General features: G+C 42.6%; 1 protein-coding gene across 6 annotated transcripts; it reads left to right on the top strand.

Annotated features, from left to right (window-relative positions):
• Window positions 1–303: 303 nt before the first annotated feature.
• N4BP2 (NEDD4 binding protein 2) lies at window positions 304–48,512 on the top strand. 6 transcript variants are annotated; one of them, XM_064149163.1, is made up of 19 exons: window positions 304–383; window positions 6,639–6,753; window positions 7,057–7,223; window positions 13,979–14,313; window positions 16,567–17,788; window positions 18,617–18,741; window positions 20,552–20,640; window positions 22,595–22,671; window positions 25,268–25,423; window positions 26,553–28,834; window positions 30,619–30,704; window positions 31,678–31,720; window positions 33,788–34,032; window positions 35,490–35,608; window positions 36,881–37,019; window positions 37,123–37,308; window positions 39,829–39,997; window positions 42,763–42,886; window positions 43,630–48,512. In XM_064149163.1, exons 4-19 carry the CDS (start codon window positions 14,097–14,099, stop codon window positions 43,673–43,675), a joined length of 5,325 nt encoding a protein of 1,774 aa, XP_064005233.1. In that variant the 5' UTR covers window positions 304–383; window positions 6,639–6,753; window positions 7,057–7,223; window positions 13,979–14,096; the 3' UTR covers window positions 43,676–48,512. The 6 variants fall into 6 exon arrangements, with proteins under 6 accessions (XP_064005233.1, XP_064005235.1, XP_064005236.1 ...); XM_064149165.1 differs by having other exon boundaries at window positions 31,678–31,702; XM_064149166.1 differs by lacking the exon at window positions 43,630–48,512 and adding an exon at window positions 43,243–43,318.
• Window positions 48,513–71,486: the final 22,974 nt, after the last annotated feature.

A 71,486-nucleotide genomic window follows, 5' to 3' on the forward strand; every position in this document is an offset into this window, starting at 1 on the left:
CGTCATTTTCCCTTCCTTTTCGTTCTGAAATGACCCCGCCTGCATTAACCTCCCGGCGCACTCGAGGCCGCAAGTGACTGCTGCCCCCGCCCACCGCAGGCTCGGCCTCCCGGAGGCCCCGCAGGAGGCGGTGGCGGCTGAGGCCGGGCGCGGAGTGCTGGAGCGGGCGGCGGGTTACTGAGGTGCCCCGGCGGACAGCGGCAGGAGGGAGGCGCAGGAGAACCTCCTTCCCGGCTGTTCTTCCTCGGCCAAACGGAGAGCGGCACTGTGTCCCCGCGGCGCACGCTCCGCCGGAGCCGCCCCCTCTCCCCGACCGCCGCCGAGCAGCTTCCCCAGTCCCTGCGGCCGCCGCCGGCGGAAGCGAGCGAGCCGGGCGGCGGGAGGTAAAGGCCGGCGGGTCTCTAGCGCGAAGCGGCGGGACCAAGGAGGAGCCTCGCCCTCCCCCTGCTCCCGATAGGGTGTGGGGCCCCGCGTTGTTCGCCATTTCAGGGGCGGGGAGGCGGACGAGCTCCGTCAGCGTGCTACGGCCTCCCCCCTCCGCGTCCCTCCGGGCCCGGTGGCACTGGAGCGGAGCTGCCTGCGGGTGGGAGGGGAGGCAGCGAGGCGGGTGCTGCGCGGCAGGCCCGCCAGCCACCCAGCCGGGGGCTCTGCTGTGGGCCACAAGCTCCCGCTGGCAGCTGTGTGCGGGGCAGGGGTTGGAGAAGCGTTGTCGCCAGTGGCGGGCGGGCTCCTCCGCCGCCCGTCTGAGGCCGCTACTCGGGCCTGTCCTGCGCTGCCCCACGCCGCCCCACGCGTCTTGTGGGCCTCCTGGCTGGAGCTGCCGCGGGGTCCCCGTCGTTGTGGCGAACAGTACGGTCATCCTCAGCGTGAGGTGCTGTCTGCCTGCCCTCTGATGGTTCAGTCACCGTGTAAACGCGCACGGCGGCCGGCGAGGTGCCTGGCCTTCCTCTCAAAAACACCGACTCCTGCCTCCGCAGCCTCGGCAAGGGCCCCGGCCCCGGCCTGGCTTGTTGTGCCGGTTGCTGTGGCCTATGTGATGACTGCTGCCGCTGGAAGGGTCAGGGCTGGCGAGTCGGTGGAAACACTGTACCCGTTTGTCCCGAGCCAAACCGTAGGAAGTGCCCGTGAGCTTCAAAAACATCTCGCAAAGAGCAAAAGCCCTCGAGATAAAAGAGGATAGAAAAGATTTTTAGTACTTCTAGGGATTGTTTGTTTTGAATAGTCAAGAACTGCTGAAGCATGCGTAACGTGGTTGTGTGCTTCCTAGCGTAGTATTCCAGTGTGCTTTGGACATTGTCTGCAGTTCGAGGCTTTGGAGGAGCCTGACCTCAGTTATTTACTTATTTATTTATTCGTAAATGGCTAGGAACAGTTTGTGTCATACAGTTACAGGCTTTTATACAGTGCTTTGGCAAAATGGAATGTGCATCTCAAGTCTTTCAGTAGGACCTTGTAGGGAATAGATGAGAATAAATTGTAAAGAACTTTTAACGAAAGGCCTACAAAAGTATCTGATATTTCAGGTAAAGCAAAAGAACAAGGAAGATAATCATAGAATCATAGAATCAACCAGGTTGGAAGAGACCTCCAAGATCATCCAGTCCAACCCATGTTGCTCTTCATCCATTTCACCTTCACCGGAATAAAGGCTTTAGGTGGTGTGTCATGGGATGAGATTGGAGAGGCAAAAGGTCGAGATGTAAATCAGAGGCAAATTGCAGAAAGGCATAAAAAAATAAGTATGGTATACATTTGTAATTATGAGAGTTTTAGCCCTGATTCATTCAGGTACAGTCACCATGACTAGGGTAGGGCATGCTTGTGTCTTGCGTATGGAGCACTTTGAAGTTGCAGTAGTTCGTGTTCCTATACATTAGGTGAAGTGCTTCAGGAGGAAATGTAACAGGTCAAAAATCCTTTCGTCTTTATAGGCTTTTTCCTGTTGCATTTTAGTTTTGCTTTTAACCGTGAAGTTGCCTTGTATGTTTTGTAGCCTTGTTTATGTATCTCTTTTTAGAAGTAACTCTCCCTCTGTTGTATTAAAACCGTTTCAGATGGAAGCAAGGTTCTTAGTGTTACCAGCCTGAATGTACAGTAGCACCCGACACAAGTGTTAGTTTGGAGTCATCTGTGATACAGTTGGGAGTTGTTTCACTTCATGGCATATGCTCTGACCTTGCCCATTTTACAAAAGTGAGTTATGTTGTCTTAAGTGTATAAATATGTTCCAGTAAAGACTTTGGGAGGTTGTAGCTCTGAGGTGTTGCACAGTCTCTTTAAATGTATAAATGTTTTCCAGTAAGGACTTTGGGAGATTGTAGCTCTGAGGTGTTCATAGAATCATAGAATCAACCAGGTTGGAAGAGACCTCCAAGATCATCCAGTCCAACCTATCACCCTGCCCTATCCAATCAACTAGACCATGGCATTAAGTGCCTCATCCAGTCTTTTCTTGAAGACCCCCAGGGACGGTGCCTCCACCACCTCCCTGGGCAGCCCATTCCAATGCCAATCACTCTCTCTGGGAAGAACTTCTTCCCAATATCCAGCCTATACCTACCCTGGCACAACTTGAGACTGTGTCCCCTTGTTCTATTGCTGGTTACCTGGGAGAAGAGGCCACCCCCCACCTGGCTACAATGCCCTTTCAGGTAGTTGTAGACAGTAATAAGATCACCCCTGAGCCTCCTCTTCTCCAGGCTAAACAGGCCCAGCTCCCTCAACCTCTCCTCATAGGATTTGTGCTCCAGGCCCCTCACCAGCTTCGTTGCCCTTCTCTGGACTTGTTCCAGCACCTCAACATCAACCCTGTGTTGCACAGTCTCCTTACTTGCACTCCTACCTGTGTACTGATCCATAGTCTGTGCTAAGTAGACTATGCTAATAGTCTATGCTAAATAGGCTGATGTAATCTAATTATTATTTTGCATCCAGTTCTGCATGTGAATTTACTTCCTGAAATTAGTTCCTGAATTAGTAATCGTTGAGTTTTAGGAAGTGACTGCCTTTGGTTTTCTTGCAGAGACTCTACCACTTCAAAATTGTCCATGGCGTTAATTAGCTGTCAGTTCCACTGCCTCTCAGAATTGTGTGTTGATATTTTCTTCTCAGTCCAGCTGTGGTTATAGAAGAGGTTAAATTTTCCAGCTGTTTCTTCTCAAGACTGCACAGGGGACTTTTGATCTGCTGGTGGGTTGATTTATGTAACTGATCTCACAAACTGGCTGTTAGCTCAAACCACCATTTAAAACTATTTGAATAGACCTGGCTGACATTTCTTAGAGTCAAACAGGATAAACTGCTGTGAACTGCTTTCTGAAGATAAATGACAGGTTCAAGTCTCTGTCAAGTAAGTAATGACAGCCACTGGAGTTGAATGTACTGAGATCAGGATAATGTCATCTATTTCTAGTTTATATTAATCTGAAAATATTCTTTATCTTATGAATAGCTGTGTGATGTGTGTGTGTGCTTTGCCCAGCTGGCATAGGGACTTCAGCAGCATAAGTGCATTTAAATATATGGAATAGAGATAATTGCCCTGACAGGTCTGTGTAGTGTAGTTTCCAGCCTGGGTCCTTATATATGTTTATTAATATATTTTTTCACCAAGAAAATATTTACATGAATTAACTATTCTCATTCCTATCTTCCTTTATTTCAATTATTTTGTTTCTTGTTTTCTTTTTTATGTTGCAATTAATATGATGCAGCTTGAATCAATGCGAGTTGCTCAAGTCTGTTATGTGTCACTATACTATGATCCTGTTTGTGAAGTTGTGGAGTGGTTCTCATTGTTACGTGGACCACCATCAAAGTTCACCAACTGCTTTATGTCTCTTTCCAACCTGCTTTCTGCTGTGGCTTCTACTGTTCTGAGAATACTAGTTAATAGAAAACACCTCCTTGAAGTCTGCCTTGTGTTCCAGTACACCTTGTGCTCTCATACTCCAGCAGTCATAATCATTCCATCATTCTCCTCTTCTGCAAGTGCTTTCTGGAAATCTGAATCTTCATTTTATTTCTGTATTTGAGCCCATGCTGAAGTTCCAAAATGTGTCCAGATAAGGGCAACAAAGCTAGTGAAGAGCCTGGAACACAGCCCTGTGAGGAGAGGCTGAGGGAGCTGGGGTTGTTTAACCTGGAGAAAAGGAGGCTCAGGGATGACCTCATTGTGGTCTACAACTACCTGAAGGGAGGTTGTAGCCAGGTGGGGGTCAGTCTCTTCTCCCAGGCAACCAGCAGCAGAACAAGGGGACATGGTCTCAAGTTGTGCCAGGGGTGGTCTAGGCTGGATATTAGGAGGAAGTTGTTGGCAGAGAGAGTGATTGGCATTGGAATGGGCTGCCCAGGGAGGTGGTGGAGTCACCGTCCCTGGAGGTGTTCAAGCAAAGCCTGGATGAGGCACTTGGTGCCATGGTCTAGTTGATTGGACAGGGCTGTGTGCTAGGTTGGACTGGATGATCTTGGGGGATCTCTTCCAACCTGGTTGATTGTATGATTCTATGATTTCATGTGCTTCAACTTTGCATTCTTCTTGATCTCTTCTCCCTAGTAAACAAGTGATGGGACAAGAGGCATTAGCCTCAAGTTGCCCTAGGGAAGGTTCAGATTGGATATTAGAAGAAACTTCTTCACTGAAGGGGTTCTCAGACACTACTGGCTACCCTGGGAGGTGGTTGAGCCCCCATCCCAGGAGATATTTCAAAGCTGCAGAGATGTAGAGCTGAGGAACATGATTCAGCACCAGACTGGGCAATTAAATAATGGCTGGACTCAGTGATACTAGATCTTTTCCAATGACAAAAAATCTATGATTCCATGAAATCATGTGATGGAGACTTTGACAGCCTCTGTCACCTACCAGACACCAGTTTGCCACCACCTGCCACTGCATGTTGATTTCTCCTCTTAACATGGCATGTGGAGAAGTCTTTTGCATCCTTCCTAGCGAACAGGGCATTGCTTTTCCTGAGATTTGTGTTTGCTTTCTGAACATCTACTTGGGATGAGTTTGTGCTGTTTTGTGATTTTGAACAGGATGTGTATCTGATGGGCAGAGTGTTTGTTTCATACTCAAAAGAAGTTGTGTTTTTTGCAAGTGCCTCAAAAGAATGTCTCTTATCAGGGCTATGCACAGGGCTTAAAAAGTGACAGAAGTGGAGACCCCCCTTCTGGCAGAGCAGATTTCATAAAGTGAGTGTATAGAGGCACTGTATGTCTTGCACTTGGACAGAATTTAATGTGAAAAAGAGGATCTTTGTTAAAACTGTTGAGATAGCCAAAGCCTTTGGAGCAACCAGTGGGAGTAATGCTGAGTGGGAGAAGGAGAAGAGCATAAAAGATGCTTGGAGTGTTTTTTAGAAGCACTTTTCTTGAGCTGGGTATAGATTTCACATTAAATAGCAAAACTACTTAGGTAGGCTCTTCTGTTGTGGAAAGCTGGCTGAAATGGAAGAATGCAAGAGATTAATAAACTGCCTCCTTTGCTACTTCTGTGCTTATTGAGAAAAATCTACTGGAAGGCATTTCTTTTTTTCCCTCCCCTTTTTTACCTTCTGATTTTTTTAGAGAGTGGACCTGAACGTTGCCCAAAAAGAAAAGCTTCTTGTTTTATAAATTCAACTAGAGAGTACAACGATTGAGTCTTAATTTTAGCCATCTGGAAGTTTTTTTTCTCATGTGTTTAAATACTTGTTTTGCTTCATTTATGAGACTTCAAAATGCTTGTGAACAAATGGGGAAGTAACCTTTTTAATTTTACTCTGTGTGTTAGTAGAGCCTGATGCAGTAACCAGAAATCTGAGTAGTGGAAATAATGTAGCATTACAGTGTTACCAGGTACCCTTCAGCCTCTCCCTTCTGTTGTAGGCTGAGTTTATGTTCAAAGATGAAATGTGCTGTAAAATTACTGAATGGCTTTTCAACCTTTCCTGGTGTGTTTTTTATGAAGTGGGATGAACAGACAGTCTCTGCTTGCAACCTGTCCTTGACTTTGTAAATTTGGATTCTCATCATCAAGTTCATCATCTCACATGAAGTGCTCTCTCTGTTTTCTTAATCAACTGAAGCAGTAGAATGGGGTTAGATGCAAAATGGGAGGCAAGTTCCTCCACCTCTTGTGAAGATTCCTGTAAAGTAATTGAGCCATCAGCTTGCCATGTTAGGAGTATGAGAGAGTACCTGTTCCAAATTTTTTACTTAAGATGTGTATGCTCATAGTCATGGGGAGTTTGGTTTATTGACTTCTTTTGGGTTATTCTAAAATTATTTTAGTTTGACTGAAAAGACAAGATTATTGTCAGAAAAGTGAGCTCTAAGTTAATATATACATTAGAATTAAGTCAGGTTTTGAGTAGACCTAGCATCTTTGGTGTGTGCGCAGTGGATTAGAGGTTTTCAACCACTTTGAGAAACAGGATCACAGGATGTTAGAGGTTGGAAGGGACCCAAGGAGATCATCGAGCCAGAACAGGACCACACAATCTATCACAGATCACAGAGGAACACATCCTTGAAGGTCTCCAGAGAAGGAGACTCCATAGCCTCCCTGGGAAGCCTGTTCCAGTGCTTTGTGACCCTTACAGGGCACTGCAGGTCAGTGGTGTAAGTAATGTATTCTGATTTTTATGGACCAGGTTTGCTTTGCCCAATTCCTCACATGATGAAACAAATCTTCTCTTGACTGATATGGATATGTAGACCTCTTCAAGATGGATAAGAACTGCATCGAGGAACCGAGTGGAATGACAAGTGAGGAAACTTGTTTTTATTCTTAAGTATTTCTGCTGCCATTGTGTTATTTCTTCACCTGATGCAAGTTAGCTTTTTTAGATGAGAAATCAGGAACTGAAATTGAGTACGCATTACCCTTAGGAAAACTTAACATGTGAGCTCAACTTGGCATGTTGGGTACTTTGTCTATAAAATGTTAGTTGTGCTTAATCTACTAAAAGTAATGATGTGTATTGCTCAGTGTTAGAGCTTTGCTTAAAGTTGTGTGATTTGAGAGCAAAATGTCAATTCTAACTTGTGTTCTCATCATTCCTTTGTCAGGGGGGAGCATCTGCTTCTGCTGACATCTGATTTATGTGGTTGAAAGTATGGTTTCCTGACAGAGGAGTGCATGTCAGTTTTTAACAGCAAATCTTTATTAAATGTGCCATCAGTTTTGGAAAGATGAGAAGGGACCCAGTGTGGGGCAACTCAGTGAAGCTGAAAATGTAAGTTCTGTGCCATTGCTATTTTATTTGAATTACAAATGCAGATGTATTTTGTTTCTAATCAGTCTCCAGCTGTGTGTTTTTTAAATGCTAGTAAATTCCAATGAACATTACATGGTATTTTACATGGTTTGAGATGAAACACCAAAGTCAAGCCACAATAGTAATAAAAAACCCCCCACAAACTAAGTGTGGTTTTTATATATTTATAAATATATATATATATAATTATAAAAGTTAGCTTCCTTAAATTGATCAGAGAAATTAAAAAATATATACCAATCAGGCAGCTTTGGTCATACTGGTTCAGTGTTAACCTTTTATCAAGGCTGGAAACTTTGCTTAGAAAAAGAAGAAGTAATACTGATAACTTGTTTGTCACTTGGATTTGGTGAAAGTTAAACTAGAAATCTTCTGTGCTGCTGAATGCTTTTAGTAGGCTTTGAATAGTGGTTAAAATATATTTCTGGTCTTTTATTGTAATGAGACTGAAAAAATGTTGTTTACTGTTGTCCCTGGAGGTGTTCAAGAAAAGCCTGGATGAGGCACTTAGTGCTATGGTCTAGTTGACAGGATAGGGCTGGGTGCTAGGTTGGACTGGATGATCTTGGAGGTCTCTTCCAGCCTGGTTGATTCTATGATTTTTTCCTGTTGCATTATCTCTTTGTGAATACTTTTGGCATCAACTAATCAGTTAAAGTAGTTTAGTGTGTGTGTTTATTCTGTGTGTTCTGTCTCTTCCTGAATATTATTGTTTCCCTCCAGTACCTGAAAGGGGCCTGCAGGAAAGGCTGGAGAAGGACTGTTTCTGAAGGCCTGCAGTGGTAGGAGTGGCAAGGGTTTGAAATCAGAGAAGAGTAGATTTGTATTGGATGTTAGGAACAAGTTCTTCACAATGAGGGTGGTTGAACACTGGAACAGGTTGCCTAGAGAGATGGTTGAGTCCCCACTCCTGGAGATATTCAAAGTGAGCCCTGACAAGGCTCTGAGAGACCTGATCTAGATGAGGATGTCCCTGTGTGGTGGTTTGGCTGCTACCCGCCCCCCCACACTTTAGAAAGTACCCCAGCTAACTCAGATGGGCTCTGGGAATATAAATGAAGCTATTTATTTACAGCTAGCACAATATACAAATAGCTATTTACAATATCACAGTATCACATATGCAGTTATATACAGAAATATACAAAGTAAAAATAATACAGAAGCACAACTCCCCTCCCAGAAACCTGAGTCCCCAGGAGGGGCTCTCAACCACCCCTACACCTTCCCCCTGCCCCTCTCAACCTTACCCCAAATCCTAGGAAGAAAAAGAGGTTCAGCCAAGAGGTTAAGGAGCAAGGTTAGTGGCAGTGAGGTTAGGGAGATGTAGCTCAGTCTGAAGCCAAAAGCAGAGTGAGAAGATGGTGAAAAGTGTTATCTAATGTTTGCTTTCTTGTTCCCATACCTCTCAGCGAGACTGTGAGGGAAGGAGACATAACCATTGTTTTCCTTTCACAGCCAATTATCTACTTTCTCTCACCAAAACATTCTACCCTGCTTCAAACTAGCACTGATTACTGCAGGGGCGGTTGGGCTGGATGATCTTTAGAGGTCCCTTCCAACCCAGGTGATCCTATGATTCTTTTCCTGTACTTGAGATTTATATCAGTGATAGGACTCCCAGTCATCCCACTCTACTCAAGAATTTTGACATATCTTGAAAATTCAAGCTACTGTGTGTGGTTTCTGAGAAGACATCCCAGTGTAAAAGATGTATGAGACATATCAGAGCTTTAATCATCAGATCTTTGTTCAACAAATGCGTATCCATTTTCATTTTATACTGAAAATGAAACCATAATGCATATCTTAAGCTTGAGACTCATGTTTTGCTAGTAATTTTAGAACAGTCAGATGACACTCAATGCTGTTTTATAGCTACATTTGTAAAAACACAGATCTTCAACTTACATTGTTGAAGAAATTGTTGAGTATTGTGAATATTGTTGAATTGTTCTTAGGACACATGGGGGCATTTCTGGCTCTTGCTGTGGAAAACAAAAGATGTTTGACTGGGCAAGTTTAATGTAGACTTAGTGTTCCTTTTAGCTTAGTATTGGAAAATGTATTTATGGCTTCAGCTATATATTTTTTTTCTTTAATTTCTTCAAAACACTAGGAGAATTCTTCACAGCAAGTTTGCTTGATAGCAGTAGCAATTAGCAATGTGATGGCTCATTTAGGAAAAGTCTGTGCTAGGAATTATTTCCTGATGAATCCTAGAATGGTCTGGGTTGGAAGGGACCTCCAAAGATCATCTAGTCCAACCCTCTCTGTGGTCAGCAGGGGCATCCTCAACTAGATCATTTTGCCCGGAGCCCTGATCAGCCTGACCTTGAATATCTCCAGGGATGGGGCCCCAGCCACCTCTCTGGGCAACCTGTTCCAGTGTTCCACCACCCTCATAGTAAAGAACCTGTGCCTAACATCCAATATAAATCTACTCTTCCCTAGTTTGAAGCCATCATCCCTTGTCCTATCACTGCAGGCCTTTTTAAACAGTCTCTCTCCATCCGTCTTGTAGCCCACTTCAGGTACTGCAAGGCTGCTATGATGTGTCCTCAGAGCCTTCTCTTCTCCAGGCTGAACAACCTTAACTCCCTCAGCATGTCTTCACAGCAGAGGTGTTCCAGCTCCCTGAGCATTGCCATGGCCCTCCTCTAGACTCACTCCATCAGATCCATGTCCTTCCTGTATTGAGGACCTGCTTTGGGTTTGGAGGGTCTTGGGGATGTTTTGTCCCCCTTTAGATTTTTCTTTGAATGGTTTCAGTGTTTTGCATTCTTTAGATTATATGTCATAAGAAAGAGTACACTTTGAATAGGGAAAAATTACAATTAAGTTAAAGGTTGCTTTACCTCTGTTGAAGCCTAGAGGGTTTTTATTTTTACTTTTTTTTTTCCCCTTACTGTGAAGAGCCTGACCAGGGTGACTATTCTACTTGTGCTATTTTGCATGAATTTATTCTGTGGATTATTAATAAAAATAAAATGGAGCCTTTCAGAACATGTGTCTGCAAAGGAATCCCTTTGCAATAAATACAACAATTTAAATTCACTCTATGCTTTATGGAAGAATTTCCTAAGACTATAATGAGTACATAAAATAGAGGGAGGAGAAAACATACCTATATTTTACTTTCTGTATAACTGACAGACTTTGTATTTATTTGAGCCATTGGTCATCTTTCTCTCTTTCCCCTAGGGAGTTATAAATGTCTTCTTAGAACTAGGTTATGAAAGAACTTGGTTTCCTCTCAATGGAAAGGAAATTTGAATGTTGTTAGTAAAATGCTGGGATTAAAGTCTTGTTATACCAAACTGGCCACTCCTCTACACACCATTGTTGTCTGTCAGAGAAAAATGTGTTGTGTTGATTATGTCAGTGCCTACCTGCTGCTGTAATGATTGGCCTGCTTGCAGTGGATGTTGGTTTGTAATGGATAAGTGTATCTGTGCCTACAGATTGGCTGTGACCCATCCATCCACATCAATTCATCCATCTCCTTAGGGGTAGCAGTACTGGAACATACAGTACCTGAGGCCCATAATCCACCATCAGAAACTAATTCTGGGCAGTTAGGAAGATGTTGACTTTGAAGCATCCTTATCTTAGAAGTCTGTTTTCTTGGTTGGCAGAGTTTGAAAATTCCTTTGTTTTGTTAAGAGTGCTGATGTCTTAGTATCTCTTTTATTTGTAAGATCATTTAATTTGCAAGGTAATTTTCATACAGGCACATTTCTCTGTGTGTGATGTTTGTGGTAGTTGAGTTAATCTGGAAGGAGCTCCTTAGTGTCAGTTGTGTAGTTGTGTATTTCTGAAGAACTGAGTGAGGAGGTGCCTGTGGATTTTTGTTTTGCTCTTCTTTTAAAGGTGAAGTTGAGACTGCCACAAGAGTATTGTTTCTGATCAGTGCTGAAATGAAACAGCTGTTTGCTCTAATTGGATGTGTGTTGAACAGTGGTACCCAGAACTGGTGAGCAAACCTCCAAGTCTATCACAGCCTCTGGCTAATTGTTTAGAATTCCCTTTCAGCATGTTCAGCACAGCCCTGCTCTTCTCAATCACTATGCTATTACAACTCCATTTTCTTCTTGGGTGGGAGGGAAAGAAAAGCCTTTCATCCACAGTAGCCTACATCCTGATTCATATTACCTTACCCAGAACCAATGACTATTATTGACCTGCAAATCTGGCTGTTGGGTTATGAAAAATTATTTCCTCTTTCATAGTAAACTAATTTTCATAAAGAGTAATTGTCTGAAAAAAGAAGTCACTAGAAAAAAGTCCTCTGTAAATTCAGGACATGCTCTTAAAAATAAGTGAAAGTTTTTTGAGTGTCTCAGCATTCTCTTATGTCCTACGGTGCAGTGTGCTTTGTGTGCAAGTATCTATTTTTATATACTTTTATTGTGCTTGGTACTGGCAATGGAAGATACTGTCCAGGAATGCAACAGTGTGATCTTGCAGCCCAGAAGGGCAGTTGCATCCTGGGCTGCATCAGAAGTGTGGCCAGCAAGTTGAGAGAGGTGATTCTGCCTCTCTGGTGAGACCTCACCTGAAGTACTGTGTCCAGCTCTTGTGCCTCCAGCACAAGAGACATGGACATACTGCAGTGGGTCCAAAGGATGGTCATTATCAGAGGGCTGGAGCACTTTTGTGAAGACAGGCTGAAATAATTGGAGCTGTTCAGTCTGCAGAAGAGAAGACTCTGGGGAGACCTTAGAGCTAGCTACATTTCGGTATCTGAAGGGGACCTACAGAAAAATTGGAGAAGGACTGTTTAGAAGGGCTTGTAGTGATAGGGCAAGGGGCAGTGGTTTTTCAACTAGAGCAGAGGAGATTTAGGTTGGACATCAGGAGGAAGTTCTGCACAATTAGAGTGGTAAAGTACTGGGATAGGTTACCCAGGGATTTGATTGAGGCCCTGCCCCTGAACAGTGTAACAAGTGATCAAGAACAAGAGGAAATGGACTCAAGTGTGCCAGGGGAGGTTTAGGTTGGATATTAGAAGAAATATCCTGACTGAAAAGATTCTCAAAACACTGGAGTAGGCTCCCCAGGGAGGTGTCTGAAAGATGCCTAGGTGTGGTACTGAGGGACATGGTTTAACACCAGCCTTCATAGCATTAGATCATGACTGGACTTGATCTTAAAGCTCTTTTCCAACCAAAACAATTTTATTCTGACTCGTTCAGCACTGGCAAATAGTCTTTCTATAGAAACAAGTATTTTATGGCCTACTCACTAACTGGTATCACTAAATAGTGACTCATTGCTGCAATTATTTTCAGATTGTGAGAATTACCAAGGTTTGCTTGTCTTCTGAATAATTATTTGCAAAAGCTATAAATTAGTTTATTATGAGCATCAATTGAGCAGAACAGAGCCTTGATGTTATTTGAAAGGAGAAAAAAAAATGAGACCACACCATACTCTGTGCTTCTACTTCAATTAACAGCCATTTTCCTTTTCTATATAAGATGAATACAGGAATTACAGTTATTGCAGGTGCATAATGTTCAAAGGCTTTATGGCAGAAGTGGGGGAGTGCTTTAGAGCTTATAAAGCTCTAAAATGTTTTTGACAATAGAAAAACTCTACATAGATGGAGGTTAGAAAGTGCTTCTGGTTGTCATCTGGTTCAACCCACCTACTCAAGCAGGGTTACCTGAAGCAGTTTGCTCAGGGCTGGTTTTAGTCAGGTTTTGAGAATTTGCATGATTAGAGACTCTACAACCTCTCTGGGTGACCTGTGCCACTGCTTGAGGATTGAAGAACCCCAGCTGCTGATTTTGAAAGAGTGGGGGGAAGTAATGAAGGACTTCTGGAAGATTTGAAAATAGCTATTATGTTTCCCCTGTGCTTTCAAAAGAGGAGCAACATTTCTGAATTTTAACAGAATTTAAATGTTCTGTGATGTTAACTGCTCATCATTAGGTGTTAGCAGAGGAATATTGGGTAAGCAGTACGGAATATGAGTAAAAAAATGGCCAGATGGCCAGGCCTGAAGAGTGGTGGTGAACAGAGTTAAATCCAGTCAGCAGCTGGTCACTAGTGGTGTTCCCAAGAGCTCAGTGTTGGGGCTAATAGTCTTTTCACCCTCTACAACTCCCTGAAAGGAGGTTGGAGTCACATAGGTGTTGGTCACTTCTTTAGTGACAAGTGATGGGACAAGAGGAAATAGCCTCAAGTTGCATCAGGGGAGGCTTAGATTGGAGATTAGAAGATACCTCTTGACTGAAAGAGTTCTCAAACACTGGAACAGGCTCCCCAAGGAGGTGGCTGAATCCCCTTCCCTGGAGATGTTCAAAAGCTGCAGAGATGTGATACTGAGAGGCATGGTTTAGCACCAGCTTTGGTAGAATTAGATAATGTTTGGACTCAGTCACCTTAAAGGTTCTTTTCCAGACAGAGTGATTCTATGATTCTGTGATTTGTGAACTGTTTGGTTTGCTTTGCTTCCTTTACTTGCTGGATTATTCTTTTGAACACCATTTTATTTCCTCTACCAGACACACATTCGGTATCTAGTTAGTTCAAAAATAAGATTTATCTTTCAGCCATTTGAAATGAAGAAGGGCAGCCTTCTAGAAAAGTATTTTCTGGGTGCTTATGTGGCTTTTTGATCTTTCCAGCTATCTGTAGAGGAGACATAGAAATGTAACTGTATATTTTATTAAAATGCATCTGTTCTCTTTTTTGTTTTCCAGGTCTGCTATTTCTGTTTTGTGTATCCCATTTCTAAGAGGGCTTTTGTGATTTCTGAGCTTGGTGCTGTCAGCCTCATGTGAGCAAACTAAAACAAAAAGCTGATTTTTAGGAAACAAAATGCCACGGAAAAAGAAATCTGGTGGGAGCCCATCTCGGAGGAACGACAACCCTGACAGAGCTGCTGTTGCTGTATCCCAAGGGGACCTACAACACTCAGTGTTACAAGCAGCCTACAGTGTCAATAAGGAAGAGCTCTTCAACAGCATGTCAGAGATGTTTTCTGACCTAGATCCCAGTGTAGTGTACATGGTTCTGTCTGAATGTGATTTTAAAGGTAAATAATGTAGGGTTGACTTTACAGTTTCTTTCCATACTCTGCTCTTAACTAGGGCAAATCCTGAGAAGTTGGTGTGGGTGTTGCAAGCATATTTGTGAGTTTAGCTTTTAATGAGTAGGTGAGTCATAATATTTTGAAATTTTATAGCTCTTGCCTTGCAAGATTCTCCAAGTTTGACAGGGTTTCTCTGAGGCTGGTAATTTGCTGTAGCAGTGTGCTCCATAAATGGAGGTACAGCTTGAGTGGCTTGTTTTGCGATACGGAGCAGGTGGTGGTAGAGTAGTGAGGAGAATCTTGTTTTCCTGATTGCTTTCTGTGCCATATCTCCTAGATAGATCAACTCTTTCTGCAGATGAGGGATTTTATGTTCTAAATCATACTTTTTTAAGACAATTGTGCACTGCATGTGGTCCTGCCAATGCTTGCTTTACCTTCAGTAGTTGAATTGAGCTTCTGTTTTACTTCCTGTTTTGCACTGTCATCTTGTCGTCTTCACTGATGATTACTTTCTGAGGGATAAATTCTGTTTGTCATATTTAGTCCTTATTTGGACTGGGTTTCTTCCCCTATATTCTGCCAAGCTACATACCCACCTTCTCAGAATCACAGAAACACGCTGGGAAGGACCCTCTGGCTCACCAAGTCCAACCAACATCCTTACTGTACAAGGTTCACCCTAAACCATATCCCCGAGGACCACATCCAAACAACTCCTAAACACATCCAGGGTTGGTGACTCCATCACCTCCCTGGGCAATCCATTCCAATGCTTGACCATTCTTTCTGTGAAAAAATTTTCTCCTGGGAGACTGTTTTCATGTCTATGCCAAGTCCTTACCATGCTTTTGACATAGAATCATAGAATCAACCAGGTTGGAAGAGACCTCTAAGATCATCCAGTCCAACCTAGCACCCAGCCCTATCCAGTCAACTAGACCATGGCACTAAGTGCCTCATCTAGGCTTTTCTTGAACACCTCCAGGGATGGTGACTCCACCACCTCCTTGGGCAGCCCATTGCAATGGCAAATCACTCTCTGTGTCAAGAACTTCCTCCTAACATCCTACATACAAATTCATTTGCTTATAATAGAAGTAATGGATCAGGTGCTGTGTAGCAACATCTGAGGACTTATTTGTTGTATGTGGAGAATTCTGATCATTTAATTTGATTAGATGTGATCAGTGGAGATTTTTCTAAGAATATTTGCCAAGAAGGCAGAATTTGCCCCTTTTGTATATGTGTGGAAGCTAGGTAGCCATTTAAGGGACTGATTTTATTGCCCTTTTTACCTTACTGAAATTATACAGAGTTTATAACTTAATATCTCTCTCACATTGTTCTGATTGTTGATCTTTTTAACATAGAAATGGATGGAATTAGTGATTCATGCTTTGAAGTCTTAAAAATACTTAGCTTTGACTAATTATTTGACTATTAGCAAATGACAGTGACCAAGAAGCTCACTGATGAGTTTGGTAAACAGGCCAAATTCATGGTTGTGTTTTACTATTATCAGTAGTTTAAAAATTTAAAGATTAGTATCTTTTCACACGAGTAATTGTAAGTTGCTCTCCTATAGTAGAGAATGTAGAAGGGCAAAGAAGGTTGTATTTAGTGTGTGGAGATTGAGACTTTTTTTGTTACACTGTCTTTCAGGAAACCAGAAGCTTAGCTTTAGGGCTCAGATGATTACTTGTGCCAGGTTTTCGTTCAGTTTGAGTTGATCACAGGCAACTTATAGTCTATTTAGTGACTTTACAAAGAGTTAGTGCAGATACTGGATTTGTCAGGCTATAATAGCAAAAAGACATTTTCAAGTGGGCCTAGCCCTAATGAACCTGTTTTACTTATGTATCTCTTTAATGCCCAGTGTTTTTTCAGTTAGTTTTACACTCTTTTGCCTGTATGAGATAAGGTTGTATCATACATAACCAATAAGAGATATAGATTAGAAATAAATACCTGGTTAGAAGTAAGTATCCATTTAAACACTCAATTCTGATACTTTTTCCAGGGAAACTTAATAATTTTTAGGCATTGTGCCATGTGTCTCTATTGAGTTCTACCTCTACTTATAATGAGAAACAGATCAAGGGAGTTGCAGAACTGTTAAAAGATGAATTGGTGAACTGTCTTTTGGTCGATTCTTTAGTTTCGATAAATGCTCCTTCAGGTTAAAAAAGACATTCACATCAGCTTGTGTTTGTTCAGCTGACCATGCTTTGTTCTTTTTACCTTATTCAACAGTAGAAAATTCTATGGATTGTCTGCTAGAGCTGTCCACCCACGCCAAAGGAGCAGCCTCTTCCAAACCTCTGAGTTCTGATTCAGTAGCATCGTCACTAGCTTTTGTTCATCAGCAAAGATTTGTTGCAAACGAAAGAATGGGGGAAAGTGCTGCAAAGCCAAGTAATACTGAAGAAGGAAAAGAAAAGGTTCTGTCACCTGATGAGCAGCTGACTGAGGAACTGGATACCTTAATAGAAAATGCCTTGCAGAGATGCAGCTTGAGTGATGAATTGCCCAGTTCTACAAATGACCAAATGGTATGTGAGCACTCTGTGGAACACCATGGCTTTAATGAATTTCCCCAGTGGGAAAAACCTTATTCGAGTTGCAGTGTCCTATTTTTCCCACAGCAAACACAGACAAATAATGAGACTTTGGAAAACTTCTGTTCTCAACCCCCAGTGAGTCAGCTGAGCATCCAGGCAAGCTCACCAGCTGCACAGGTGCTGGAAGATACTGATGTATCAGAAATACACGTTCAACATGATGTAGCTTCAGAATTCTACAAACAGTTGAATGGAGAAATAGCATGTGGAAATTCTGATCAGACACAAGATACTGTTTTGGATCAAATAAATGTGATTGCTTCTTCTAGTGAGTCCTCCCAAAGACCTCTGGAACATGGAGTAGCCATCACTGAAAGTCCTAGTTCAAGGAGCCTGCAACAGCATCAAGATCAAGAAGTAGAGACTGCCTTTAACAGCCATGAGAGCACTTCTCTTCCAGAGGCATATGTCTCTCTCAAACCATCCAGTTTCAGGACACCAAACCCTGCAGATTTTCAGCAAACTCAACAGAGTTATGACTCGAATTTTCCCATGCCATCGTGCCAACCTCAACAACACTGGAATCTCATGGCTCCCACGTTCTATCCTTCTAGTGGAAGTCCCACTTTTGTAACTCCTGTGGCTGTTGGTCCAGGGCTGTGGAGGAGACCTGTTTCAGGCTGTAGGACTTTGGAAAAAGGACTTTACTTTACCTCTCCAGTGGTTTCAAATGCCTGGGATAGCAACCCTCCTCAGAAGGTATGGGGAAGTCAAGATAGAAACTCAAAATTGAACCTCTCGCAAGCACAGCAGCCACCTGTTTGTCACATGATGAGAAAAAAGATGCACCTTATAGGTCAAGTACTTGTTCTTCTCAGAGGTGTTCCAGGATCAGGAAAATCATATTTGGCAAGGTAGAACATCTCTATTGTGAGTTTCTAAAAGAAAATGCTTAATTGTGTACAGGGTTTAGTGTCAGGCACAGGCAGTGTTCTGACATCTGTAAATAGTGGTGCTTCTACCCCGAGGAACGGCTAAATGATACATTCAGTATGATCAAAAATTGCAGAGATGAGTTGCTTATAGCTCTGTGACCTCTTGTGGAAAATGAAATAGGAGGGGTTAGCTTCAACTTCTGTTGCTGGCTAAAGGAGTTTATATCATGAGAAGATCACTGCAGTAGCATTAGCTCTGCTGTGTTCTCCCAGTCCCTGTTCAATTCCTGTGTTTCCTTCCAATAACGGGTGAAAATGTGCCAGCTCTTTACAGGCAAAAATTCCCTTCCACTGCAAGTAGCACTTGTGGAACTCCTAAGGTTGAATTCTTGGTTTCTTTTCTAACTCTCCAAAATCCTAGCTTGGTCTTAGATTCCTGGCAGCTGAAATATTTGATGCAGTTAAAGACTGTATGTGTGTTTGTGAAAATATGTCACTAGGTATAGATGGAAAAATACCTCCCTAGTTACTTTGAAATGAAACTTCTAGGGAGTCTCTGTCAACTCTTTGCCCTAGATATCCTCAGCATTTGGAAAAGGAGGGAAATGATTGTAGGTCATCTTTGCCTGGAGGTTGATTTCTTTTCTTGTGTTTGTGTTTTTCCTTAATCCTTACCTAAATTTGCTGCTTCTATTCCATATAATCTTGGTTTTGTGCAAGAGACAGAATACTTGTATATATGGTAGCAGATATCAGGGCTGGGCAGGAGAAGCAGGGAAAAGCTATTTACTTCTTGATCTTTCACAGGACTTTGCTTGAGGATAACCCAGATGGAATCATTCTGAGTACTGATGATTACTTTTGTAAAAATGGGCAATACCATTACGATCCTGATTGCTTAGGGGAAGCACATGACTGGAACAGGAAAAGAGGTGAGAAATAAATAAGGGATTAGGTTGCATGTTTACATTTCAAGGCTTGTGTGGTGTTGAAAAAGCTGCTTGTCTTGTAATTCCTGTGTCACAGGGCAACCATTTATCCCATCAGAGAAGGATTTTTCAGTCTGTATATGGAAAAATAATATGAGCAGAAACTTTGAAGTCACCTGTCTGTTGTGTGCTTTGCAATTAAAAATGCCAGTGTCATTGTCAAAAGTTGTTTGGTCCTCTTCTGTCATTGTGTTGGGTATTTTGGGTTGTGTTCCATTTCTGGAGTGGTGATCTGTACCATCTCCCAGAAATAACTTACTTTGAGATGAGCTTTTAGACATGCATTACTTACATGTGTAAGTCATGAGGACATTGATACGATTAACACACTCCTCTTGATTATTTCTTTCTCTTGAGCACTAAGTTGTTGGCAAATGTAAAACAAAATTGTAAGAGCAAACCAGAATAAGTGATTCTTTTTTTTCTTCCCATAATTACTATGTTTTTGATGCTGTCTCTTGCTAAGCTTGCCACAGACCTGTTCTTTTTAAGCTTTTATTTCATGGAAACATAGAATGTTAGTAGTTGGAAGGGACCTAGAAAGATCATGCAGTCCAAGCCCCCTGCCAGGGCATGGTCATCTAGAGTAGGTCACACAGGAACACGTCTCGGTGGGTTCTGAATGTCTCCAGAGAAGGAGCCTCCACAACCTCTCTGGGCAGCCTGTTTCAGTGTTTTGTCACACTCGCAGTGAAAAGTTTTTCCTTATGTTCATGTGAAATCTTCTCTGCTCTGTTCCCTTGCCCTATCATTGGACATCACTGAGAAGAGCCTTGCTCTGCCCTTCACATATTTATAAACATTAATGAGGTCACCTCTCAGTCTCCTCCTCCAAACTGAAGAGCCCCAGCTCCCGCAGCCTTTCCTCATAAGAGAGATGTTCCACTCTCTTTGTCATCTTTGTGGTTTTGCACTGGACTCTTTCAGGCAGTTCTCTCAGGTTGTTCTTGAACTGAGGGGCCCAGAACTGGACACAGTATTCCAGATAAGGCCTCACCAGGGCAGAGCAGAGGAGGAAGAGAACTTCTCTCGACCTGACCACAGCCCTTCTAATACACCCCAGGGTGCCATTTGCCTTCGTGACCACAAGGGCACATTGCTGGCTCATGGCCATTTGCTAAATTTGAATCATGGTCACTTTTCTACTGCTAGATTTGTGACCAGTGGAGAAATGAGTTAATAAGGAATGTATGATTCAGTGATAACTTTGGTCATTCAGACAGGTTGTAACATAGCTAAAGAAACATGGTGCTGTATCTGAAAGGTAGTGGCTCTAAACATTCCATTACTGTGTATTTGAATTACAATAATGCTTTTGATTTTTCATATTTTATACAGTTCACAGAGTGGACTAATCTTAAGACTGTTGTAAAGGCAAGAGTTTTGTATGCAACAAAGAAGTCCACTTTAAGGTGATCGTGTAGATATTTTTTTTAGTTTAATTTACTGATTGATTAATCACCTTGGTGCATTTTCCATCTGCATTTTCATTTCTTGATTATCATGCATATGTTACTTCAAAAGACCATATCTCAGTAGCTTTCTGTGTAAGTGGGGGGATTTCTAAAATAGAAGAGAGCCTTGAAACAGATCAACCTGTGGCAAGGGTTCTTTACACTGTGGTTAATCATTAAGGGTTATCTACTTAAAAAATAACATTACAAATGTAGAGAATGAGAATAAATCTTGTGTGTCCACCTTATTATAATGACATTAACTCCATCCCATTCTGTTGTATGTGTGTTTCTTTCAGCCAAAGAAGCTTTTGAAATGAGAATCTCTCCTATAATAATAGACAACACAAACATACAAGCATGGGAGATGAAGCCTTACGTTACTTTGGTCAGTATTACATTGGGATCAATGTGAAAAGGGGTTATTGACCAGCGTGACAACAACAGATTGTCTTTAAAAAGAGATTGTCTTTCTCAGACTAGTTGTTACTGCACAAGGAAGGCTGGAGTCAAGGAAAAAAAGTGTTGTGTGGAATCAGATTACTCAGTGTCATATCTATGCATGTCTGAGTGTTGACCTGGCCTGGCTTCTGAGTGACAAAGCCAAGTGCTTTGCACTGGAGAGCAAAAATAAACATCGTGGAGGAAATGGAGATGTCACAAAGGTCAGAAAGGACTACTCTCCGTTTCATCACCATCTCCACAAGGAGGAAAGGAAGGGTTATAGTTGTAGGTGACTCTCCTCTGAGGGAAACCGAGGATTCAATATGCTGGTCAGCCCTCCTCTTGGGGAAGTCTGCTACCTTCCTGGGGCTTGGGGTAAGGACATCACTAGGGAACTTACTAGCTTGCTATGCCCTTCAAACTACTACCTGTTAGTGCTGTTCAGTGTGGGTGGAGATGAAGCCACAACCTGTAGATCAAGAGTAATCAAAAGGCTTCAGAGCTATGGGGTGGTTGGTGAGGGAGACTAGAGCACAGGCTACTTTTTCCTCTTCCAGTAACAGTGACATTGGAAGAAATAGATAGACTTGGTCTATTAATACATCTCTCTGGTGTCACCACCACAGTTCTGGGTTTTTTCAATAATGGAATGGACTACACAGCAGTGGGCTTGCTGGCATTAGATGGGATTCACCTTTCTCAGAGGACTTCGCAGTGCTCAGTGGCAGAGCTTTTAAACCACCCTTTAAGAGGGAAGGATGTAACAAGCTGAGGAATGAGAAGCCACGGTTAGAGGGACAGGGTGCTAGTGTTGGAACAATCAACCCGTTTCTCTGAGGTGCTGGGGACAAGTCTTGAGGACAGAATCCAGGGGCTCCTGAGGTAATAGTCAACATGGAAACAATGATGAAATACTTCAGAGGAATTAAGTGTACTTCCTTTAAGAAGATGACATGGCCAACAACTCAACTAAGAATGTGACATGGGCAACAACCCAGCTGATTCTGATTAACAGAAATATATTGGAAGGAATATTCTAAAGTGGATCTAGGATTTCTCCTACCATGGTATAGAAACGCATCAGAGTGTGTACTGTGTCAAACTGACAGCTTTTGAGCAGATATTCCACATATGCTGCAGTTAGTAATGGATGGGACTTAGCACAGATGATTTTTATTAATATTAATTTTATGATTATTCTCCTTGTATTTCATAACAGTTGTCAATGTAATGGTTCTTTCATAAATGTAATTCTTGAGTTTGCTGTGTACTGAAACAAACACACAACACAAATTCTTCCAGGCAGTGCAGGGTTTGGCAAAGTGCTAAGAATTTTCTCTGCAAACAAGGAGAGGGAGAAGTGGCACAGTACTCACAGTGTTTCTCCTGATTAGATTTTGGCATGATGAAACTAGACCATATAAGGACCATTTACTTGCAGCCCACTCAAATTTCCATATGGCAGAAGGCTCTCCACAATAGCTGTGGTCCTGTGACTGGTTGCTGGCTCACATCTGGTCAGTTCTGAATGTAAGCAGTGAGCTTTTCTCTGTCTTGGAGAGGCTGTGTAGACATCTGTGTGCTTTACCTGGAAGAAGGAGTTTTGTAGTCCTGATTCAGAGATAAAACATCTAAAGGGATGATACAAAAGTGATTTTGATACCATTTTTTCCCATGTGATCGTGGCACACATTTAAACTTGCAGCAAGTGATGTGTGTGTGTGTATATATATGTCTTTTAAAATCATAGCTTCTATGAAATGGACCACTGAACAAATGTATGTTATTCCAAATATGTAACTGATTTTGGAAAATACAAAAAACAGCTTTAAAGAGGCTACCTGTGTGCTGCTTCATGGAAATAAGTGCTGTGTTTTCTTTTATCTTTCTTTATTCAGGCTCAGCAGTTCAAATACAAAGTCATGTTCCGAGAACCAGACACTTGGTGGAAGTTTAAACCAAAAGAACTTGAAAAGTAAGAAGCTTAAAAGGAAATTTCTTATTAGATTGCAGCTTTTTCACGGGCTCTAAACTAGGATTCTTAAAAAGGTGGGGGTGAACAGAGTGCCTGGTGAAGTAGCAAGGTAGCAGTCAAGATTTTTGCAATAAATAGCTTTTTGGTATTTTTTTTTTCTATAATATTAACTTTTGGGGAACTTTATTGTGAGATTCTTTTTTCTGTCACTTTATTCTAATTAGATAGAAAATCTGATTGTCATTAAGGGTTGGACTTGATGATCTGTGAGGTCTCTTCCAACCTTGGTGATACTGTGATACTGTGATTCTTTTGCATTTAAGGTGCAGCAACACTGCTTCTTTTAGGTCGCAAAAATGATGTCAGGTTGTGGTTGGTTTTACATCCAATTGCTCTGTTTTGTCTTGAAATGTTTCTGCTGTTGCTGTTTAAGGTGATCAGCACCTTATGGCCTGAGAGGAATAAACCAATGTGCATCACCCTTACTGTAACTTCTTTAGAATCACAGAGTGACAGAATGTAAGGGGTTGGAGGGGACCTTTACAGATCATGTGGTTCAATGCCCCTGTCAAAACAGGTCACACAGGAGTGGCATCCAGGCAGGTTTTGAAAGTCTCCAGAGAAACAGACTCCACAACATCTCTGGGCAGCCTGTTCCAGTGCTCTGGCACCCTCACAGTAAAATTTCTCCTCCTGTTGAGGTGGAACTTCCTGTGTTTCACCTTATACCTGTTGTTCCTTGTCCTACTACTGGGCATCACCAAAAAGAAACTGTCACCTTCATCTAATTTATCAGATCATCTCAGATACTTACTATAGACACTAATAAGATCCCCTCCCTGCCTTCTTTTCTCAAGACTGAACAGCTCCAGTTCCCTCAGTCTTTCTTCACAGGTGAGATGTTCAAGTCCCTTAATCATGCTTGTATGTCTCTACTGAGCAAGAGTAGTTTGTTCAGTCTTAAGAGGAGAATGTTAAGGAAGGATTGTATTGTCTTCAGGATTGTATTGTCTTCAGCTACCTTTTGAGAGGTTACAGAGAAGACTAGAAAGATCTCTTCTGAGAACTCTTCAGGGATAGGACAAAACAAACATGAACAAGTTGGAACTTAGGAAATTTTGGTTACATAAAAGAAAAAAAAAACACAGAACTTGTTTTGAGGGTGGTCAGGTGCTGAAGAAGTTTGCCCAGAGAGTTTGTAGGCTTTCAAAACTTGACAAGACAGATTCTGGACAAGCTCTACATCCTCTGAGTAGGAAGCTGGGCTGTGTGACCTCTTTCAACATAAATTATTTGGTGATGTTGCATGCTTAGCTTAAGGTTGGCCACTTCTCAGGTGAGGTAAAGAAGAACATTTTCTTTCATAAAGCAGAACTGAATTATTTTCTCCTCTACCTTCAATTTCCATTTTGCCATCCCTGGCAGAATTCACTTGTAGGAACTGCTGCAGAGTACCTTGTTAAATACCTTGGTGGCATTCAGTGAGAATTCCTAGCCAAATGTTGTCTAAGACAGTAGATGAATAGACTTTCCTCAAGGATTTCTTAGAAGGAAAACTGAATTCAGAAATCTTTGGTGCCCGGTTTGATATCCTGCATTGCTGTCAGGATCTGATGCGCCTTTCTGATACTTGAAGAAGATGCATTATCAGTGCAGTTTTAGATGCTGGTATTAAGCAAAACATCCTATTGCAGAAGAGGGCCACCGGGTGGGGTGGAGAAGTCAAGTAGAGCAGTCTGACATGTACCTTGTTTGGAGTGCCTTTAGTGCACTGACACAGAAAATTAGAATCACAGAATGGTGTAGGTAGGAAGGGACCTCAAAGATCCTCTAGTTCCAACCCCTTGCCATAGGCAGGGACACCTCCCGTTTAGAGGTGCTTCATAGCTTTTGCACTGCCCTCCTGAACTCTGATTAGTTTGTCTGTAAACCTTTGAAATTACTATGAAGTTATTCTCTTGTTGTAATACACGAATTACAACAAGAGCAGGGAGGTCATTCTGCCCCTGTACTCTGCACTGGTTAGACCACACCTTGAGTACTGGGTTCAGTTCTGGGCCCCCCAGTTTAGAAGGGACGTTGAGATGCTTGAGCGTGTCCAGAGAAGGGCGACGAGGCTGGGGAGAGGTCTTGAGCACAGCCCTACGAGGAGAGGCTGAGGGAGCTGGGATTGGTTAGCCTGGAGAAGAGGAGGCTCAGGGGTGACCTTATTGCTGTCTGCAACTACCTGAGGGGTGGTTGTGGCCAGGAGGAGGTTGCTCTCTTCTCTCAGGTGGCCAGCGCCAGAACAAGAAGACACAGCCTCAGGCTGCGCCAGGGGAGATTTAGGCTGGAGGTGAGGGGAAAGTTCTTCACTGAGAGAGTCATTGGACACTGGAATGGGCTGCCCGGGGAGGTGGTGGAGTCACCATCCCTGGAGCTGTTCAAGGCAAGATTGGACGTGGCACTTGGTGCCATGGTCTAGCCTTGAGCTCTGTGGTAAAGGGTTGGACTTGATGATCTGTGAGGTCTCTTCCAACCCTGATGATACTGTGATACTGTGATACTGTGAATCTGATATGTTTCTTTTTTCAGTGGTTTTCGTTTTGTTTCACAGGCGAAACATTCATGGTGTGCCTAAAGAGAAGATCAAACGGATGTTGGAGCGGTATGAGCGCTGCCTTTCTGTTAGCTCAATATTGAATTCTTCAGTTCCAGACAAATCAGACACTGCTGACTGCACTGAAGATCCTGGTCAGGAGGAAAGCCATAGGTTAGATGCTTTTAACTGGCTTTGTAGTCTATAACAAAAGAGCTGAAAATTGGAACTTTATAGCGACAGAACCTGGATAATGCTGCTGAACAGTGAATGCCTTAACAAAAGTAAAACAGTTAAATACTAAAAAGAAGCACACCATATAGTTTTCTTCATTTTGAAGAATTTCAGGACTTCTATAAATGAGCAATCAAGGGATTGAGTCAACTTGTTTGATGCTTTTGGGATCCTCCCAATATTGCTGTGTGTTACTTTCCAGTAAACCAATCTTGATTTGCTTTCTCTTATCTTAGAAATGTGCTGTTGGATGTATGTTTTGGGGACAGAAGAATAGAGTCCCAAATGCAAGCAAATAATTATTTCTGAGAGTATGTGTTGGTGTAAGATGATGTCTTTATAGGAGAAGATTAATTCTTCGTGCAGTTGCAATGAGTTACCTGCTTCCTTTTCAGTGTATTTAATTTAGGCTGTATACATGACTGGTTTATAGTGGCTAATCTGAATAATGCTCTATATGCATTATAATAATGCATAAGAAGTAATTTTATTGTAATTCTTACTTAATTTGTGTTTTTTTCCATGCTTAATGTATTTGACATGCAGTGAGCACTGATAGTTAATGTGTATGGTTGATTGTGAGCAATGGTACGACAAGAAATGGCACATCCTCTCCCAGTTAACTTCTGGACTCTATTTAGCATTGAATCATCAGGAGAGAGCAACAGTCAGTCAATAAAAGCACATTGCCCAGGTTTGCTGGGCTGAAGAAGGAAAAGTCTGGCAGCAGAGTGCTTTGGTATCTAGCTGAATGCTGGGAATGAGGGAAAATAAGCTCCTGAAGAAATATTCTTAGCCCCATGCTGAAGTACAAAAGGGATACTAACAAAGAAAAAAATCTTTGCTTAGCTCACTTCTTTAAAAGAAGTGTTGAGGTTAGGGCTAAGTCATTTTAAATTTGTTTTCCTCTCACTGGAGTTCTCCCAGGTGGATGGTTAGTATCTTAAAAGGTGGTTTCTGGTCTGTAATTTGAAGATATTAAATAGCCAAGCCAAAATGAAAAATGTGGACAAGTACTTTAAAGAAGGTTTGAAATTGGTTTTATCTTTCATTCCAATTTGTATTCCAGAAAGAGAGAGGCACATTCTGATGTAAAGGAAGAAAATCCTCCTGCTTTTGATGTGGAGCCTCTTGAACTAGCTGATGATAAAACTTTTCCCAGTACTTCTCTACCATTAGAAAGTAACTGTGATCCTGAACATCTTCAGAAAGAGGAAAAAGAGCTGGAAAATAACTCTATGGAACACAGTTCTGAAAACAGCGCTGTTCAAGATGGCTTGTGTGCCTCTAGTGTGGAAAAAGAGCTGCCCTTGGAGGAGAAAGAAGAAAGAGGAGAAAACCCAGAAAAAGACACTGGGACAGAAATAGATGAGGTTGATGTGACTGCCACTGAAGAGGCCATGTCTGTGCACACAGGAGGAATTGAGGAACAGGATGATACCAACATTCTCGAAGTTCAAACTGAAATTAAACTATCTGGTGAACTATGTGTGGAACCAAGCAGTTCAGCTTCAGACACATCAGGAAAACCAGAACTACTGAACTTCCTAGGTGACTGGCCTGTAGAGCAAACAATGGGACAGAGAGTCAAAAGAGCTAGAAGGCTAGAAAAAGCTCTGAACAGCGATAACGAGGGTAAAACTCCCACTCAGCAGCATCTGGAGTTAGGTGAAGAGCAAGTGGGCCTGACTGAGACCTGTACTGTTGGAAAAGGATGTGAGGAAGAAAATCTACCCTCTAGCTCTTCATCTGCAAATTCAAATAAAGTTATGTCTGAACTGCAAATGATAGAACATTGGCCTGTCTCAGGCTCGCTAGAACAGAGACAGCAAAGGTCAAGGAGAATGAGGAAGACGAGTCCCAATCAGTCTGATGAAGGTAAAAATGCTGAAGGTGACATTGATAGAAATGCTCTTGAGACTCTAGATGTGCTTCATGGGACACCTGAGATCACTGCAGAGCCAGCAAATACAGAGGGTTTGCATATGCACCAACCTGAAACAGTAGCCAGTGAAACAGCAGGAGAGAAAAAACTCCAGCAAAACAAGAGAATGAGGAAACATCACAAGTTAGCCCTCACTTTTGCAAACAATTTGCCCCATTCCAAAGAAGAGGAACACCTGTCTGTGCTTAACTCAGCAGAAGAGAAACAGGACATGAGTTCATGTAGACAAAAAAGTAGCTATTCACAGACTGAATCGCAAGACTTTGCTCTTCTCTGGAGATTAGAAAAGAAAATGCTTTTTCCTGAGACTACCAAAGTATTGCATGGCAGATTAGATGGCTTCAAACCCAAAGATGTAGCTAATGCCTCAGAATCTCAGGAAAAAATCCCCTATCGAGTTATGTATGACAGAAGCACATTTGTGGAAGAAAATGAACTTATCAATATTGATGAGTCTGAAAAGCTCAATATGCTCTGTAAGCTCTTTGAGTCTGTTTCATTTGAAGCTCTGAAAGATCTGTATGAAAGATGTAACAAAGACATAGACTGGGCCACGGGTCTGCTGTTAGACTCTGATGAGAAGTTATGCAAAGAGGTTGACACCGAATGCTTTCAAGTAAGAGAGGCTGAGACAGATGGTGCAGACCTTGATTTCAAGACAAGCACAAACTCTGATGAGAATCTCAAAGACCATGAGCAAGCACTGCAAGTAACTGGGGCTGGTGATGTCTCTGAGCCTTTGGAAGACAAGGACTCCTCAATCAGCCTTGCAGAAAGTAGGGCTACCAAAGCAACTGTGATGGATGCTAATGCGTCTGAGTGGTTGGCTGCTGCCTCTTTGAATGGATCAACAGAACTGCTGACTTCTGGAGATGCAGCCCTTAGAACTGATGCAGGCAGCTCAGCAGCTGATATCACTGAGCCATCTGTTCCAGGGAAGCAGAAGACAGAGTCTGAGAGTCCTGTTGAAGAAACTACAAATCAGCCATCAGTCTTAAAACTACATGCAGATTTCTGTATGCCCATGACTTTCCCTCATGGTCCTAACACAACTTATGCTGATTTGAAATGTGAATTAGATAATGAAAGTGATCATAACTCTTCAGAAAGCAATGCAGGGGATTCTACAGTGACTGCTTCCTTGCTAAGAATGGATCATACATCTTTGATGGGTCCTGGGAGCGATAAAGAACTGGAGATGCCTAAAGAAATGCAGGGGAGTTCCAGGGAGATAGGTGGTAAAGAAGAAATTGGAGCTCAAAGCTGGGATGGAACTAAAGCCAAGACACAACCTTCTAGACCAGCATCACGTGCAGCCTTCAGTATAGATTGTCTGGAGCTAACATTGCCTCCTGAACTGGCACTGCAACTGAAAGAAATATTTGGGCCTGTTGGCATTGATGCAGGTATGGGCCTAATTTTCTCCACATTTTTATGAAAAACCTCAGTTTGGGTAAAAAGAAACCTTTCTTCCCTTGCCTTTGTTTTTTTCACTTCATGCTTGATTTTTAGGGAACAATTTCATACAGTTCCTCGTGGCACTTTTGTTGCCTTCTGCCTTTTTGTCTTTTGTACATGCACATACTTTAATATCGTAGGAAAATGTATTGGCTTATTTGCATTTTGAGCAACAGACCTTTGAGCCTATATTCAAACTCTGAAGGGATATTGAAATGATGAGGAAGATGCAAATTATGCCTGGTTAGGAAAAAAGAAAGCTTTAGGCATTAGTTAAATTGGGGAAGGAAGAGATGAATGGTTTAGGGAGATGATGAAGTGCAGCTATACTTAAAAGATGAAAACAGACTAGTCTGCTGAGCGACTGTGATAAAGGAAGCTTTTAGCATCTTGAACATGGATCACAAAGTTAAAGACTGGTAGAAAAAAGAGGAGAAGCACAAGGAGTATTCAGCTTGCTTAGATTCTGTTTTGTTTTTTTCCCCCCTTTTTTTCTTTTTCCTTTTTTTCTCTTTTCTCCTAAAGATGACTTGATGTGAAGCTCAGGATGTCTGATTTATTGATGGGCTTGACTGATGACCTCTTTGTTTTCTGTGCCCACCTCTTTTATTTTTGTTAGCAAAAAATGTTTTATCATGTCTGCAATGTGCCCTGTCTTTTTATTTGCTATATATGTCTGCCTTTTGGGGTTTGAAAGAGTGAGAACCTTTTGGAAAGGATGTTATCATTATGATACCATGATACTTCCTGATGTTTCCCTTAGAGTTAGAAAGGATATTTGGAATGTGCTTCTCGGAGGTTTTATGTTTGAAAGGAGGGATGTGACTGCTGTTGGGCAGTGACGTTGTGCAACATAAAAGCAGGTGCACATAGTAATAAAAAATGGGAGTTCACAGTTTCTTGGGTGAAACTGGCTGTAAAATTAGCACTGGCTTTGTTAAAGAACATTCTGCTAGATAAGGCTGAGGGAGCTGGGATTGTTTAGCCTGGAGAAGAGGAGGCTCAGGGGTGATCTTATTGTTGTCTACAACTACCTGAGGGGTGGTTGTGGCCAGGAGGAGGTTGCTCTCTTCTCTCAGGTGGCCAGCACCAGAACAAGAGGACACAGCCTCAGGCTGCGCCAGGGGAAATTTAGGCTGGAGGTGAGGAGAAAGTTCTTCACTGAGAGAGTCATTGGACACTGGAATGGGCTGCCCGGGGAGGTGGTGGAGTCGCCGTCCCTGGAGCTGTTCAAGGCAGGATTGGATGTGGCACTTGGTGCCATGGTCTGGCCCTGAGCTCTGTGGTAAAGGGTTGGACTTGGTGATCTGTGAGGTCTCTTCCAACCCTGATGATACTGTGATAAATGGGGAAGAGGAGGGAAAACAGAGTTGTTCAAGTAGTCCTATTTCAACAAGATACAATTAAACTTAATTTTGGCAGGGATTTCTAATATTTCTGGAGTTTCAAGCATGAGATTATGAATTCATGTGGAATGCTTTTTTCTTATTTAACTGTTTTCCTTACCAATTTTTTTCCTTTAAAAGTTTTTTTCTTTTGTTTTTTAAGTTCTCCTCCTTCCCCTGCTCCTATTTAACTGGGCAGTTCCAGAAGTTTTTTTTCAGGCATGACACTTTGTGCAGACTGTCCTTAATTCAAATCACTGCTGTACTAGATTGCTGTACTTTAATTGCTTAGGTTTAATATTTTATGCAATGATTCAACAAATCTGTTTCTTTCTTTCTTCCCTAAGGTTCACTAACTATTGAGGATTGTGTGGTTCACATTGATCTGAATTTGGCAAAAATGATTCATGAAAAATGGAAGGAATCTATTCTGGTCAGTAGGTTTCTTACATTGCTGTCTATAACTACCTGAAGGGAGGCTGTAGTTAGATGTGGGTTGGTCTCTTCTCCCAGGCAACCAGCAATAGAACAAGGGGACACAGTCTCAAGTTGTGCTAGGGGAGGCATAGGCTGAATGTTAGGAGGAAGTTCTTCACAGAGAGAGTGATTTGCCATTGGAATGGGCTGCCCAGGGAGGTGGTGGAGGCACCGTCCCTGGAGGTCTTCAAGACTGGATGAGGCACTTAGTGCCATGGTCTAGTTGATTGGATAGGGCTGGGTGCTATGTTGGACTGGATGAGCTTGGAGGTCTCTTCCAACCTGGTTGATGCTATGATTCTGTGGTTTTATATGGCATGGCCTGCTTGTGCTTTGAGAAACCCTTTTTGCCTCATGTTGCTGTAAGATATAATCATCTTTGTGAGAACAGTGATAAAACACAATAGTAGCTTGTAAAATATGTCAGAATTATCAGAGCTGTTGAAAGACAGTTGGAAGGATGAAGATACAGCAAATCATGAGTGCCTTATCATGAGACCAAGATCCCTAAAAAAGGAGGATCATAATGCACAATTTTACTTTGGCATTAATGAAAAATTCCACTGGCCAAAAATGATAACTGGAGGCTTTTGGGCATGTAAAAAGAGTTTTTTTGACTAGTATGTATACAAAACATCTGCATGTACATTAATTGAGAGGAGTTCTCTAACCTCCATTCCTTCAGAGCCTTACAAAGCTCGAAGTACATCTTTTGACAGAATTTTTGTTTGGTTTATCTAATTAAGGATATGAAATCTTAGCAGTGGGGCATGTTGCTGTAGCTTGCATTTTTGGAGAGATAGTGTCTTCCATTATTTGGAAGCTGGCTTACGTAGAAACTAACACTTGCAAAGTTCCACTGCCAAATTTATAGCTAGCTTATAACATTCTGTTTTATTTATTTTATTCTGCTTACTGTTTTTATTTAGAAGCGCCAGAGGAAAGATGAATCATGTAAGTTGTCTGCAGAAGGTAGAGTATGACTTTCTCTTAAATGCAAAAACATTTAGTTCTCATTATAATTTTAATTATTTCAGACTTCAGGAAGATTGCAAATACTCTGTCTACAGAAAGTTGATGGATTCAGTTATTAAGATCAGCTGTTCCTGTGATGGTTTGGGCTCTTACCCGCCCCCCCACACTTTGTATTTGCCCCAGCTAACTCAGACGGACCCTGGGAATATAGATGAAGCAATTTATTTACAGCTAGCAGAATTTACAAGCAGCTATTTACAATATATACAGTTATGTACAATTATATACAGAAATATACAAAGGATAAACAATACAAAAGCACAACTCCCCTCCCAGAAACTTGAGTCCCCAGGAGGGGCTTTCAAACCACCCCAACACCTCCCCTGGCCCTCTCAACCTTACCCCAGTTCTCAGGAAGAAGAGAGGTGCGGCCAAGAGGTTAGGGAGCAAGGTTAGTAGGAGCAGGGTTAATGAGATGTGACCAGGTCTGAAGGCAAAGGCAGAAGAAGAAGACAAAATGGAGAAAGTTTACTTCTTCCCAGAGCTCTCAGCGAGGCTGTGAGAGAAGTTGACATCAATTGTTTTCATTTCACTGCCCGTTATCAAGTTCTTATACCAAAACATTCTAGCTTGCTTCTAACTAGCACAGTTCCATTTATTGTCCCTCTACTCTGCCCTGGTGAGACTGCATCTGGAGTACTGTGTCCAGTTCTGGGCCCCCCAGTTCAAGAGGGACATAGAAGTGTTTGAGAGAGTCCAGTGCAGAGCCACAAAGATGATGAAGGGAATGGAACATCTCTCTTGTGAGGAGAGGCTGAGGGAGATGGAGCTTTACTGCATGGAGAGGAGCGTGAAGGGTGATCTCAATCATGTTTATAAATATGTAAAGAGGAGGATGGACCCAGGCTCTGCTGGATGATGACAGGACAAGGGCCATTGGGTGGATGCTGAGGCATAGGAAGTTTCATGTAAACATGAGGAGGAATTTATTTCACTGTGAGGGTGACAGAACACTGGAAAAGGCTGCCCAGGGAAGTTGTGGAGTCTTGATCTCTGGAGATATTCAGAACCCACCTGGACACATTCCATGTGATCTGGTATAGATGATCCTGCTCTGGCAGGAGGGTTGGACTGAATGAGCTTTTGAGGTCCCTTCCAACCCTTGACATTCTGTGATTCTGTGTGATTTTTTTAAGGAGGTGTGTGCAGGGAAAATAAGTCAATTAGAAGAGGAATCACTATTCCCAGGTAGATGAAAGCAAAGAGCCAATCATTCTGTGTACTTCAGAGAACTTCAAGAGAAGCTCTTGTTGGATCAGAGAGTCATTTGGTAGGGTTTTTGTAATGTCTTTGGCAAGAAAAGGTGTGGCCAGACAAATACTAGCAGAGGAAGATTTCTTCAGGTGAAGGAAGAAGGTCAGGAATACAACTTTTACACATTTTTGAACTAATCAGATGAATCGATTGTGTCAGGAAGATGCATGTCCTTGTCCAGAAAGTGTTAAACTCTGTCAGTCCAGTTTTCATTTACTTTCTTCTGGGAACGTCCCTCTCCAGAAGAAACCACACTAATCTTGCTTGAGACCTGGGTGAAGACTTGCAAGTGGATGCAAACCCTCCCTGTGAATGACCAAACAGTGCTGTTAACATTCACTTGTAGGAGTGAAAAACAAGATTGTTAAGCATCTGCCCTTAATTTGTAGAGGAAAGGTCAATAAATATGTAAACAGAGTCAATAATTCTCTCTAAAAAGCAAAGAACCCACCCACACACTTAAAGCATGTGCAAGGTAGTTTACAGCTGTTAAGATAAGCCTTGACACTTCCAAAACTTAGCAGGGTGTGTGATGATGATTTTACTTTTGTTTTACAAAGCAGATAAAGATATCAGACAGTCTTTGGAAAATAGAAGGGAGGAAGGTGAAAACAATGTGCTGATTTCTGCTTTAGAGTTGTTAATATTGTAAGAAAGTTCGAACCAACTAGGTTGAAAAAATTGTTTTGGCTTTGCTTGTATAAATAAGCTAATAATTGTTTTGTCACCTTATTTTTATTGCTTTTGAAGGTCCTACTGTGATTCAGCAAATAGATACAGATGACTCAGAAATGCTGTTATCTCAGAATGCAGACAGTAAAATACAGAAGAAAAAAATGAGCTGGGTTTCAGGCTCATCTAATGACATGCAGACTGAAGAACCAGCAACAGCACACGTTTTTCCTTTTATGGATCACTGGAATGCTCAGATTCAGAAAGTTTCTCTCAGACAAATAATTTCTGAAGAAATAGCTATGCAGGAGAAACAGGACCTGGTATGGATAGCATCACTTTTTAATGCAGTTTAAATTCGTTACTATTAATGAAACAGAATGTCTTACCTGGTGACTCATCTTTGTGCTGCTGATTACAGCCTGAATTGGTGAGGCAAATGCATGCCAATTAGAGCTGTTGATTACAGTCGTGCAGGAGTTTGCTTGTGGTAGATGTTTCTGGTTTCTAAAACATAAATCTAATTTTAAAATGTCATATTTTGGTTGTTTCACAAACAGCTGGTGGTGTGTTTCACTATACAGGTTAGCATTTTGTGTTTGGTTGAATCGTTTTTTGATTGCTCACTTAAAAGCAAAGGTTGATGTGAATCCCCACACTTTTCATTGTGAAAACAGTATCAACATGGTTACAGTTTAGCTCCGTGCCTCGTTTGTTTAAAAGTGGATTGAATTGACTTTAATATTTTCTCTAAGGAGAACCCACAACATTCCTAACAGATAAGACATTAAAGAAGTACTGGAGGTTAATCTCAAACAGGTTTCTGTACCCACTTGTCAGAAAACAGCCCTTTTTTAAGAGACTTTTCATCAGTTCTGTGTCTCCCACACAGTGCCCATACCCTCTCTGGTCGCCATCTGCATCACGCTGCCCTCTACTGCCCAGCACTTGTTCAGAACAGGCATTTTTCTTCCTGATTGTCTCTAATAAGTAGCTGTCCTAAGAAAAAAAGAGGAGCTTTGCTTCTGCTGGCAAGGAAGAATTGGCTGGATTAGCCTGTACTTTGGAACAATGAGTTGTGGATTCTTTCTTTGAACTGCATGCATGTGGCTGGCTGATAATAACAACTGTGATGTCCACAGCTTTATTTTCAGTTTGGATTCATGGAACTTGGCTTTGTTTTGACTGCATTTTGGCTTTTAGAATTTAAGTATTAGAAAGATCAAGGCGATTAATTCTGGGCTATAATTATGTTCCTTCTCAGCATGACTTCACAGATATGAATATTTATCACAGTACAGCTTCAGATACACCAAAACAAATTTTCTTAATGCTGTTTAATAATGAAATATTTCAACTCCAGGCCCTCAACATAGAGAAGTGAGGTGGACTTTGCACAAGCTTAGAAGCGAGGTGGACTTTGCACAAGCTTAGCATGGGGCTAGATAGACCAGCAGGGAACACACTCCAAAACTTAAGTTCTTCCTAAACAATCCTCTTTTATCCAAGTTATGAGAGAGCTCCAGCTGAGTCACTCCAACTGTCTGCAGAGACTGCAGTGCTGTATAATACAAGTCACCTGTCCCTACTGCATTCCTATCGAATCAGTGTGTGGCAGGTGGCTGCTGGCATGTTGTTGTGGCTGTGGGTGCACACTTCTGAGTAGAGGGTTTTTTTGTTTGCTCTTAACAAGTAACAGAAAAGTTGGATTGGCTCCACTGTTTGCTGTATTTTGTCCTAATCAAGAATTTGTCATCTATTTCCTTTGTCTTCTATGTAGAATCGTGTTCCTTCTCTGTCTCGAAAAGACTGTGCTGCTAAACTAAAGGAGAAGCAGCTTTTTGAGATGTTTCCAACTATTAATCAAAGTTTCTTAATGGATATCTTCAAGGACAACAAGTAAGAAATGTTTAAAGTTCTTTGTGAAAATGGTGACACTCTGTGTGTACAGTTTCCATCACAAATACTCAGGGTTAAGAAGCTGCTACAGAATGGCTTTTGTAGAACCTAAGTGAAGGTGAAACTAGCTGGTCTTAAAAAACCTCTGTGTATAGATTTGCTGCCTTTGTTTTTTTGTGAGTAGACAGTTTCTCTCGCTGGGAGAAGACTCTCTCTGGCTACAGACCTCTGACTTTTGACTTCTGTCAGTTGGTGGAACTTAGGGATTTGCTCTAGAGCTGTGGTTTAAATCAAGTGAAGGATTTAGTGGGGGTGGTAACAGTGGTTTCACAGAAAGTGGCATCTGCCCAAGAGGAAAACTGCCATCACCAGATGATAGTTGTGGGTACTTTCCTGGTTACTAGAGCAGTTCAGCAGCTCTGAAGGAATGAGCCAACTCTTCCTGGTGATATTATCTTTTCTGCTTTATATTTCTGGGGTATGCTTAACTCCCAAGCTCCTAAGGATGAACCTTTTTAAAAGAGAAACTTCTTTCTTCCTTGGACAGTTCAGTGTCTGTCTCTACATATGGGTTTGTATACCTTCTTGTCAGCTTTTCTGCTAATCCAGGTTGTTACCTAAACTTCTCCTTGTGGGATGTTTAAAATACATCCTTCATCCATCTCTGTAGCTCAAACATTTCACCACCTTTGTTTTTCACCTTCTAAATTGTCTTCATAGAGTTGCTTTTCACAAATTCTGTGTTTACTTTTGGTCAGTCTTCCTCTTGTCTGCTTAATGAACAGCAAAACGAATAAAGAAGAGGGTTTCTTAGAAATCTGATGGCATCTGATGTCCTGTTCTTATTTCATTAAATATGAGGATTTTCCTGCATAATGGTTTTAGAAAACTGAGCTGGTATTAAACCAGTTTGTACTGTCTATCCCTGACCAGAGCAAATAAAAGATGAAGTAACTTATCCAGCCCCTAAAGCAGTATTTGCTTCTAAAGTAATGTCTATGATTAAGGTAGGATGCAGTTTGCTTAAGTATTTTGTTGTCCTTACAATACTGAAGTGCTCCTCAGTTCTTTATTAGTCAACCAAGACTGCATGTATGTTGATGCAGTACAGTAACTCTGCAAGACTTACTGTGATAAGGTGGAAAATTCCATTCCAGTGCTTTATTTCCATTATGCTTCTGTGCCAATATCAAGGTGTGTAATATGCATTTTAATAACTGGAGCAGCTGTTAATGCATTTGTGAAGTCACAGATTTTACTTATTCTTTACAGCTATTCCTTAGAACAAACTGAACAATTTCTGAACTGTGTTCTGGAGGCAGATCCTGTAAAAACAGTTATAGCTCAAGAAAGTGTTCAGCAAAATGAACTTGGTTCTTCTTACAGTGCTACAAAGAGCCGGGAGAAGAAGGTATTTTTATTTTTACCACTAGTAGTTACAAACAAATCCAAAGCTATGCTAATGGAAACACCCTACAGTGCATACTTAGCTTCAACATTGCAATTTCTTACAGGCAAAAAAGAGTAAGGAAGAGGATGATCCTTTGAGTGAAGCATTCCAAGATTTTGAGTATCCAGAATATGAGGATTTAAGAGCAGAAGCTTTTTGTCACCAGCGAAAGAGACAGGAGTGTTTGAAAAAGGCTGGGGAGGCCTATCGCATGGGTATGAAGCCTGTGGCAGCATTTTATGCACATCAGGTAAACAGAAGTACTGTGCTTTTGGCCTGAATTAAGAGAGAAACTTAAATCCTGAGTGATCAGAAAAACACTATGCCTACTGGAGTTTATGCATTTGCTCAATTACTCTTCCCTGTGTGTGTTATGTTCAGAATCACCTTACAAGTAAACTCCCTTTCACCAGCGTGATACTGATGCAGGATGCTCTGTCAGCTGTGAGAGGTCTCACATCCACATACTTGTAAGCACCAAGCTTTGTGTCCAAATGGTGTGGTCAGCTTCATTCTTGTGTGACATGGACTGCAACAAACATCAGGTTTTGAATCCTCTGTGTGTCTGTTGCATTCCTATCCCTTGGTGATGAACTGGTTTTAGATGTATCTTTTGTACTTTTTATGAATCAGACAAGTATTAAGATGTGAGTTTTGCTCAGAGTCTTGCTTCATCCTTCACAAATCTTGGGCAAGGTTGCCATTTGCTGTCTTTACTTCCTTGTTCTGACTCCTTTTATGGCTGCAGTTTGTCCTGGACTTGGATAAAGCTGGTGTGGAATGCTATGCTTTCTGCCATCCATTTTGGCATTTGAAGTGTAGATCTGCCGATTGGTCTTACGTGCTCTGGCCTTGAAGCACAGGCTCTATGGTCTTGGATCAAGCACATTTCTCAGTATATATATAAGTTTGAATGCTGCTGATTGCTATTGGCCATATTCTTGATTTTAAAACATCAGCTGTTCTTCCAACCCTTCCTGTTTCTTGATGCCTTCACGTGAGACCCTGTACACTTCATTCAGATGACTCCTAGAAGTTCTGTTACAAATGTCTTCAAAGGCTGTGGTGCCATGTGAAAATTCAGTAAGAATTCACATTATAGAGGCATTTATCTCTGAATCATATCTAAATGATCAAGGGGTTGGAGCACCTTTGCTAGGAGGACAGGCTGAGGGAGCTGGGGTTGTTCAGCCTGGAGAAGAGAAGGCTCTGGGAGACCCAATAACGACTTTCCAGTACCTGAAGGGGGCCTACAAGAAGGATGGAGAGAGACTGTTTGCAAAGGGCTACAGTGGCAGGACGAGAAGCAGTGGCTTCAAACTAGAGAAAGGTAGATTTAGATTGGGTGTCATAAACATGTTCTTTACTGTGAGGCTGGTAGACCACTGGAACAGGTTGCCCAGGGAGGTAGTTGAAGGCCCATCCCTTGAGATAATCAAGGTGAGGCTCAACAGGGCTCTGGACAATGTGGTTTAGTTGAGGATGTCCCTGTTTACTGCAAGGGTGTTGGACTAGGTGACCTTTGGAGGTTACTGCCAACCCAGACCATTCTATGATTCTATGAAACTATGAATCTGATTCTAACAGAACAAAACTATAAGAGTGAATCACTTGAATTTTCTTTCATGCAGTTGTTATAATATATCACTCTAAATGTTTAGATTGTTACTATGCATGTGGGAAATATTGATTATTGATCTTTATAATGAACTTTTATGTTCTTGGTTTATGCATTTTTGCAGTTTGGAGAGATTCTAAACAAAGGCCTGCATGATTTTAAATAACCTTGTGTCTTACTCTTGTTCTTACAAGTACAGTCTGGAAACGTTGTATTTTCTTTTGGTAATTAGAAGACAAACTAAGCTACTTTTATTAATGAAAAAGACTTGATGCTTGGTGGCCTTAGTTGGTGTATGTGGTCTGATAGTAATACACTCTGGATGATCCATTTTAAGAGAGTAATTTCTGTTCCACTGAGCCCTTGTCAGTCTAAGATCCAGAGTTAAATCTTCTAACCCTTTTCAGGCTGTGCCTACAGATCTTTGAAGACATAATTTGTTGCTTCAGCCTCTCAGATATTATACCTTTGAGATTCATGGGAGGAATTGTTGGTACTTGTTCACTGTGTAATGAGAAGAAGCCTGTAGCGCTCCTAGCCCCTAATTCCAGTGCTGACCTTGTCAGTCATAAAGGATCTGTCAAAAGTATTAGGAAGGATAATAGGCAACCATTTAAAAATAATTAATAAATATAAATCAATAATAATTTAGAAAGTAGTCATGTTTGCTCCTGGCTTGACTTTTTAAGGTATGCATTCAGAAGAATTCACCTCAACTCAGCAGCTTTTCCTGGGCTTTGGGGCAGTTTCTCTGACATGGTTTCATTGAATTTGTAGCAAAACACTTGCAGAGGGTAAAACTGTAATGTCAGGAGAAGAAATCTGAAAATCAGCATGAAGTGTAACTTTTTAGCTTATGTAAAGACCTCAGGTTTTGTGCCTTTTCTGCCTTCACCCCCACACCTTTCTTGTAAGGCTTTTGTTCTAATTTTTGCTTTGTACCAGCTTTGAGTAGTTCCTTAAGAACATGAAATACCCTTGTGAGTAGGTCTCACTGAGCTGCTTCCACAAGTTCTGTTGTGGTTGTAAATTTTACTGCTTCAAGCTGTGAGCTAAAAGCCCCCTGCCAGTGCTGTCATTGTGAACCCAAAGAGCACTGTGGAGCTTAGATCCTGTCTCGGTGTGTAACAGTTGCTGTGCTTATGAATAAAGGGTCGCCTGCACGAGCAGAAGATGAAAGAAGCCAACCATGCTGCCGCCGTGCAGATCTTTGAGAAAGTAAATACTGCCTTGCTGCCTATGAATGTGCTGGATCTGCATGGGCTCCATGTGGATGAAGCTGTGAATCAGTTGTCCAGAGTGCTGCAGGAAAAAACTGAAGGTAGGAATAAGCTAATAATTCCTGCCCCCTAAAAGTTACTCTCCTTATTTTCTGTGAAAGAATTATCTTATATGGCAATCTCATAGAATCAGCCAGGTTGGAAGAGACCTCCAAGATCATCCAGTCCAACCTAGCACCCAGCCCTAACCAATCAACTAGACCATGGCACTAAGTGCCTCATCCAGGCTTTTCTTGAAGACCCCCAGGGACGGTGCCTCCACCACCTCCCTGGGCAGCCCATTCCAATGGGAAATCACTCTCTATGTGAAGAACTTCTTCCTAACATCCAGCCTATACCTACCCTGGCATCAAAGAGAATGAAGGGAATTTTAATAACATTTGAAAACAGCTGGTTTGTGTGTTGCTTTATCTTCAGAGTTCTTTTTGTTCTCAATCTTGCACTCCTGCCCTCTGCTTCTGTTCAAATATTTTTCCTTTTGTTTTACCCTCTACTTTGTTTGTTGAGGAGTCAATCTGTCCTTCCTGGAATTTTTAACAAAGGTAATAATGCAGGCATTTGTGTCACTTTTACATTGCTTAGCCAGAACTAAGAGAGCCAGTGGCATCCTGGCCTGGATCAGGAACAGTGTGGCCAGTAGGACAAGGGAGGTTATTCTTCCCCTGTACTCAGCACTGGTCAGGCCACACCTTGAGTCCTGTGTCCAGTTCTGGGCCACTCAATTCAAGAGAGATGTTGAGGTGCTGGAATGTGTCCAGAGAAGGGAGGCAAAGCTGGTGAGGGGCCTGGAATACAAACCCTATGAGGAGAGGCTGAGGGAGCTGGGCCTGTTTAGCCTAGAGAAGAGGAGGCTCAGGGGTGACCTCATTGCTGTCTACAGCTACCTGAAGGGACATTGTAGCCAGGTGGGGGGTGGCCTCTTCTCCCAGGCAACCAGCAACAGAACAAGGGGACACAGTCTCAAGTTGTGCCGGGGAAAGTCTAGGCTGGATGTTAGGAGGAAGTTCTTCCCAGAGAGAGTGATTGGCATTGGAATGGGCTGCCCATGGAGGTAGTGGAGGCACCGTCCCTGGAGGTGTTCAAGAAAAGCCTGGATGAGGCACTTAGTGCCATGGTCTGGTTGACTGGCTAGGGCTGGGTGCTAGGTTGGACTGGCTGATCTTGGAGGTCTCTTCCAACCTGGTTGATTCTATGATTCTAAGTTGCTTTTTTAATCTGTTGAAAAACAAAATTACATTGGAATTCTAGCCACAGCGATGATACTGTCTTCAATTTTGAGTTGAGAGTCTGTGATGTGAGTTATCTTCCAGTATTTTCCATATTGATTTGTCAGCAGGATCTCTTGAGATCAGACCACTGCTGCTTTCATAAATGTCATTTTGTGTAGTTTTGCTTGAGGGCCTGTGGTTTTTGTTGTTTTTTTTTCTCCCAGTGGAGTGTTAAAGTACTTCATGAGTGTTCTGCTGTAAAAAGATAGATTTTCTGCAATATTAGCTTACCTTATAAATTTAAGTACACCAGGAATGCTCTTAGGAGATATTTCTTACTCTTACAAGATATTTCTCACACGATTTATCGCTGCACAAACCTGATTTTTTGAAACACCTACTACACATAATAGAAATGGAAGTGTTCAGTGGGGCCTAAGATAATTCTTTTTCTTTCAATACACATCAGAGGTAATTGATTTACTTTATTTTCTGCTACTCCTAAAATGACATTTGTATTCTTTAAGCTGTAACCTAATGCTGTTTAGAGTTAAACTTCTTGAGCTGCACTTAAATGAGAAGTCCTGTAATGATGATTGGAGGACCCTATTCTAGAAGAAAAATGTTTATTGCAGTGTGCATATATGAGAAAAGGATCAATGCCAGGCACTTTGTACTGGCAGAATTGACAGTAAACTAATTTAAAACGCAAGTAAAATTAAGCAAGACAGAAAAAATATGAACTGATACTCTTGAACTGGCAAAATTTAGCTTATCTGAATCCAGTTGGATTTTTATTTTTAACTCGTTTTTTTAAACTCTTCATCAGTTTAAGTTGTGGTAATCTTTGGGAGAAGAGGAGAAGAGCAATTCCTGTTGTCAGGGCTAGATACCCTAAAAAAGCTCATGATCGTGACTTGCTGATTTAACAAAGCAGAAGTTAGCCCAGCTGGGCTGCCCTAGGAGGCGGTGGAGTCACCATCCCTGGAGGTGTTCAAGAAAAGCCTGGATGAGGCACTTGGTGCCATGGTCTGGTTGACTGGATAGGGCTGGGGGATAGGTTGGACTGGATGATCTTGGAGGTCTCTTCCAACCTGGTTCATTCTGTGATGACTTAAATGTCAAAAAACAATGTGGATTTGTACTTTTCCCCTTCTTCCTTTACCCATTAAAATTATTTCTTGATTCACATTAAGATGAAACACAACACAGTAACGAGTAGCATCCATTTAAAATCAGCTAAATTACACCCCCATCTTTTAATTTTGTAGCATTAATTTACACCACAGGATGTAAATTCCAAATGAGGATTAGGCAATAGAGGCAGTAAAGCTGCTGTGAAATGGGAAGGATTTTGTGTTGATCTCACCATGCATATTTCAGGCAATCTAGATTAAAAAGCTGACTCTTTTTTCGGGATGTCTTTCTCAAAGGAGGGGGGAAATGGTTGTGTTTCTGTAAACGATGCAGAGCTAGCTTAGGAAAGCAAAGTTCTAAGTCACTAGTGAGAGTTCTTAGGAGAATGGGTGGCAAGGTTAAGCTGCATGCCAGGTCTCTGCTGGAGGCAGTGTTAACCGTTGCAATCCCTGCTGTTACAGAGTACCAGCAGGCTGGTGGTAAACCGTATCTCTGTGTCATCACGGGAAGAGGAAGCCATAGTCAGGGAGGAGTTGCTCGCATCAGACCAGCAGCTATCAGATACCTCACAAGCCACAACTTCAGGTGAGTTTAGATTTTGGTACTGATACTTTTTTTCTCTTAACCCACATTTAACTGAAGTTAGTTTTAGAATACTGTTGAACTACTAAACAGATCAAGGCAGGTCTGCTGTCTCACAGCACAGACTGTCCTTTATGTCAGATCCTTTACTGGGAGATAGATGAGAACACTATGAATTAAACTTATCTAACAGTTTAACTACATATTTCTATTCAGGGTTGCTAACTTTACTGTAAGAAGTTGTTAATCCTGCTTTTCCTTGGTCTCCAATACCTGCTGTAGGTCTCAGCTGCTTATGTGGGACAGCAGTTTAGCAGGTTTGGGCTGCCATCAGTGTGTTTGCTGCTTTTTCTTTACAGGAGTGTGTGAAGGTGAGACTCAGAAATAGCAAAGACCTTCCTGTCCCATTTCCTTCTTACTTTGAACAGAACAAAGGGAGAAAATCTGTTTTGAAAGAAGAGGGAATGAAAAGGGAGCATGAAGAGAGGAGCAGAATGAATTAGAACCAAGAACATTGGGCAGCTTTTTACAATCTTCCTCTTAGTTCCTGCTGTTTCCAGCTATTCACCGCTCCAGAGCCTGAAATCCTCCTTCACTGTCCCTTCCAGAGGACTTAATGCTGATTTCCTGACTCTCACATGCACGCATACTTGACTGAGAACTTTATCACTTTCCATACGAGGGCTGAAGGAGGTGGCATTGCACATGGCTTTCATGTTGAAGCTTCATCTTTTCTCATTTCACAGGTTCACAGAAATAAAACCAGGCTGCCTGAAAGTCATGTTGAATTGAAGGTTGTGGAGAAGAGGAATATGGAAACTGACATGTTGGATTACAGCTAAAGACTTTTTGAACAGCTGCAATAGGATTTTGTAATCAGTTTTAAAGGACAATATTAGAAATGGTCTCAATTTACAGCAAGTGGGTTCGTCAGTATGTTTCCAAGAATTCTTTTACGTGGAGTGGATCCTTTTTACAGCCTGCTAAAAGACAACACTGAGAGGATTTCTAGCCTCAGAAATGCAGGTTAAGAATTATGCTGATCAGTGTGAGAGATGTTCTAAAGGGAAGTTAAGGTACAATTTTAAAATACAGCTGTCTTCTCAGTGCACTTGCTCTGTCTTGAGACAGAATTGCTGTGGTTTCTGTGCTTTTAAAAGATAGTACCTTGTGTGAGGTTATTTTGAGATTCAGAACTCTGCTAGACCCTTCACAAGAGCATAGAAGAGGTGAGAACTCAGCAACTATTGATATTTCAAATAGAGTTACAGCTGAGTGCTGCATATTTTGAGGTTTCTTCAAAATTCTGATGTAGCCTTTTTAGTGCTTAGTTTGTGATGGGTTGATCAGTTCTGACATCCTCAGTCCATTCTAAACTTCCCCTGGTCCTGACGGAAATTGCATGTAAAGGACTCTCTATTAAGACCAGCTGTGGTTTTGGTAATTCTCAGATTCACTATGATCTTTTAAAGGGAGAAACACAGTGATGTAGCTCAGTCTGTACTTACACATAGATATTACTGTATTTTTGCAGGAAATTCCTTTATTTTTTCAACTTCTACTGGGTTAAAAGTATTTCTTCTTCTATGGCTTTTAAAATGAAACAAATTGAGTGGTGTTTCACTTTACAGGTGTCTAATAGTGATGTGTCTTCATTCTGTGTGCATTAGATTTGGTGATTTCCTTGTAGAAAATACAATTATGAGATATTTTAAATGTATTTTTGATATCAAAATTAATGTTAATGCTACAGTAGTAACTGCCTAACTGAAAAATCTGGAGTACAAGAAGTGGTGTTGGCATCAGCATGTAAAAAATACCTATGTAAAAAAAAACCAAACAAAAAAAAACACAAACCCAAAACCCTAACTGACCCAACAAAACAATCAAACAACAAAAATACAAACAAACAAAATACAAACTGGAAAAAAAAAACCCAAAGTGAAAACAACAACAAAGTCTCAAACAGATTCCCCCCCCCCCAATTAGGTATAAACATCTGTACTTTGGCAAGTGTTACCAATAAGCAAACAGAACATGGTTTTAATAGAAATATCTTCTAGTATGCATTACTACTTTTAATTACTTCTTTGCCTCTTCTTAGGCATATGAATTTTTTACTATAAACTGTGTAACTTTTGCTGTAAGGCTTTTCCAGAACAGGTATAAGCTGAGTATTTAGAAATAATAGGTTAAGGATTAGTGGGAAGGTTTGTCATTTTCAACAATTTATGCACTAATTTTTATCCAGGAACTCCACAGGCATAGAATTTTTGTATGGATCCATATTGTGTGCACAAGTTTTGCCATGTATGTGCACGGGTTATTAATATGCAAGGAACTTCTGTGAGAAGAGCTGAGCACTGGAATAGGTTTCACTTGAAAATGTGTATGTTGAAGTTGCTGCCAAACTGAAAGACATGATAGTTCCTGTATACCCAGATTTGCTGTAATTTATGCAGCAAATATATACACAGTAGATGCAGCGTGGGGTAGACTTCAAAGTGAGTTTGCCATGCTTCAGCAGATACAGTAATCTTTTCATAGGGATTTCAAGTGGAAGAATAGCTTGACTAATAGGCAGGCAAAGGGACTCTTTGCTGGAATAATAGACTGTCATAATAAGTTCTGTATTTTTTGTGGGTACCTTAGTGTTCATCTGAATTCTGTCCCTTCTGGTTTTATTTCTCTTTGGCCTGCTCCGGTAACCAGTAGAGAGATATAAGTAAGATCTCTGCTCCCCACTATTAGAGCAGTTTCTGCCACCACATGATGTCCCGTGCAGTGAATCTCATGCTGCATCCTCTGTGACAGTACATAAGATGGACTCAAGACAGTAGTTCAGACCATCAGTTGTCCAGGGTTGTAGGTGCTAGGATTGCCTCAGTGGAGCCAGGATCTTTCTTTTGGACTAAGTCACTTCATGCTGCTCCAGCTCAGGTTTTCCTTAATGCTGCTGTTTGAAGGAATGAATGGAGTTGCAGCTCTCTAGGGCAGCTTCTTAAAGTGTAGTCCCTGTTGGTTGGCCTGGGTGACTGCGTTGCCCAGCAAAGGTCTCTGTGGATGCTCAGAAGTGTTGCTGTTGAGCTGCTGAGTGCCCAAGCCCTGCAGTGATGTGCTTGTAAGCAGGGAAGTGTCAACACTTAAGGTTGTTTTGGAAGGGGGCCTGATTCACTCAGCATATTCATGCTGTTCCTGACATGGACAAAGACAGCTTAGATTTCAGTTCAAAAGACAGGCAGGAAAAGTTGTTGTCTTGCCCATCTGTTCATCATAATCTAGTTGTTGACAAGTTTACCCTGAAGATGAGAAACACAGCTTTTTAACATCTTCTGGCCTAGCAGTGGGACAGCAATTGTGCTTGACTCCCACTTCCCCAGCAAATGCATTCTAACCAGAGTGCTCAGGAGTGTTCTTGAAGTCCTCACTTCCTGAGCCTCTTTCAGAATCACCTCTGCAAGCTGAAAATCAAGATCAAGGGGACAAAAGAGATTTTAGAACAAAAATTACATCATCATTCTCTGGTAGGAGGTTAAGACTCTTCAGAAAAGAAGCTTCAATGTCCCTCATTATTTTTTGTCACAGTCCTATTTGGACAAATGCGTATAAAACGTTCAGGGCAAAACCTCAGCGCCGCCCAGTACTGGGAGTTTGTTTGCTCTGGTCTGTCAGTCATCTTTACATAGCTTAAGAGCAATCTGGACTACTCCTCTCTCCATTGCCCCTTTGGCTGCAGGCAGAGGCTCATTAAGGTTCTCAGAGTACCCTGTTGATCATTTGCCTTGTATAAATTGTTTGCTTAGAACCTGAACTTCAAGAAGTGCTTTAAAATCATAACACAGACAGAAACAGTCTGACCTTTCTTGAAGCTGGTAAGTCTTTCCATCAGCTTCAGCAGCTTGAGGTGAGGCATTGTAATTCCAGCTTTGAGGAACTATGATGAGCTCAACTTTCTTTCATAGGAGCTCTAGCATGTGCTTAGAAGCTGTGCTGAGCTGGATACAAAATGGAGCAGAAGACTAATGCACAAAGATTTTTACTTAGGATCTCCATGCCTTCAGCTTCTTGCCAAACTGTCCAGAAAAAAAAGAACAAACCAAACCTGGACTTCTTAGGTTTTTTTGACTGTTTTTATAATACATAATGGAATTAATTACATCAAATGTAATTGATTCAAAATGGTATTTCAGAGTAGGTTACATTTTAGAACTTCCAGCTTTTCTGATGTCTTTTGCAGTTACATCAGTGAGGATTCTAAGATACTATGTAAATTCTGTACAATCTTTTAATTCAGATAGTACTTAAGCATTACCAGCAGCACTCTGAAATAATGTGTGACTTAAGATACCTATTTTGTGTACCACTTTTTATTCTATTCTTCAACAGCATGTGGTTGTGATGCCTGCTAGCCTTTAATATATGACCTTGGATTTTTTTTCCTAACCAAATATTTTAACTTTTATCCTGATTTTTAATTTAGGAAAAAAAAAAAACTTTTCTTTTGAAGTACAAATGGATCTTGCCAGCGTTGATGAGTTACTTGACAGTAAAGCAAAAATAAAAAGGCCCAGAGATGCAGTGAAGTTGGTTCTCCTAAGTAACGTGTTTAACAAACTTATTTCAGTTGATTGTGAAAGTAGTAGGGCAAAAGTGATGTCAAAAAAAGAAAACTTCAAGATAACATTGATACTACTATAACGACTTTGACTTTGGCTTTTAATAGTACCTGGTACAATTTTATTTAAACTCCATCTTTTTATAGGCCTACTGAGGGACACCTTAGGCAAAGTTCAACTGGCATTTGTTTGGTGGCTGTTGGAAACCGCTGTGACTTGAGAATTCCCATTGAAGCAGTGTCCAGATGGCCCAGTCATAACCTAGAAACTAGAACATCTGGAGCATTGCTGTTATGAATATATATAGTGTCAGGGAAGGTATTTCCATGTCTAGAAGAAAGTGTATTCCAGCAGGTTTTCCCTGAGAAGGTGAAATAGAGCCAATTTGCTATTCAGCTTTGCCACAAAATAAGGTGGGTAGACTGAAGGATAATTTCATTGTTGATAATGGCAAGGGAAGGATTGTCATAAAGATAATACGAGAATATACACGGACTTTGCTACCGATACTTACGTCTTCAAATGCAGGTCACATTTCCAGAATAGCGTTGCCCTCTGCAGAGCTAAGGAGGTGCTAGACTGTGAGCAGTGTAACAAAGAGGAGCTCTTTGTCTTACCACAGTTGCCAGGTGTCATCTTCTCTTGAAAAGAAAGACAGCATGGCAACCCCACCCAAAGCCCAGCTGTTGATGCTGTTGCAGCTACATAAACTCTGCAGAGGTTTTAAACGACTTCTGTGTGAATATGCATGTGAAAAGACCCTAGTATTGCAGCTACCAATTGTAAAAGCTGTTTGGACCAGTACTTTGGAAGATGTCAATGTCTATTTTTGAATTAAAATTTTAAAAAATAAAGATTTTTGTTTTTAAAACTTGTATAAAGTTGTAATTTTGCTGCTAACTCTAACTTTCATTTTTTACTGAAATAACAGTTTTTATAATTTGCATTTAGACTTTCTAATGTGAAAATGAATATACAAAATCTAGTTTATAATAAAGGAATTTTTGCCACAAGTGTAGCCTCCTGTCTTTCCTCTAAAAGACTGCATTTCAGCTGGTATCAGATTTAGTCAAGTTGTACTCTTGGGATTCTGCAAGAGGGCCACTTGCCTTGACTGCAGGATGCCATCTGTAAGGAGATGAAGCGACCATCTGCAGGTGTAAAAAGGAACAGATTTGTGGCCCGATTGCAAGTGGTGCAAGCGGGTACCAAATGCTCACATTACTGAAAATGAGGGTCAGGGCTTCAGATTTGTTTTGGCCTGAGGTAGCTGAAGAGAAGCTGTTGAGGCCCAGCTTATTTTGTGGGAGGATGAGGGCAGTGGCGGATGTCAAGGGAAGGGGCAGCTATGACTGCTGTAGAGATGAGAGTCCGGGGGAAGGGAGTGTTCTGCATAGACCTCATTTAGCAAGACCCCTTCAGGCAGGGGCATTCTGAGGAAGCACAGTCATTGTGGATTCAGAACTAGGAAGCTTGGCTTTTCCCAAGCCTGGTCTATGCAGATCAAGTGCTGATATTCCTGTGTTGTATTCCCAGAATTGTGGCAACACACCTGAAAGCAGAGTGCTGGCTAGAGTGCAGCCTGTTTTATTAGCTCAGTTTGAAGGCAACTAACTGGCTTCAACCCAAGTTAAGTCCTGCAGTCATTGCTGTGATGGTTGGACTCAGTGATCTTAGATATTTTCTGACTCAAACAGTTCTGTGATTCTATGACTTCATTGCCTTGTAGCTTGGGTAGACTGCAGAAACAAGCCAATTTTGTGCATTGGCGCAGCAAAACCCTAACTAATAAGCTGTTCAAGAGAGCAGGGAAAACAGGTTTGGGAACACATGAGAGCTTGGCAGATGCTGGCATAGATCTAAGATGACTGATTCTGCACCACAGACTCGGTGTAACGGCTGGTTGGTTGCATGCTCTTTACTTACAGGACTCCCTGCTCTGGCAATGTGGCTCAGGTTCCTCTTTGGGGATTAGTTTCTCAGATTGTCATGTTTTAAAGTGGCAATACTGCTACTGGAGTTGCTATCTGTCTGGAGGCAGGACAGCAGGTTCAACATGGAGACACAGCCTGACTTCCACCCTAGCTCAAATAGCCCATCCTGACTCACCAGCTGCTGTTTTGGTCCATCTCCTTATTTCCTATGTGCTGAGCTAGCTCTCAGCTCCTCCTCTCTGCTTGCAAATAGGAATTTTCTCCTTGACAGCACTCTGGGAATATCTGAAAATCCTTCAATTTAAATATGAGAAGCAAATTTTTTTTTGAACTGCCCTTTCTTACGGAAATGATTTGAACTTTAAGACTGAAAATTGAAGCACAGTAAAATAAAAAAATACTGCTTGAGGCAAACAGAACTTTTTCAGCCCAGATCATTAAAGTCTAATTAATTGTTGTGTCTGCCGGTGGAATGCAGCAGGGAGCTTGACAATAGGTGGTGCCCTTGCCAATGGCATAGAGTGATGGTGGCAGCAGCTTTGACTGTGCCCTTAGCAGAGCCTTTGTTTCTCTGTGTGACACACACTAAAGGATGTTCTTACACATCACGTGCTCTTCGTTTCTTCCTCAGCTAGAGAATGCTATATTCAGAATATTGTTTTGGTGCCTTTTCTTCTTTACAGGTGGGTGGGGTGTAGAGTTTGTTTTCAATGTGTTCTTACTGCTCTGCGCTATAGATGGGCAAGGCAAGTTAAGTTAATTTTGCACTCAGATTTGATGATAACTGGAGGGTTCCTCCTTTAAGCTCGCTCCTGTGTGTTGGGTTTTTTAGGTTAGCTGTCTGGATGCTCAACCTAACAGTTCAGAGACTGACACAAAGAAATTGTGCTTTTTGCTGAAGTCCCTTGCCACTGAGTGTGTTCTAGAATCATACAATCAACCAGGTTGGAAGAGAGCTCCAAGATCATCCAGTCCAACCTATCAACCAGCCCTGTCCAATCTGTTCTAGTAGCAGTCCTCTTGAAAACCCTTGTGGGTAAGGAGTGTCTTGATCTTCCTTGATTTTGTGCATCACAGGGCCTGGCTGGCCTGGTGATGCTTTCTATTAGTTGTCATCATTGTGTGGGATAAGGCAGCGGATAAAGGTCCCTCTGCAACTGCTGTGGAGCTGGGTGGTGCTGTCTTGAAGATTTGCTCAGACAGCCTTTCCCAATATCAAGGACTGCGTTCGTCCTGCTTGAATTAGGAGCTTTGTCTTTCTAGGAGTGTGGCATTTAACAACTGTCTCTTGGTAAGGCAGAGCCTTTCTCACCACTCATGATGGTCCTTTTCCCTCTCTGCTCTTTTGCCATGTTTGGGGGTCTTTACCCACCCCCTAGGCTGGTCTGCCCTGTGTACCTGAATGCTGGAGAGCCTCTGGGACACTGAATCAGGTTTGCAGCCTTTCTTACCCATACCTCAGTGGAAAGTACATCAGGGAGATGTTGAGGGAACCTACAGGGCATGGAGATACTCTAAGCTGTAAGAATCTTTTGGTCAAAATCTGTGGAGGCATGTGAATGGGCACATGTAGGAGGCATGCTGCCAGGTGCAGGCACAGGCCCTGAAAGAGCTGTGGAGAAAGCTGGGTACTGGATCTAGAAGTCAGCCAGTACCAGTAGGCTGCTGTGATGGACAAGAAAGGCCTATGACAGCATGATGAGCTTTACACTGGAGGAGAGATGGTGGCATGGCATAGAAGCATGCCATACATTGAGAAGGTGTTGAGTGGTACAAAGGACACGCAAATCTGAAAGGGAAGGGTGTCACGTAGGAGGTGGGCAGTGCAGAGGTGCCTGGGACATTCTGGGGTGCTGCAGGGACATGTAGTATGGTACCATGCATGAATGGGAGGTGATCTGCTGGAGAGCAGCCCTGTGGAGAATGACCTGGGAGTGCTGGTGGATAACAAGTTATCCATGGCACAGCAATGTGCCCTGGTGGCCAAGAAGGCCAATGGGATCCTGGGGTGTATTAGGAAGAGTGTGTCCAGCAGATGAAGGGAGGTTCTCCTTCCCCTCCACTCTGCCTTTGTGAGACCTCATCTTGAGTACTGCATTCAGTTTTGGGCTCCCCAGTTTAAGAGGGGCAGGGATCTGCTGGAGAGGGTCCAGCAGAGGGCTACAAGGATGTTTAGGGGACTGGAGGGCATGGCTTATGAGGAGAGGCTGAGGGACCTGGGGCTGCTTAGTCTGGAGAAGACTGAGAGGGGACATTATTACTTCTGTCTTAAGTAACAGGACCCTCCTCCATGGCTGGTCATACACACTGAACAGGAAAACAAGCAATGGAAATTCTCTGCCTGAGCCACAAAGGTAATCAGTTTGGTCTCTAGATAGAGGAGTGGTAGTCCTGTACCGCTGGGCTGTGGGAGCTTTGCACAGTGGTGTTTGTTGTGTCAGCTAAGCCATAAAGCATTGGCTCACAGTCCCACCAGTCAGGGTTAAAGTACTGTGTGTCCTTCTTGCCTTTCCAGAGTACCTCCTTCTACAGTCTGTGCAGTGCCATAGAATCATAGAATCAACCAGGTTGGAAGAGACCTCCAAGATCATCCAGGCCAACCTAGCACCCAGCCCTAGCCAGTCAACCAGACCATGGCACTAAGTGCCTCATCCAGGCTTTGCTTGAACATCCCCAGGGACAGTGCCTCCACCACCTCCCTGGGCAGCCCATTCCAATGCCAATCACTCTCTCTGTGAAGAACTTCCTCCTAACATCCAGCCTATACCTACCCTGGCACAACTTGAGAGTCACAGAAGTGTTTCAGTTGGAAAAGACCTTTAAGATCACCAAGTCCAACCATTATCTAACTCTGCCACGTCCGGTGCTTAACCATGGCCCTTAGCACCACATCTCTGCAGCTTGGAAACACCTCCAGGAGATTTAACCACCTCCCTGGGGATCTTCTGCCAGTGTTTTAGAACCCTTCTAATCACAAAGTTTCCTCTAATATGCAACCTAAACCTCCCTGGGGTAAACTTGAGATCATTTCACCCACTTTGGCAAGCCATGGGTGCCTGGGGACTTTGCCTTCTCAGCTTTTATCAAGACAGCAATGTAATGTGGCTGTCTTTTACACTGCAGAGGGAACAGAACGGCCCCGGAGGGACGATGCACCCTGGCTGGCAGCGCTCTTCCCTGAGAGAGACCTTTGGAGGCTCCTGCTTCGAGTCTTCCTCTGGGGAAACAACTCCAGGTTGACGGATGAGAGAGGAGAACTTGGCTGGCACAGGGTGACTATGCCCATTTCGTCCTTCAAAACAGGAGACAGCGGGAAAAGCCGCATAAAAACAGCTGCTGCCTTCACCTTGCTGATTTTCCCCAGGGAAACTCCGGTGTCTTCAGACTTTGCTGGGACAAGAGGTCTAGCTTCTGGCGGCATTTCTTTCCCTGTCCAGAATTAACGTACGGACTGAGGCGATAACGAGGTGGGGCCCGCTCAGCCCAGGGGGAGCCCTGTGCCGGCTGTGGGCGCTGCTGGCGGCTCCCTCAGGCGCCGGAGCCAAGCCGCTGGGAGGCCGCCAAGGGGAGGCGCAGGCGCGCAGGTCGCCGGCCTGCCCGGGGGCCGACCGGCAGCAGGGTTGATGACAGAGGCTGCTTCCTCTGGCGTGTCGCTGCTGGGACAGAGCTCCTCTCCTCGCCCTCCTGGGCAGGAGGAAAGGCGGAACCTGGCTTTCCTCTGCATTTCTGACCTCTGTCGTTGTTTTCTCACCGCAGCTGCTCTGACCCTCGGGCAAGGCCAGCGGCTGAGTGCGAGGAGCTGAGCTGGCCATGGAGTAGCTCCAGCCTGGGTGCTGTCCCACAGAGAAATCCTCTGGAGCCGCCTTTACGCTTTCAGCAAAGCCACTGGGATTACTTTTGCATTAAATCCAGATGGAGACAGAAGTGTGAGTGTCCCTGGGGAGAGAGAAAATGGAAGAAGTCAGACAGTTTACAGGAACCGATGTGTCCTGGCATGCACTGTGTGTGTGGAAGTGTTTGCCAGCAAGAGAGGGCTGCCCTCAGACCCCAGAGCTGCCCCTCAGACCCCAGGGTTGCTAAGTGGGACCCGTCTGCCCTCTCAGCCCCTGCCTAGGGTCCCCTCTGCCTGTCCTGCAGCCCTGGCCACCACCTCCCTGGCACTGGCAGCCTGCTTGACTAGCCACTGTTGCCCTCTCCCTTTCAGCTCTGGGGGCTGCATGGCCACTCTGTTTTCCTTGGGGCTGCAGATATCTCCCAAGAGCTCCAGCAAAAAAAACCACCACCATAGTGGAGCAAGTGCAGAAGAAATCTTGTTCCCTCAAAAGGGCAAATGGGTGTTTTGGGAATTAACCACCTGATTCTGAGGAAGAAGACTGAATCTGTTGTCAGTAGTATCACAGTATCATCAGGGTTGGAAGAGACCTCACAGATCATCAAGTCCAACCCTTTACCACAGAGCTCAAGGCTAGACCATGGCACCAAGTGCCACATCCAATCCTGCCTTGAACAGCTCCAGGGACGGCGACTCCACCACCTCCCCGGGCAGCCCATTCCAGTGTCCAATGACTCTCTCAGTGAAGAACTTTCTCCTCACCTCCAGCCTAAATCTCCCCTGGCGCAGCCTGAGGCTGTGTCCTCTTGTTCTGGTGCTGGCCACCTGAGAGAAGAGAGCAACCTCCTCCTGGCCACAACCTCCCCTCAGGTAGTTGTAGACAGCAATAAGGTCACCCCTGAGCCTCCTCTTCTCCAGGCTAACCAATCCCAGCTCCCTCAGCCTCTCCTCGTAGGGCTGTGCTCAAGGCCTCTCCCAAGCCTCGTCGCCCTTCTCTGGACACGCTCAAGCATCTCAGTGTCCCTCCTAAACTGGAGGGCCCAGAACTGAACACAGGACTCAAGGTGTGGTCTAACCAGTGCAGAGTACAGGGGCAGAATGACCTCCCTGCTCCTGCTGACCACACCATTCTTGATGCAGGCCAGGATGCCACTGGCTCTCTTGGCCACCTGGGCACACTGCTGGCTCATGGTCAGGCGGGTATCAATCAGCACCCCCAGATCCCTCTCTGTCTGGCTGCTCTCCAGCCACTCCGACTCCAGCCTGTATCTCTGCATGGGGTTGTTGTGGCCAAAGTGCTTTTATGCTAGCCTGTCTCAGAATGTGAGACAGGGGAATTAAGTAACCCTCAGCACAGTTCCTAGGCATGTTTCCCTTGTGAGAAAGGGGAAGTGGGTTTTCATATTGCCCTGGAGGAAAGCGCTTCCCATACATCGTCCTGACCACCAATTCTGCACTGGCGTCATGGAAGGAATTTTGCTAGTAAGTTAGCACACCAATTTCTGCTTATCAGACACCAAGAAAAAAAAACAAATGTGTAAACACTGGTTTTGCCACACAGCAGATGTTGCTGACAACCCCATCTCAAGAGGAATATGCCAGAGAAATTGCTAATCAGTAACTTGTACGCAACAGGAAGACACAGAAAAGTAGTAAGGAGTAGTTGTGTAGTTAAGATTGCAGAAGGCTGCAGTCTCTGAGGTGGGGATGTTTCTGAATGCTTTGTCTGCTCAAGTGCATATGTTTAATGTATGGAACAGAGTTATGTTAGTCTTCAAAAGAGGCTGGATAAATGTAGATGCCCACATCCAATTATTAGTGCCAAACCCGAGCTTGATCGTCATTTGCACAACTCGGGGTTCTCTGTTTTGTACCCAAGGACTCTGTGCTGCTCAGATGCACCCAGGTCTGAGTTGCTCAGTGTCTTGTGGCCATCTCATCACTGTTTGAACCCAGAAATGAGGTGGCCCAGAGCCAAATTCCCCAGAGCAGAGGTAGCTGGAGAGTTCTCTGTGTCCAACTAACACATAGAGGAAGCTTGTCACTGAAGGCAGCTCTGTTTCAGTGTTACAGCAGAGAACAGAATTGCTTTTGCAGGGCAGATATTGCTGCTCCTTGGTAAACTTTACCTGCTAAGTATGCTGTCAGAGGCCAGGCTGTGTGTAGCTCTCCTGTGCTGTCCCTCTGCCTCCTGATGGCCTTCATATGGCCCTGCCAGGTGAACCTGAGGAGCCCATGCCCATAACAGTGAACATCTGCAGATGGCCTTGGCTCCCCACTAGCAGCACACCACCTCTCTGTGCCAGAGCTGTACCAGGGTAATGCTGCAGAAGTTGCTGTGCCCAGGCTATTTCAGAGACTTTAGTAATGCTCTCCATCACTCTGTGAGGAAGCCTTCCTTTCTCTGTGAGGTATCTGTTGCTGGGTTGGGAGTGCTTTCATCCCCGTGGGTCTGAGCAGCCTGTCTGATTTCCCCTATACTGCCCAGGAACATAAGGGAAAGTCAATACCCACATCCTAGTTTTCCCAATGAACAACTGGCATCTTGGTCACATACATGAACTGAAAGGAGGTTGTAGTGAGGTGAATGTTGGTCTCTTCTCCCTAGTAACAAGTGACAGAATGAGAGGAAATGGCCTCAAGTTGCACCAGGGGAGGTTTACATTGGGTATTAGAAGACTGTTCTTCACTGGCCACCTGGGTTCAGCCTACTATCTACCAGTATCCTTAGGTCCCTTTCTTCCTGGCTGCTCTCCAGCCACTCTGTCCTCAGCCTGTAGCGCTGCTTGATCATAACCTCTTAGATACTTGAGGTTTGAGGCTTTACTTTTTGCTGCTGACTTAATTCTCAATGCAAAACAAACAATAAGTTAGAACCCTCCGTTACACCTCATAAATACTTTCCACAATAAAGTCTTTGCTTCTGAATGCCCCAGATAGTGACTCATACTGAGCTTAAAGAAAAGGAGAAGCAACATCTTTTTGAATGCATTAATGATACTCTCTCACAGCCAGATGTTCCCCTTCACTGCACAGTGTGAAGAGGTGAAAAGGAGCAGAAAAGCTGCAGTAAGAAAAACAAGAGAAAAATAAAACGAACAGCAAAAGGCAAGGATCAAGAGAAGTAGGTCAGGCTGCAATGTTACACCTAACTTGGCAGTTGTTGTGCAGAGTGTGGAGCTGAGGGTCTCTTTATGGAGTTCCAGGTCACTAGGAAGTGAAGTCATGGGGCAAGTGCATGAACCATGTGCATTCCTAAGAAAGATCTCATTATTTTAATTTAAAACCCACCAAAGAATGAAAGAAGGAAAAATAAATCTGGCATTCATCTGATTTTGGAAGTTACTGGGTCAAGATGCTCCAGTGGAGGGAAATGGGTGGAAATCAAGACAGGTTAGAGCACATTTCTTATCCTACAATCTTGATTGTTTTTTTGCTGAGCTCACTTGATTCAGAAGTTGTTTATGAAATGTTTTACAGATGGGTGCCCTCTTTATCCAAAATGCAAACTGCTCAGCCAGATGGCCTCACATCTGGATCATCTACTGAAAAGAGTAGTTGCATGTTTAAGCAGCTGCTACCTGTAGCAGAGCTAAAACAGAGGATGGTTACCAGAGACAGTTCTATCAATGCAATTTGCAAATGGTGTTTATTTCCCTGCTTCTGACAAGCCCCAGCCTTCTGGTGGAAACAGTTCGGAATGTTTGGGTGTCTGATTATCACCACTGCAATGGAAACTTATCGCCTGATTGCGTGCACTGGTACTGGGAAACCCAAACCCAGTTAAAACTAGTAGAGTAGAAGTTGAATGTATAAATGGAGTTATGCAGCTTCTCACAGAAACTGATGATGCGCTCAAGCCACTTATCCTAAATCTTGTCTCAAACTAAAAGCAAGATTGAAGCATTTAAGAAGACAGTATCCCAAAAATGCCTTCTGTGAGCCACCCTCCTTTATCTTCATCCATGTTGATAATTAATTAATTCCAGAGGGAAAAGAAATAAACTGATTCCCCAGCCTAAATGTGCAGCCTAACTTCTACAAGCTTTGTATTGGCAAGTCTATACAAGTTATATTCAAGCTGTGACTGGGTAGACTTAGTCTATATATTAGGAAATGTTTATTCACAGCAAGAGTGGTCAGGTATTGGAATGGGCTGCTCAGGGAGTTGGTTGAGTCACTGGCCCTGGATGTGTTTAAAAGTTGCTTGGATGTGGTTCTTGGGGTTATGGTTTAGGGTGAACCTTGTAGAGCAGGGGTATTGATTGGACTTGGTGATCCCAAGGGTCTTTTCCAACCTGAATGTTTCTGTGATTCTGTGATTCTTTTGGCAGCTATCTATATTTTTGGCACAAGCTGCCTTCCATCTACACATAAATTATCTTTTTGTTTCCTTTTTGCTTTATCTTGTAACTCATTCTGTTGTTTTTTAATCATTCTTGGAAGCGGTATGGCTTTGTCTTGCAACGTTTTGTTCTGTCGTAATGCTAATGTGGACAAATTCATTAGTTGTCTTCAGAGAGTTCCTATCCTGCCAGGAGTGCAAAGTGCATGGCTTTAGATCTGGATTGGGCAGCCTGTTCTAACTGCTGCATGGATAGAGATGGTCTGAAATGGCTTCACTGAGCCCAGAATATTTTCTGAAGAGGCCTTGGGTTCGATTTCTCTGTCTCTGGGGCCAGTGTTGAAGCTGCTGGTGAGCTCTTACCTCTGACTTCGGAGCAAGCAGCCTCCTGCACTGTTACTGAGGTCACTCAGTTTCATCTCTGGCGCAGGTCTCCTGCTGTGCCAGGGCTACTGGGCTGCTTTAGCAGTATGGGACAGGAATGTCTGATTGCCTGGTCATCCAGCATGTCTTGTTCTCACAGCTCCTGAAGTATAGCCCCTAAGTGTGGCACCTGAAATCCAGAAACTGTCATCAGAGCTTTGTGGAAGAAAAGCTGCAAGTGATGTCAGCCTGACCAGCTCAAGCTGTCTGTGCTGGGAAAAGTGGGAGTCTCCACATGTATGGTCTGTCCTCCTGCTCAGCCTCCTTGTGCTGGCAGAAGAGAAAACATGTATGCCAGTAATATGGTACTGGTCAGCTCTAACCAAAGCTACTGGGGAATCCTCACTGAATTGCAACAAATCCCAAAAAACAGACATTGCCTCAGCCCAAAATTGTCTACTTTGGGTTTAGCACAAGGTCAAATAAATATGTATAGTCTCATTTTTTTTTTGAAGGAGAGGTTTAGATTGGATATTGGGAAAATTTTCTTCGTGGATAGAGTGGTCAGGCATTGGAACAGGCTGCACAGGGCAGTGGTGGGGTCACTGTCCCTGGAGATGTTCAAGAAACGTGTGGACATGGCACTCAGGGATGTGGTTCAGTGGCCATGATGATGAATGGGCTGCCCAGGGAGATGGTTGAGCCACCAACCCTGGATGTGTTTAAAAGTTGTTTGGTTGTGGTAGCTGGGGATATGGTTTAGGGTGAACCTTGAGGAGTAGGGTTATCAGTTGGACTTGCTGATCTTGAGGGACTTCTCCAACCTGAGTATTTCTGTGATTCTGTGAAGTTAGGTTTATGGTTGGACTTGATGATCTTAGAGGTCTTTTCCAACCAAAGTAATTCTATGATTCTATTTTACAGCTTGCACAAAAGTATCCTAAGTCATGCTACTGGTGCATGATCAGAGGTGGCACTACTGGGCAGTAGATGATCTACTCCTTTTCTAGCATAGGTAGGATCTGCTGGGCTCTGCTATGCCAGTAGCCACGTAGCAGAGACGAGGCAGCTGCAGGAGCAGCAGAGCACAAAGAGAGAGCTCTTCAGCTCGGTGGTTTTGCTCCGCTCCCCCCTCTCGTCAAGGTTTTCACATCTGCTCACCAAAAAGAGAAAGACATACACACACTCATATACCAACCCACTGTGAAACCCACACAGGCAGAGCTGAGGAGCTCTCACCAGGAAGCTGACTTACCCTAAACCACTTCGATGTTTCTCGTCACACTACCTCTTGGGCTGCTGTCACTGCTGCCTCTTGCTGAGCCAGGACTCATTTGGCTTGTTTGGTTGGTGAGGTTCTGGATTGTGTTTGCTTTTGGTTTGTGCTTTTATAATTGCTCCAATCTGCTGAAAAAGAAGTCCATCTGCAAAAGACAAGAGCAGAGAACACCACTCTTCTTTTTTTTCTTTCCCAGTCTCGTCTAGAACAGTTGACTTCCGTAACGTTTATTTCCACAGCCACTTTCAGCTTCCTGTGTCTGGTGAGTTCTTTACATTTTAGTATTTCTTTTTTTTCTGTAAGTCTTAATGAAAACTGATATTCTGAATCGAATTCAGCATCTTCAGTTTTACTTTTATTAATAGGCTTGTGAAAATGCCTCACATATTGTCAGTTTTATGCTTAACAACATCTGTTAGATACTCAGTGTTGTGATATCCTGTCAAGCAGTCACCTAATCGTGCCTCAGGTTGAGTATCTTCTGGATTTTCCTTTGTGCCAGACTTGACTAGAAGTAGAGAAAGGGATGTGATGGGCTGTGCCATGCCAGTATTCCCCATGTTAACTGATACAAAGAGAAAAAGAAAGTGGGAATTACTCTGAGATGCATCTGATTCTGATCCCCTTTGCTGTTGTATGAACTATGAACCCAGGGGAGATGGGCATGTGTAAACTTGTAGCACCTCAAAGGACGACTTTCTTCCCCATTTGTGAAGCATATCATGGCTATGAGAAAACTTTTCTGTTTCATCTTAAATGTTCCCAAGCAAATTGAAGTGTGAGAACCTGAGAAAGGTGAAATTCAGGTTCCTAGGACTGAAGAGAAATTCAAAGTATCTTTTCCATCATATCAGCCATTGTGTCTAGTGAGTGCCTCTGCCACCTTCTAAGATGGAAGGGCTTTGTTTGCCACCTAAATGGCTGCAGTTGTGACTCTTTGCTTTTGTCTCACCCCCTTGGCTTCTTTTCCTCTGCTTTCTGAGCCAACCACGGCACGCTTATGGTGTGGGATCCTCTTAGAGAGTAGTGTGTGTGTATTTGTGCACACCTGTGCACACCCATTTCCAGATTCTGCTTACAAAACCTACATCTCACAATGCTCTAGTGATGGTGGGATGGTCTTGTTACATTACCAATGAGAGGCAGTTATTCTAAAAGGTGAATGAGGAGGGAGTTCACTGGAGGACACAGAAGCAGAAACCATTCCTCAAACACTGGTGCCCACAAAAAAATCTGAATGTGGCCTTAAGATTTTTTAACTTCTTCTTTCAGCTGTGGTTCCACCTGTGGATGGAGTGGGAGTGGAGCTGTGGTGTCTGGAGGAGGCCAACTTTAAAATAAGATTTATCCTGAAGAAAATACTTGCAAAGGGAAAAGGTATGAGAAACGAGATTAGTTAGTTGTTAGCAAGCCCATCTCAGCATTTATATTTTGTGTCAGTACATGCCTGTCTGCTGCTGCTGTTAAAGTAAGGTGGGATTGTGTGCTGCTTTATGCTGCTTTGTATTTCATGTTTCCAGAACCCACCATTTAGATCAGTGGGTATTTACAAGTGTTCCAGTAGAAAAGACCATACACTGTCACTTCACTTTAGAATGGAGCTTAATCTCATGTTTCAGAGGCAGGTCTAACAGAATCAAAATCACAGCATGGTATAGATTGGAAGAGATCTCTTCCAACTTCCCTGCTAGAGCAGGATCACATAAATCACACAGGAACACATCCAAGTGGTCTGAAGATGTATCATAGAAGCAAAGTCAAATTTATCAGAGAAAGTAGGTACAGGCTTGATGTGGACACCATGTTTGAGACTTGAGCAGTAACCACAGGGTAGCAAAGCCAAACATGCACTTGCTTCCTGCTAAGCTGAGAGAGTAGGTCTTGCTGGGCCATAACACCACATTTTTGTATTCACTAGATTAGGTGCTGCAAACCAGTAGAAAGAGTGGGTTTGTATTTAATAGAGGAGCTACTAATCAATATCAACCTCTACTTGTTGTCTAAGTTCCAGAGTTAGAATCTAAAAAAATCTGGCTTGATTTTCATGTATGGCGAGACACAAACTCACAATCCATCAAGAGGGCAAAGTGGTTGTAAAGTTCTGTTATTCGATCCCATTTTGAGGGATTTTTCCATGCCAAGGCAGTGTGAAATGACATTGGAGGTCTCTTCCAGCCAGATGTATTCTATGATTCTGTGAGATGTTATCAGGGCAGAAGAGCATCAGGCATCACATGATGGCCTGTATCAGAGGACTGCCCCTGTATCTACACAGAGTACTGTGAATTGGAAGCTAAAAATACTTCTTCAGCCTAGTGACCAGCTTTTTGGTGATATGTAGACTGTGACTCAGCTGCTCCATTGAGAGCATGAATCTGGAGATGGAATGAAAGCATTCTCCCTGCTGCATTAACCCCATAACGAGAGACTGATACTGAAGTCCTATCAGTTGTTCACAGCTGGTGATATCAGTGTTATCAGGGAGGGAATCTCTGGTACAGGGCAAGCCATGTTAATCCTTAGATATGTAAATGGATGCTTTGCAGTGTACCCAGAGCACACAGGAAATGAGCAGAAACCGTGGTGACAGCCTTGCAGGCTGGTCTCTGGTCTGTCTTGTAGAGTGGTGGATCTGCACCAGCAGAAGCTCCCGAGGAGCTTTTCTTTGTGACACTTCCTAATAGCCAGCCGGGAGGACACCCAGGTAGAGATTTGAAATTCTGCTGTTTCTCCTCTTGCTTTTGCTGTGCAGCTCTAGATGCATAGGAGCAGCTGAGTTAGGAGCTTTAAAATGTCAGTGAAAATACCTCTTCTTCCTAAAGAATGGTCTGCCCAAGGCAGTGGCAGAGTCACCAGCGCTGGAGGTACTGAAAAGGCATATGGACCTGGTGCTTAGGGACATGGTTTAGCGGTAACTTTGCAGTGTTGGGTCAAAGGTTGGACTGGATGATCTTGAAGGTCTTTTCCAACCAGTTATTCTGTAATTCTGTGAAAGCAAACACCACCCCCCCTCCAATTTTCTTTGCCAGATGTTGGTGCTGTGAGTTTATAGTTACTATTAAGAAGCGTTCAGTGTTACCCAATGCACTGTTCAAGTGATTAATTAGATTTGGCATTGACCATACAATGAAAAATGAGAATTTTTAAAATTCTATAAGAGTTTTGCTTATGGTTTGAAAAGAAATAAAAGAAGTAACTGTGAAACTTGCCTTTTTTTTCCCCAAAGTCTTAATGTGACATTTCAGGCATCATGCCACACCACTTAACATCATTTCCAAATTAGGTTCTCCCTTTTTTATGGCCAGCACTGTGTGGTTTCATTAAATCAGAAGTTTTCAACTGTTTTCATGCTATGAGCACAGCTTTCAGCTGAAAAAATGTCTTGGGATAACCCCAGCATAATAATTAAGGGAAGAAGTTGGCAGTGGCTGTTTCAAGCCCACTATTAGAGCGTTATGGCTTTAAAAATATTGGACAGGATCACACCAATGCAAAAAAAATGATGTAACAATGAAATTTGTGGCCCTGCTGTTCCCCACAAACTCAAATACAGTTTCATATGTGCTCAGCAGAATTTAGCTCTGCTTCAATTCTTATGTCAGTGAAGTATTGGGAAACCTTCCATGATCTACCCAACCCATCAGTCTGCTGTGGAAAGGGAGACATTTGAAGCCAGCAAAATCTTTGTAATGTGACTGAGTGTGAGCACTGAAAGTTACAGGCACAAAATGTTGGTGTATTGAATCTGAAGTGGCAAGGAGTAGTGGTCCCAGCAGTCATGTTCTGCTGGAGGCTGTGCTGGAGGATCGCCCTGACTTTGGGCACAGCAGCTGGAGGATGGCTGGGAGCATGATTTGAACACTTGCTGCATGTGTGTGTTCCTAGCAGAGCAGGGCTGCAGCAGATTTCTTTTGCACAAGGAACTGCTTTTGGTCTTTGGTTTCAGAAGCCAAGAAGAAGTGTAAATTCCTAAGGGATGAGAGTAGGACGAACAACATGCTTGTCTTTACCTAATGAAAGATATGAAACTGCTGGGAACCACACCAGGGTTCTGCTATGGCTTGGGAGTTTCCTCAAAGTGGGGCTTTGGTGAAACCATAGGAAAGAGCTAGCATGTACCCGAGAGGGGACAAGCACCAATCCTGGCAGAAGCTGGCATGAAGGGCTGTGGTCACACACCGCGTGCAATGCTGCTTGCCACACACGAGTGTAAGCATGGAGTACCAGTCTCAATAATTGACACTTGCCCTGCTGGAGGCTGTTGGACCATCTGGTGATACCTCTTTTCCTCATGAGTGACAGTGAGTTGCTTTTGAAGTACCCTGGTTTATGTCAAACTACAAATGCTCTCCTAATATACACCTGGTACTAAGATCCCTATATAGTTAGAGTTCTCTTTTGGTCATCTTCTCTTCATATGGTCGTTGAAAGAATGTGAAACCTCTCACTCTCACAAGAAAACCATTCTTCCCTTTTGTTGATAGCATGCCAGTGGACACAGTTTGCAGCCTACTTCTTTTTATTTTTTTCCCTTCACCCAAAGTCTGTGCTTAAAAACTGATCAAGTCTTTAGAATTCAAAGTTAGTGAATTAATGACATACTGAATTAACTATTAGCTTCCTTTCATCATCTGTGTGCTTGTGTTTTTCTCATTAGAAAAACTGTATTATCAAACATCTGCCTTAAAAATCCCTCATGTAATTTATTTTGTTTCCATCAATTTAAATGCAAGGCTTTAAAATTAATGTATCTTTCAATGGAGTTTTAATTGTGGATGAAAAGCCATTGGGTAAAATAGCTCTGAGTTTGAATCAAGTCCACCAGGATTCAGAAATAAAGCACGGGAAATGTTCCTATCGCGTTCAAAAGTAGCTCTCCTGAAATATCTCTCTTTTCACATGTGTGATCATTTCCATGTAAAATAAGTAGAAAAATCAAGGGAAACTTTTCTCTGCTTCCCACTGGAAAAAAAAACCAACCCAAACCCAGGAACTCCACATTAAGATTTACCATAGCTTGGGGATTTGCATAATCCTTAAACCAGCTGAAAGCCAAAGAGATGTCAGCTTTTAATATCTGAAAAGATTTCTCAAAATATTGAGCTGAAGACTGAGTGAGAAAGATTTATGTATTATTTTTGGTGGTAAAGAGTAGAGGCTTTTCTCCTTTTAACCTATTCCATATGACCCATTGCTGTCTACTGTATTCCATGTTTTATATAGAAGCGACAAGAGATTAGGGTTATACCAAAATCAGAGAAAAGTAAAGGAAATGGACCTCGAAATATCTGTTCTCCTCTGGCATATGTTTTTTGTAAGGCAGAAAGCAATGTAAAAGCTGAATTACCAGGTATAACTTGTGCTAATTCCAGAAATCTGGACAGCCTGTTCATTTGCCATTGGGCTTTAATCATAACCTAGACGTAGGAGGTAGGCAGTTTGATGGAGGCAATTATCCATGGCCATTCATTATGTTTCATTTCACTTACTGCAATTAAGGAATTCCAAGGAGGCTACGTAGTGCCAAAAAATATTTTTCTACCTGTCCTGTCGTATTAATTCTCTGTTTATCCTTGTGCTGCATACAGTGCATGAACACTGAGTTGTGGAAGCCAACTTCTATTTTAATTTATAAAACAAACCAAAAGGATAAAGACTTTAAATCAACAAATGCAGGAAAAGTTACGACAACTGCATGTCTTGTATTGCACCGAAGTAAGTGAAATTATTCCCTAGCAAACCCTCTGGATTTTTCACATTTTAATGACCATGTGTGTACAGAACTAAAGAATGAACTTAGAATGATGGCAGTTTCCCCCTGCCTGAAATCTAGACTATCTAGAAACTTAAACAGCCTAATATATACCGAGACAAGGAAAAGCTTTTTGGTGCTGGCAGTTCTAAGGGAAAAACCTAAAACTGTCAGCCAGATTCTCAGTGTTATAAAATAAATAACCAACCCAATTATTACTGCTTGCTTTGCTCATCAACTCCTGATGTTCAATATTCATCACAGCAAAACTGAACAATGAGATAGACTAAACGTGTGTTCTTCTCAAATTAAAAAAAATAATAAAATTAGTATATTTTAACAAGAACTCATTATTATGAACTGTTGGATCAACAGAGACATCATTATTTGCTGCTCGAAGCTCCTATATGTTCAACACATTCTTATCACAGAATAATCTCCCACCGAGCAATGGCTAATTCTGTTCTAATATTTTCCTCCTCCACCTGCACCTCCCACTGAAATCAATCTTATGCAAATGCAAAATGTAATTAATATAGAGAATCTCTTTCTCCTCCCCATGAGGCCAGTGGGAGAAGATCTGGGCTTGAGAGCCTCCTTGTTTTGTGGTAGACATTTTATAGAACCAGGGCATGTTAAACCTGATTAGACCTCCAAAATTCACCTTGGAGGTCTTGTGAGAGATCCACGAAGGGCAGCAAAATGGTGGTAGGGCAATTTTTAAAAGAGTTTTTCAGGTTGAGGAGGGCATTTTATCACATGTATAGCTCATAGCTTTTATCTGTACTGTTAGTATGGATTACTTTGTTGTATTTAGGGCAGCCAGTCAAGAAGATCCAGTACTGTGCAAACAAGGGAGAGGTGTGCGGTCTTGCCCTAGGCTAGAGCCGAATTAATCTGAAGTCAACCCTCTCCAGCTGCAGCAGGCTCGACGTAGGCTCTGAAAGAAAGGAAGCCTTTTTGCTACAAACAAGTGTGTATGTGTAGCTGCCAGGCTGTTAAACATTTTATCATGCTACACATCTGTAGGATTTAATATATAAATCCATGTGTCCCCCTAAGACTTGTGAAGATGTATCTTACAGTTCAGCACTGCAGGCATGGTAGGAATGTTAGTTGTGTACCATGTGTGACTAATTTCTTTGTAGGTGTAAGTAGGTATGTAGGGCCTCAGTTATATGACTGAGGAGAGACCCTCTCATTCTCTACAACTCCCTGAAAGGAGGTTGGAATCAGGTGTGTGTTGGTCTCTTCTTCCGAGTAGCAAGTGATTGTAAGAGAGGAAACGGCCTCAAGTTGTACCAGCGAAGGTTTAGATTGGACATCAGAAGAGACTTCTTGACTGAAAGAGTCCTCAAAGACTGAAAGAGGCTCCTCAGGGAAGTGGTTGATTCCCCATTCCCTGAAGGTGTTTAATAGGTGCGTAGACCATGCTGAGAGACATGGGTTAGCACCAGGTAGAGTTAGATAATGGTTGGACTCAATGATCTTAAAGGTCTTTTCCAAGTGAAATAATTCTATGACTCTATTATATATCACTTACATGCCTTGGTTACTGCAAACTCAGATTTAGCAGAGCAGTAATTTCTACTTATGTGCATGCAAATACATATTAGTACCTGTATGTGGAAATAGTTTTAAAAGCACAGTCATCTCGATGGTGCATTCATTCTGTGATGCAAAACATGCATGCAGGTTTTCAAATGATGCCAAGGTGCCTTGCCCTGGATTTGACTCTGTTTTGTACAGCAATCTGTAGCAAAGTCTTCTGCAAATGAATGGATATCAATGTATATTTATATATATTTTTCTAGAATCATATAATCACTTCAGCTGGAAAAGACCTCTAAGATCATCAAGTTCAACCATTATCTAACTCTACCAGGGCTGATGCTAAACTATGTCCCTCAGCCCCACATCTGTGTATCTTTAAAATACCTCCAGAGATGAGGATTCACCCACCTCCCTGTGGTGGGCTTGTTTTAAAGTAAAAAGATTAGGTGCATGTGAAGGGGAAATGAGTATTTCATGGTCATTATAGCTGTATATCCAGGTGGTTAAAAACAGAAATAGAGAAAGGCTAGGCTTTTTGGAAGGAAAACATAATTGTCATAGAAGGCTGTAAAGAAAACATACTTCACATTTTGTTAGCCAACGAAGGAAAAAAAAGAAATTTGGTGAAATTTTAAAGAGTTAAACCTGTAAAAAACAACCCACAAAAATGTATTGTATGTGCCTTTTTGATTAGTCTCAAACTTCAAGGAAGGTGAACTGCGTTAAAAGAGGATGTGGCATGAAAAATTTGAAGTGGTTTGAGGCCCAAAACTGCAAACATTTCCACGTGTGAATAATTCTACACAGAGTAGTCTCCTTGAAGTAAATTACTTAATTATCATGCGTTTTAGAGTATCAGTCCTGCAGTTTGGCTATGATGAAGTTACACTTGGGTGGAAATTTGGTTTTCAAACTGCAAGCCTGTTCCGATAGACCGACTTTCCCTAGGTATGTGTGGCAGTGCTATAGTTGGAGTGTAGAACTTTACCCGTGTTCATCTGGGTCCCCATCTGGACCCCCAAATCATTCTATGTCAGTGCTGAATATATATACATATACACACACATATATATATGTATGTGTGTGTGTACAAAAGCAGAGCCTATGAGAGAATGCAGATGGACAGATGGTTGGTGAACATGTGCTTGAACATACACACGGGTGACATTTGCACACCAGCTGCTCCATTTATGACTGTGTCTGTGGTGAGATGTAAGGATTTCGACTTTATTTGAGAGCAGAGAAGAAAAATTATCACAGGGCAGCATGGAAAAGATGAGCAGAGGACTGTAGCACCTCTCCTACAAAGACCGTTTGAAAGAGTTGGGTCTTTTCAGCCTGGAGAAGCAAATGCTCCAGAGAGACCTCATAGCTACACTTGAATATCTGAAGGGAACATGTAGGAAGGCTGGGAAAGGACTGTTTAGATGGGCTGATAGTGACAGGATAGGGGGCAATGGTTTTAAACTGGGGTGGGATAGATTTAGGCTGGACATCAGGAGGAAGCTCTTTACAATGAGAGTGATGAAATACTGGAACAGGGTTCCCAGGGATGCCGTTGAGGCCCCATCCCCAGCAACATTCAGGATCAGTCTTGATGTGTCCCTGAGCAGGGTGTCCCTGCTGAGTGCAGAAGGGGTGGACAAGATGACCTTTGGAGGTCTCTTCCAACCCAAAGCAATCTGTGAATCTGTGAAAGGAAGGTGACATGCCCTACAGGAGGAAAAGGCTCGGTAAGAGCAAGTGCAAGGCCACATGCCATGCTCCAGGTGTGACGCACCACTCCCTTTCTGCTGACTTTGGATGATGTTGGAGCAGAGTGAGAACATCACAATAGCTGCTCTTCTGTGAAGAGGTTAGTCTGAACTCGATGTACCCAAATTTTAATTTGGAGAGGATGCAATATGAAAACAGGTCACTTCTGAGAAAGCCCTGTAGTGCCGTGATCACCACACAGTCTACTGTTTGCTATGCCACGTTGAAAGCGTGTGGAGAGAAAGTAGTACTTCAGACTCATAGCCTGAATTTTGAAGCAGTTATTTAGCACTGCCAGAGCTCACTGACTCCTCCTGAATCCCGATCATGGATCAGTACATGAGAGTACTTCAGACCTTTTGTTAATTTTTGGAGTGGTTCAAACCATTCACGTTTATGTTTAGTTTGTAAGTAGCTGAATCAAGGTGTGATTAGTCACAGCTAAAGGGTTCTTGAAGATAAGATAAACATTTCTTTTGTCTAATTGGGTAATTAACATGAGAATTAGTCTTAGTGACTATAGTGAAATTAATAGATCTTTAGAAATGTATTTATCCCTTATATATTCATTATAGGCACTCCTACTAAAGTAATGAGCTAGCAACCTTTTCTTTAAGGTCTCTCATTACACAGCTTTGTGTGTAAGTGCAGTGTGTAAGGCTGTGTGTAAATATGTGCATTTCCTTACATGGAAACATTTAATCCCTTTCCTTATCCTTCACATCTCATTCAATCTTGTAAATAACATAGGTCTGCATTTGTCATTATTTTATAGCAATATCCCTCAGACTCAATAAAAGGGAATTTGCTTTAAATCTGATGACTTCATCTCTCTTGATAATAATAAGGCTAGTAAGATGACTGAATTTACTTGATCATAAATCCTTTTCTTCAGTGTCAGTTGTTAAAGCCATCAAAGAAAGAAAGTGGAGTTTAATTTTTCAGGTGTTGTCTTGATCCAGAAGTAACTTTTTTACAAAGGCTCCTAAGAAAGTGATTGTCTTAAATTTCTTTGTTTAAATTTAAGATTTTAAAATATAAATTTATTTAATTTTATTTGACTGTCATAAATTAGAAATAATGAAAAAAAAGAGTTGGGTGTTTTTTTTTCCAGAACTGAAATTTGAAAACAGGGACAGAATTTGAGTTTTGGGGATTAAGCAGTGAAAGAAAAACTGAGCTGTTATATCTGCAGTTTCTTTTAATGCTAGAAGTAGATCAGGTTTTAAATAAGACATCCTCACTTTGAAAATACAGACTGGCTGCATGTTGCTTGCTTTTCTAACTTTGGGAAGCCATTGCAAGTTTGATTGTACTAAAGGATAAATTACCTGCATAAAAACACTCATCCAAGCTTCTGGGACTCTCTCAATTCTTTGAAACGTAAAAAAAACCCCAACATTAAGAGATAGTCTGACAATTGGTCTATCAGCATAATAAATACAGAAGACAGCTGAAGCATTCTGCTAGTGAAATAAGCTGCTGCCCTGCTCACGGGATAGAGAATAAAGCTGAGCCCTGTGGTAGCCTGCTTGGAAAGTGATTGGGTTGAATGCGCATTTTTTGTCGGAGTAGTTTGGGGCACAGATGCAGCACTTTGTATAGGTAGGAGCCGTGAGGCAGTTCTTCAAGACAGTGGTACCACCACTCAATGCCTCTATAGACTGAAACACTGAAGTGGTGGGAGGCTTTTCCCCAGACTAGCAAGGCTAGTGCTGTAGATCCTAGTGCTGTAGATCAAAATGATCTTAAAATGAGTCTGAAAAGCAGGGGGCAGCTAATGGAAATGTCAGAGCATCAGCTTAATGAATGTGTGACAGGAAACTTTGCAAGGGGCCATTTGCTTGCAGACCAGCTGCAGTCTCCAGACAGCCTAAGGCTGTCTTGGTTTCCAGTAGCCTCGCTCTGCGGCAGCAAAAGCTCCTGCAGCACTTCGGAGGTTTGTATCTGAATGAAGTAAGCACGGCTCACCCACGGAGCTGAAAATGAAGTAGCATCACCTCGGCAACCTAGTGATCTAGTGCAGCGCCCAGACTGGATCCGCAGCTGCTGCCATGTTTCCCTATGGGGGCCGATTGTTTCCCTGCTGCCTCTTCTGGGTGCTGCCCCTTAGCCAGGCAACAGCAGCTTTGCCCTCTCTTGATTTTCTGCCAGCCTTGCTTATTCTCCTTCTCTCTCTCCTTCTGCTCTCTGAGTTATTGTGAGGTTCCATCAGCACTCAATGCATCCACAGAGGTAAGGGTGTGCTATTCTGTTCAGTAAGGGGCGTCTCTAGATCTTCCTTTCATTGAAAGCCTCTAAGGGACCCAAGGAGAGGTTTTATGTGTCTGAGGTGTAGTCAGGAGCAGTGATTACAATCAACACAACAGAGAAGAACTGTCGGCACTGGTTTGCAGACCCTACCTCTGCATGAGGTGGTACTTAGAGGAGTAATGAGAGCGAGCAAAGGCAAGACGTGCATTTGAGCATGGCACAGCAAGTGGAAGTCTCCTCAGTGTTTTTCAGCTTTCTTTATTAGTATAATGACTTGCATTTCCTCACAATGTCAGGTCTCTTCAAGACCTTGTGTACACAGTGCTTGAACTGAAAAATTAGCCTGCTCTTCTCCTGGTATTGAAAGGAACTGCACTGACATGTAATTGTGGTGAGGACCCGATAATGGCAATATTAGTTGGCACGTTAATTGCTCTGACTCTCTAAAGCACTTTGTGACTGCCTGAGCTAACAAGCTTGTTGTCTTGCCTGCATGGTTTGTTTGTGTGTGAGCTAATTCCTTCCTCATGCCAGCCTACCCAAGCATGCACTGATAATATCCAAGGTAGGTTTTGAAACTAATTGCTCCTGGATATTTTTTATTTACCCTTATCACGGGGCACAGTCCAGCCCCTGCAGATGTGTTTAGCCATAGTGAGCCATACTCATAGAATCATAGAATCATAGAATCAACCAGGTTGGAAGAGACCTCCAAGCTCATCCAGTCCAACATAGCACCCAGCCCTATCCAATCAACTAGACCATGGCACTAAGTGCCTCAGCCAGGCTTTTCTTGAACACCTCCAGGGGCGGTGCCTCCACCACCTCCCTGGGCAGCCCATTCCAATGGGAAATCACTCTCTCTGTGAAGAACTTCTTCCTAACATCCAGCCTATACCTACCCTGGCACAACTTGAGAC

The sequence above is a fragment of the Pogoniulus pusillus genome, chromosome 9 (assembly GCF_015220805.1).
Source record: "Pogoniulus pusillus isolate bPogPus1 chromosome 9, bPogPus1.pri, whole genome shotgun sequence".
Taxonomy (NCBI): domain Eukaryota; kingdom Metazoa; phylum Chordata; class Aves; order Piciformes; family Lybiidae; genus Pogoniulus; species Pogoniulus pusillus.

Bases quoted from the DNA above. Each gene is read 5' to 3' on its own strand.
- N4BP2 (XM_064149163.1), top strand. From the start codon at position 14,097: ATGCCACGGAAAAAGAAATCTGGTGGGAGCCCATCTCGGAGGAACGAC. The intron at 22,672-25,267 runs GTAAGAAGCTTA...TTTGTTTCACAG, and splicing joins AAACCAAAAGAACTTGAAAA to GCGAAACATTCATGGTGTGC. The intron at 25,424-26,552 runs GTTAGATGCTTT...TTTGTATTCCAG, and splicing joins GGTCAGGAGGAAAGCCATAG to AAAGAGAGAGGCACATTCTG.